General features: G+C 38.7%; 1 protein-coding gene and 1 non-coding gene across 2 annotated transcripts; one reads left to right on the top strand and one right to left on the bottom strand.

Annotated features, from left to right (window-relative positions):
• Positions 1 to 41,870: 41,870 nt before the first annotated feature.
• LOC143659827 (olfactory receptor 1J2-like) lies at positions 41,871 to 42,812 on the bottom strand. The gene has a single exon (XM_077133144.1). It carries the CDS (start codon positions 42,810 to 42,812, stop codon positions 41,871 to 41,873), a length of 942 nt encoding a protein of 313 aa, XP_076989259.1.
• Positions 42,813 to 66,820: 24,008 nt separating this feature from the next.
• TRNAE-UUC (transfer RNA glutamic acid (anticodon UUC)) lies at positions 66,821 to 66,892 on the top strand. The gene has a single exon. It is a non-coding gene; the product is annotated as a tRNA-Glu (tRNA).
• Positions 66,893 to 72,089: the final 5,197 nt, after the last annotated feature.

The following is a 72,089-nucleotide window of genomic DNA, read 5'->3' as shown; positions in this document are numbered from 1 at the left end:
TGGCAGAATCCCCACATTGGCTCTCTAACTCATGCAGTGTGGGCTATTATGGTAGGAAAGGCCAAGTGGAAGCCACTAGAACTGCCCCCTTCCTAGCAAAATAGCAAATCAGAAGCAATACCAGATTCCTGGAGGGATTGCAGAGATTACTGCCACTCTTAAGGACTTGAAGGATGCAACAGTGGTGATTCCCACCACATCTCCATTCAACTCTCCTATTTGGCCTGTGCAGAAAACAGATGGGTCTTGGATGATGACAGTGAATTATTGCAAGCTCAACCAGGTGGCAACTCCAATTGCATCTGCTGTTACAGATGTGGTATTATTACTTGAGCAAATCAATACATTCCTTGGTGCATGGTATGCAGCTATTGATCTGGCAAATCCTTTTTCCTCAATAGCTATTAGTAAGGACCACCAGAAACAGTTTGCTTTCAGCTGGCAAGGTCAGCAATATACTTTCACTGTCCTACCTCAGGGTATATCAACTCTCCAACCCTTTGTCATAATCTTGTCCACAGGGAACTTGATCATTTCTCCCTCCCACAAGACATCACACTGGTCCATTATATTGATGATATCATGTTGATTGGACCTAGTGAGCAAGAAGTAGCAACTACTCAAGACTTACTGGGAGATAAATCCAACAAAAATACAGAGGCCTTCCACCTCAGTGAAATTACTAGGTGTCTAATGGTGTGGGGCACGTTGAGATATCCCTTCTAAGGTGAAGGATAAGTTGCTGCATCTGTCCTATGACCAAAAAAGAGGCACAACACCTGGTTGGACTCTTTGGGTTTTGGTGACAACATATTCCTTATTTGGGTGTGCTACTCCGGCCCATTTATTAAGTGATAAGAAAAGCTGCTAATTTTGAGTGGGGACCTGAACAAGAGGAGGCTCTGTGACAGGTCCAGATTGCTGTACAATCTGTTCTGCCACTTGGGTCATATGATCCAGCAGATTTAATGGTGCTAGAAGTGTCAGTGGCAAATAGAGATGCTGTCCGGAGCCTGTGGCAGGCCTCTATAGGAGAATCACAATGCAGACCCTTAGGATTTTGGAGCAAAGCCTTATCATCTGCTGCAGAGCACTACTCTCCTTTTGAGAAACAGCTTTTGGCCTGCTACTGGGCCTTAGTAGAGACTGAGCGCTTAACCATGGGCCACCAAGTTACCATGAGACCTGAGTTGCCTATCATGAAGTGGGTGTTATCTGACTCACCAAGCCATAAAATTGGGCATGCACAGCAGCACTCTATTGTAAAGTGGAAATGGTATATATGAGATAGGGCCAGAGTAGGTCCTGAAGGCACAGGTAAGTTACATGAAGAAGTGACCCAAATGCCCAGTCTCCACTCCTGTCACATTACCTTCTCTTTCCCAGACCAGAGCTATGGCCTCTTGGGGAGTTCCTAATAGTGAATTGACTGAGGAAGAGAAAACTCGGGCTGGGTTTATAGATGGTTCAGCATGATATACAGGTACCACCTAAAAGTGGACAGCTGCAGCACTACAACCCCTTTCTGGGGTGTCCTTGAAGGACAGTGGTGAGGGGAAATCCTCCCAGTGGGCAGAACTTTGAGCAGTGTACCTGGTTGTTCATTTTGCTTGGAAGGAAAACTGACCAGAGGTGCATTTGTATACTGACTCATGGGCTGATGCTAATGGTTTGGCTGGATGGTCAGGGACTTGGAAAGACCATAATTGGAAAATTGGTGATAAAAGGTCTGGGGAAGAAGTATGTGGATCGACCTTTCTGAGTGGGCTAAAAACATGAACATAATTGTATCCCATGTGAATGTGCATCAGAGGGTGACTTCAGCAGAGGAAGGTTTTAATAATCAAGTGGATAAGATGACCCGTTCCTTGGATACCAGTCAGCCTCTTTCCCCAGCAACTCCTGTTATTGCCCAATGGGCTCATGAACAAAGTGGTCATGGTGGTAGGGATGGAGGTTATGCATGGGCTCAGCAACATGGACTTCCACTCACCAAGGCTGACCTGGCTACAGCCACTGCTGAGTGCCCAATCTGCCAGCAGCAGAGACCCACACTCAGCCCCTGATATGGCACCATTCCCTGAGGTGACCAGCCAGCTACATGTTGGTAGCTTGATTACATTGGACCACTCCCTTCATGGAAGGGGCAGCGATTTGTTCTAACTGGAATAGACACATACTCTGGATATGGGTTTGCTTTCCCTGCACACAATGCTTCTGCCAAAACTACCATCTGTGGGCTTGCAGAATGCCTTATCCATCGTCATGGTATTCCACATAGCATTGCTTCTGATCAACAAACACACTTCACAGCAAATGAAGTGCGGTAATGGGCACACGCTCATGGAATTCTCTGGTCTTACCATGTTCTCCATCATCCAGAAGTAGCTGGATTAATAGAATGGTGGAATGGCCTTTTGAAAACTCAATCATGCTGCCAACTAGGTGGCAATACCTTGAAAGGCTGGGGTAATGCTCTCTAGGAAGCTGTATATGCTCTGAATCAGTGTCCGCTGTATGGTGCTGTCTCTCCCATAGCCAGGATCCATGGGTCCAGGAACCAAGGGGTGGAAATGGAAGTGGCACCACTCACTATTATCCCTAGTGGTCAACAGGAAAATTTTTGCTTCCTGTCCCTGTGACCCTGAGCTGTGCTGGTCTACAGGTTTTAGTTCCAAAAGGGGGAGTGCTTCCACCAGGAGAAACAACAATGATTTCATTAAACTGGAATCTAAGACTGCCACCTGGTCACTTTGGGCTACTCATGCCCCTGGATCAACAAGCCAAGAAGGGGATTGCATTATTGTCTGGGGTGATTGACCCTGACTATCAGGGGGAAATAGGGCTGCAACTACACAATGGAGGTAAAGAAGAGTTTTCTTGGAATATAGGAGATCCCCTAGGGTGTATTTTAGTATTACCATGCCCTGTGATTAAAATCAATGGAAGACTGCAACAATCCAATCCAGGCAGGACTACCACCAATGGGTCTGAAACTTCAGGAATGAAGGTTTGGGTCACCCCACTAGGCAAAGAACCACGGCCAGCTGAGGGCAAAGGGAACATGGAATGGGTAGTGGAAGAAGGTAGTGATAAATATGAACTATGACCATGTGATCAGTTAGAGAAATGAGGACTGTGATGCTGTTTTGTTTCTGTCATATTATTTAAATTGTAAGATATCAAGTTTAAGAATGAATATTACCCAAGGACGTGCACCCTATTCTGGAGAGAGCTACTGTGTTTCCAATTATATGCAGGATAGTTGAGTATTGTTAGGTGAAAGGAAAAAAATGCATGTTTTAATGTTTTTTATTTAGAAATTAGGTATGGTTTAAGGTGATATATGTAGCTGCCGAGTTGACAAGGGGTGGACTGTCATGGTCAGGTTCATGTGTCCATTTGGCCAAGTGGTGGTACATGTTTGTCTGATTGGGCAAGTGCTGGCCTGTCTGCTGCAATGAGGACATTTCATAGAATTAGATCAGGATCATGTCAGCTGTATCCACAGCTGATTCCATTTGTAATCAGCCAAGGGGAGTGTCTTCTGCAATGAGTGATGCTCAATCTAATCACTGGAAGCCTTTTAAAGAGGTTTTAGAAGAGATAGGCTCTCTTCCTGCTTTGGCTGGTGAGCCTCTCCTGTGGAGTTTGTCCAGACCCTCCATCAGAATCATTGGCTTCACAGCCTGCCCTGCAGATTTTGGACTCTGTGTTTCCACAGTCATGTGAGACACTTTTATAAATTTTATATTTGCGAGTGTTTCCTGTTGATTTTGTTTCTCTAGAGAACCCTAACTAATACAGTCCCCAATCTGATGAAAGACAGGAATATACATATTCAAGAAGCCAATTTCTCAGCAGCCACCATGGAGACCAGAGACAGTGGTATAATATATTTAAAGTCTTTAAAGGAAAAACCATCAACAAAGAATTCTATATCTGACAAAATAATCCTTAAAGGATAAAGAAGAAATTAAGACATTCACAGATAAACAAAAATTGGTGGAGCTCATAACCAATAGACTGTCTCTATAAGATATGCTAACAGGAGTCCTACAGGCTGAAATAAAAGGACAGCAACTTGAAACCATAAGAAAAAGTAAGGAATATTGGTAACAGTAACCACATAGGTTTATATAAAATCCTGTATTGCATTTTGGTTTACATCTTCTTTTATCCCTATATGATTTTAAAGGACAATGTATTCAGCAATAATTAAAATCTATGTTAATGGGCACACAAGGTCTAAATATGCAATCTGAAACAATAATATCATAAAGGAGAAGAAGCAGATATATAGGAGTAAAGTGTTTGCATACGACTGAAATTAAGCTGGTGTCATTCAAACTATGCTGTTATTACTTTAAAGTGTTCATTGCAATCACAAAATTAACCACTAGGAAAATAATTTTAAAATATAGAGAAAAAGAAAGAAGAAGGGAATCAAAATGTTACAGTGTGAAAAAATCAACTAAATACAAATAAATGCAGTAATGGAGAAAATAAGAAACCAAAAACATGTAAGACATACAGAAAAGAAATACCTAAATGGTTCAAGTAAATGGTTCCTTATCAGTGTTATCTTAAATGTAAATGCATAAAATACTCCTATTAAATTAAAGGATGAGAACTTGGCAGACAAGATTTGGAAAAAAACAAAACATGATATATATGCTTTCTACAACAGAGATTTACTTTAGATACTGTCTTAGTTTGCCAAGGCTGCTATGCAAAATAACATGCAATGCATTGGCTTAGACACAAGAGTTTATTGTCACATTTTTTTGGAGACATCAGGGTCCCAATAAGCCATGCTTTCTCCTAGAGTCCACCTTCTGGTGCTGACTTGCCACAATCCTTGGGGCTCTTGTCTTGCATCTCTGCCTCTGTTACAAGGGTGATCTGCCTCATTCTCTTCTTTTTCATTCCTACCTTCTACTGACATCTAGCTCTACTTCTTTTGCTCACTCATCTGTGTCTTTGGCTGTTTTTTTTTTTTAACTTTTGCAGATATATGCATTAAGGTCTACCCTGTTTCAATTTAGCCTTATCTAAATAGGAGCTTCGAAAATCTATTCACAAATGAGTCCACACCTTCACTAAAAGTTCATGTCATCAAAGATCCCACCTACAATGGGTTCATGCATGCAGAAACATGGATTAAAACTTGAACATGTCTTTTGTGGGGGGCATTAATCAATCACCAAAAGATACAAATAGCATATGTAGAATGGAATGATTTCTAAATGTTGTGTTAATTTCTTTTTTTCTTTAATTAATAAAAAAAAGATACAAATACACAAAGAGGTTGAAAGAAAAAGGATGGGAAAATATTTTATACAAATAGTACCCCAAAGAGAGCCAGGATTGCCGTATGATTGCCCGACAAAATAGACTTTAGTCAATAAGGTTATAAGAGACAAATAAGGACATTATATATTTATAAAAGCTTCAATCCAGCAAGAAAACAACAATCATAACATATTTTCATCAGGAATATTGATCTGTAATTGCCTTTTCTTACAAAATCTTCATCTGTATTTTTTTTTACCATGATTAAGGTAATGTTGGCCTCATAAAATGAGTTAAGAAGTTCTTCTACAATTTTTTGGAAAAGTTTGAGCAAGACTGTTGTTAATTCTCCTTGGAGTGTTTGGTAAAACTCACCAGTGAAGACATCTGGTCCTGAGCTTTTCTTGTTTGATTACAGATTCAATCTCTTGTTATTGGACTGTTGAAATCTTCTATATTATTGTCAGTGAGAGATTGTGTGTGTTGCTAGGAATTTGTCCATTCCATATAGGTATTGGCATACAATTGTTCATAGTATCCCCTTATAGACCTTTTAAATTTTTGTAACATCAATAGTAATGCCCCCCCTTTAATTTCTGAGTTAGTTATTTGTGTCCTCTCTTTTGCTTTCTCAGTGCAGCTAAAGTTTTGTCAATTTTATTGATATTGTCAAAGAATCACCTTTGGTTTCATTGATTCTGCCTATTGTTTTTTTATTCTCTAATTCATTTATGTCTGCTTTAATCTTTATATCCTTTCTTCTGCTCACTTTAGATTTGGTTTGCTCTTCTTTTTCTAGCTCTTCCAGTTGTGAGGTTAAGTCTCTGATTTGAGGTCTTTCTTCTTTTTAATATAAGTCTGTAGAGTTCTAAATTTTCCTCTCAGCACTGCCTTTGCTGCATCCCATATGCTTTGGTATGTTTTTTTTTTTTTTCATTTTCAATCACTTCAATATATTTTCTAATTTCCCTTGTGATTTTCACTGATTGTTTGAATGTGTTGTTTCACTTCCACATATTTGTGAATGTTCCAATTCTCCCTATGTTGGTGGTTTCTAGCCTCATTCCAATGTCAGAAAAGATACAGGTATGATTTCAGTATTTTTAATTTTATTGAGATATGTTTGTGACCTAACATATGGTCTATCCTGAAGAATGATCCATGGGCAACTGAGAAGAATGTGTATTTTATTGTTGTTGGGATTAAGTGTTGTGCATATGCCATTATACATATTAAATTAAAAGATGGGAACTTGGCAGATAAGATTTGAAAAAAAAACAAAACATGATATATAGGCTTTCTACAAGAGAGATTTACTTTAGATACTGTCTTAGTTTGCCAGGGCTGCTATGAAAAATAACATGCAATGCATTGGCTTAGACACAGGAATTTATTGTCACATTTTTTTGGAGACATCAGGGCCCCAACAAGCCATGCTTTCTCCTAGAGTCCACCTTCTTGTGCTGACTTGCCACAATCCTTGGGGCTCTTGTCTTGCATCTCTGCCTCTGTCACAAGGGTGATCTGCCTCATTCTCTTCTTTTTCATTCCTACCTTCTACTGACATCTAGCTCTACTTCTCTTGCTCAGTCATCTGTGTCTTTGGCTGTTTTAACTTTTGCAGACATATGCATTAAGGTCCGCCCGTTTCAATTTAGCCTTATATAAATATATTTTTAAAGTCTTCTATTTCCTTTTCTATCTTCTATCTAGCTGTTTTATCCATTATTGAGAGTGGTGTGTTAAAGTTTCTACATCTTGACCAGTTGATTTTCCACAAGGGCACCACATCCATTCAATGGGGAAAAAATAGTCTTTTCAACAAATGGTGCTGAGACAATTGGAAATCCACATGCAAAAGCATAAATTTGGACTTATATATCATCACATACAAAAATCATCTCAAAATGGATCAATGCTCTAAATTTAAGAGAAAATACTATAAAACTCTCAGAAGGAAACATTAGAAAATACCTTCAAGAACTTACATTAGGCTATATTGGAGTCTTAGATTTTATACCCAAAACATGAGCATAAAAGAAAGAATAGATAAATTGTACTCTGTCAGTATTAAAAACTTTCCCAAGGACAGTATCAAGATACTAAAAGTAAAACTTACAGAATGGGATAAAATATTGGAAATCATATACCTGAAAAAGTTTAAGGGTTGGAATATATAAAAAACAACTACAAATCAACACCAAAAAGACAAATAACCCAATTTAAAAATGGGCAAAGGACTTGAATAGATATTTCTCCAAAATGATATTCACATGACCAATTAGTACATGAAAGGATGCTCAACATCATTCATCATTTGACAAATGAAAATCAAAACCACAATGAGATACTACTGCATGTCCATTAAGATGGTTATTATTTTTTTAAAAATTGAAAAGAACAGTGTTGGCAAAGATAAGGAGAAATAGGAACCTTAGTACTTTGTGGGTTGGAATGTAAAATGGTGTAGCCACTGTAGAAAATATTTTGGCAGTACAATAGAACATTAAGTATAGAATTACCATATCACCCAGCAAGCTCACTTCTAGGTATATAGGCCAAAGAATTGAAATAAGGAACTCAAACAGATCCATGTACATGGATGTTCATAGCAGCACTATCACAACAGGCAAAAGGTTGAAGCCACCCAAGTACCATCAACAGGTGAATGGATAAACAAAACACACATATAATATACACACAATGAAATGTTATTTAGACATGAAAGGAATGAAGTTTGGTATATGTTATAAAATGGATTAGTGTTAAAAGCAGTATGTCGAATGAAATACTTCAGACAGAAAAAGACAAATGTTGCATGGTTTCATTTATATGAAGTACTTAGGCAAATAAATGCAGACAGAACACAGAATAGTTGTTACCAAGGATTGCGGAAGAAGAGAATGAGGAATTATTGCTTAATTAATACAAGTGTCTCTCTGTAGTGTTGGAAATGTTCTGGAAATAGATAGTGATGAAAATGAGAAAATGTTGTCAGTGTATTAACTGGTAGTGAATTGTATACTTAAAAAGTGGTTAAAACCATGTTATGTTTATTTAACAAGTGTATATACATATATATATATATATATTCATTATATGTATATAAAAACAATCAGCAAGTGGCAAGGCCAGCATTCTATAAATAGCTCTTTTTCCTCAAAACACTGCCCTCACCCTAAACTGTGGAAATGCATATATTATTTTTCTAAAGCCCATTCCTACGTATAACAATTGCCTGTGCTTAACCCTATGCTTTAATTATGCACAAACTAAGATTAATCATGTAGAAAACTCTAATCCACATGCCTCTCCAGGTGCTATAGCAGGTAAACACCAGTGATACCCTGAAAAACGCAGTCCACATATTGATTGATGACCTACCTAACTCCATAATGTACCTCTATCCATATTTAAATGCCCACCCATGAAAACATTCATGACATGAATGTTTTTTCACTTTGATGATCCATAGTAGGGAAAATGAAGTAGCCCCTGAGATGAGATGAAGAATCTCTGAGAACAGCCTCAGCACCTAGGTGGGAAGCCGCTGGAGTCTCCAATCCCTTGGATCAGCTCTGCTACCTGTGATGCCCATTCAGTCTTTCTGTTTGGAGGATTAACAGAAAAAACTCCCCTGAGGGGTCAGCACACCACAGCTCCTTCAGTTCAGCAAAGATCCGAGAGGCCAGGGGAGCAGAGCTCAAACCCATGAGAAGCTGACAAGGTTTCCACAACCAAGACAGTTCTTGTCACATGAGTCACAGCATATCTGTCTTCTGAGATTGGAGCTGGAAACAGCAGGATCATGCTGGGAGCCAGAGGTTAGGAAAGAGACAGGGAGTTGAGGCCAGAGCAGGGAAATGGGTTATATGTTATTCCTCTAGAGAAGTATATTAGTTCCTCCCTCCATTCCTGCTAATCAGCCCAGAAGATCAGGCTTGACACATGGGAAAGCTGAGCTTTCACTAATGTGGACTTGGAACTAATTAGCAGATGTGGTGCAGAAGAAAGAAAGTTTCCTAGAGAAACTGAAAGAAAGAAGTATCTGGATGTGAGGTGAGCTTCAGTAAGCTAGTGTCTACTTGGCCACACCAACACAGTCTGGCACCTACTCTTTTATCCAAGATAGTTTCAAATCTATCATTGATTAGAAAGTCATAGGGTCCAACTGAAACTTCTTTCAGCTTTGGTGTTAGGTCTGTCCAGCTTGGCTTTTACACCACAAATTGATGCTTACAGTATGTTTTTAGAGGAAGCAAATCCCCATCAGCAGAAAATAAAATATTTTGTTCCCAGATTCATACACTTACTCCATGCTTTTAGATTAATTTTTCCATACTCTAATGCCCAAAACCTCCTACCTTTCTCCTAGCTATCTACATGGGTGATCCTCACATCTCCAACCAGTAGCACCTGTTATCACTAAATGAACACAAATCTACACTCATATCTTGTATTCCACATTCCTCAGGCAGCCCTTGCATGAATGACTTATTTTTGAATACCCATCTGTTTGACAAACTGCTTTTCAGACATGATATCTCACTTGCTGAGAGAAGGTAATAGAAGACAAACAGCCATCCTCAGCCGTAAGTCTAGGGCTCTGTCCATGAATCACCAAACTCCACATGCCATACACACTCAAGCCATGCACCATGATTTTTCTATCTGATGTTTGTCTGTCAATCATGGATATTCAAATTTTGTAAAACCTGCATCTGTACAACACAGGAAGATAAGTCACTTTCCTTGCAACTGCAAGGATCAATATCTGACAAGGGAGAAGAAATCTTGTAATTCTATCATTCAAGGGGGTTAAAAAAAGTTCACACAGAAAATTATCCAAGTTGGGAAAATCACCCTATGCATGATTGTGATGCACAAAACCTTTATAGTTTTACCGAACCATGAGGGTGTGTAGTAAACGGTTGCAAGCATGTGGTTGATTCTGAGTGAAGTAACTTGGGTTTAAATCATGGCCGCTATTCAATTTTTTAATGACCTTGAGCAAATCACTCATCTCTCAAAACCTACCTTTCCTAATAGGTAAAATAACTACAATAACATGTCTTATTATGGGATTTACTGAACTGCTTAGCTTGTGCCTGACACAAATGGTGGTAATTGTTATTAACCTTTATTACTGATTTACTCAACTCATTCCACACATAAACAAATATATCTCCAATAAAATTTTACAAAGTCATGAAATAAAATTTACTAATTTGGACAATTAGACAGTGTTTTGGTTTGTTCAAGCTGCCAGTATGCAATATACCAGAAATGCAGCAGTTTTTAAAAAGGAAATTTATGAAGTTGCAAGCTTTTGGACCAATGAAAATAATCTAAAATTGAGAGTACTGGTGATCGTACAACGAAATGAGATGCTGTAAGACTTGGTTTGTTTATTTTGCACATTATCCATGATGCCCAATAGATGGAGGGAGGCAAAGGGTATGAACTGTGATGCATTTATATGATGAAATATGGTGTGGCTACAAAAAGAAAGGACATCGAGAAGCACACAACTAACTGATTAAGACTTGGGGACAATGTGTTGTACAAAATAAGCCAGAAAGAAAATAATAAATATGCTAAAGTCTCTTTCAGAAAATACTTATAAGAAAACTGGACACCAGAACAAGGCCACCCAGCATCCCAAAAGGAGTCACATTTTTATTTGTTACAGTCAAAGGTGATGTCATGAGAAGAACTGTGTACCAGTAGCCTTGATTCATGAAGACAATTGTATAAATATATATAACTTGTACAATGTGATTGTATGATTGTGAAAACCTTGTGTGTGTTGTTTCCTTTATTCAGATGAGTAAAAATATAAGGATAAAAAATAAATAATAGAGGAAGAAAAGGGTAAAACATTGGGTAGATTGAAATACTAGTGGTCAGTGAGAGAGAGGGGTAAGAGTATGGGCGTATGGATATTTTCTTTTTCCTTTTTCTTTTTTTCTTTAGAATGATGCAAATGTTCTAAAAATGATCATGGTGATGAATGCACAACTACGTGATGAGATTGTGAGCCATTGATTATATACTATATATGACCTGTATGTGTGTGAAGATTTCTCAATAAAAATATTTTTTTAAAAGAATATTGGAGACTAGATTGTAAGCTTATATAGCAGCCAATCTTAGTCTGAAGTTCTAAATGTCTTTCTACATTCTGAGACACTGAGATATATGTGTATCAGGTAGTAGTTCCCTCACATTTTGAGTAACTCTATGACACATAAGACCCAGAAATGGAGTGCTGCATGAAAGTTAGCACAGCTATATATAATAACAGTTAAAGGAAACAAACAAACAAAAAAGATCAGGCATCAATTAGAGTTACAAATGAGGCCAATGTGACTGGGTATAAGATAAAGAAGAAAACAGGCTAAAAAATTATAGTAGATGTACCCTAGACCTTCACCTACTATATGAGACCAAAGGCAAAGGGGTTTACTATATCTAGAACCTAAATTTTCTGTAACACATAATCTAGATAAACTTTTCTAGATAGCTCATTTAAACAACCCAAACTCCTGGAGACCAGGATGGAGAAGAGGCCTTGTGGTTCTGTATAGCTTTATGTAATACCAGGATACATCTCAGACTATGGTGAGCCAATAATTAAAAAGTACTGGTAGAGTCCCTTGAGAGTCCTGAAGAAAACTATTAAACTTTCCCATCTGGGAAACCCAGGGTGCCCTCTCAACCATTGGAGACTCCCAACAAATTAGGCCAAACCTCTGTTTTTGAAGCATGTCCTTATGAAACTTACTTCTTTAGGGGAGAAGCTAAGTATACCCATAATGAGGCCTAAGAGTTGCTTTCAGGAAACCTCTTGTTGCTCAGATGTGGTCCCTCTCTCTTTAAGCCCAACTCTGCAAGGAAAATCATTACCCTCTTCCCTACATATGACATGGCATAGGGGTTAAAGTCTCACTGACAACATGGGGTGTGACTTCCTGAGGAGAGTCCAGCCCTAGCACCATAGGATCAACAACTTCTAGAACAAAAGAGGGAAAAGAAGTGTAATGAGATGAGGTAACATTGACAAAGAGAGATTAAATAGAATCAAGAGGTTATTCTGGAGGCTACTTTTACACAAGCTGCAGTTAGGTAGTGCTAATTGCCATGGTTTGCTAAACCCAAACTGACATCACTCCTGTTGACTCTTAAGAAAACCTAGGGCTTGAACTGAGTTTCTATAACATTTTCATGCACTAAGTTTGCTTTCCTGGAACCCATCATTCCCAGAGGGTTCCTAGATCAGATAAATCTGAAACCCAGAGGGAGCAGCTTCTCCAAGATTATCAATTAATTACATACCCCTATCCTTTAGTGTTGACACCCATTCTCAACATGAAAAACTCAGAGTAAGAGTTACCTAAAGATCCCTATACATTGGAGAAGGATCAAAAAAGGATGAGGTATAACAGAGAAAATAGGATTTAACAAATGAGTATGACTTCTGAATTACTATACTAATACTCTTTCTAGCCTCCTGTGTTTTGGAACAGCTAGAAGGAAAATATCTGAGATGGTGGAATGGTAGCCCATGAAAAACTCTGGAATCTGTTCTGTAAATACTTCTTAAAGTGTGCCTTGAAAATTATTGTGTTTTCTTAGTTTGGTTTGTATATATGTTGGATTTTACAATAAAAAATGTTAAAAATAAAATTCTATACACATACTTGTATACAAATACAATTATTGGTATTGAATGAATGACTAAAGTAGTTTAGTTTTAAAATCTACAGAACTTAATAACACCTTACACCATCCCTATCAGTGACCTAAGTTGTCCATGAAGACCAATGCATTATGTGATTCAGATTTCAGAAAGTCTACAAATCCAATTTTACTCCAACTTGTTTTACACATTTCACTGGAAACAACAGTGGCTGGATCTCTGTCTACACTCCTTTCTGACTCTATGAAAATTGCCATTTTTATAGGATGCTTCTCATGGTTCTCTACTCTCTACTTTATCCAATTCTAAGCCCCCAACCTCTAGATTGAATCATACATACCAACTACCTTCCTTTTGGGACACATTTCTTTCCCATGGCCCAGGAAATTTTAATCAACCTAGAATATTGTACTTCACTGCTCTGCTCTCCCCCACTACTCAGAGAATAGCACCATCTGCACACATGGAAAGGACTCAACAGCTGTGAGATTCTGAAACCAGACACTGACATCCAATGAGAACACTAGAGTCAACCACTAAGTCCCAGCCCTAGTGCACAGGGCATTTTATTTCTCCACATTTGACTTCCTGTGTCAAGGAAGGAGGGAACTATTAGAGATTTAGGACACTCTCTTAGCATGATTCTCTAAACTATTTAGACCTCTAGAACCAGGCCAATTCATTGAAAGTAAATTAGTTGCATAAAAAGTTCTACAGAACAGTCACTATGAAAATATTAAAATGTAAGTTAAATAAGCAATTAACTAGAAAATAATGAACACATAATAAATGTTTCACTAATGCTCTACTGAAAAACAGTATATGCTACCTGAAAAGTTGGCAAAATCATCCTAGTATATTGGGAAACAAAAAAGGTTTGGAAAAACTCTCATTCCAAATACATAGACATCAATTATTGAAAATGAAAAAAAACTGTTTTATTAAAATACATGCATTTTAAGAAGTGTATGCAGGCTATGGCCATTAATGTTTAAAAATTTAAATGCTTTTTAACTGCTATATGAAGAAACAATGGAATGGGTTTTATAGAAAGCCTTTTGAAATATAAAAGCTTACTAAAAACAGAACGTCCAAGGTTTTTCCCTTTTTATATAATATGTTAAATTGCTAAAATTGTATCTACATATGGGAGAGACTTTTGTGCATCCTTTATCTCAGTGTGTATGACTCATGTTTGTATGAGGATAATACTGGCTTCACAGAATGAGTAGGAAAGTGTCTTAGTTTCCAATGTGCTGAGACACATATCATACAATGTGTGGGCTTAAATAATGGGAATTTATTGTTTTATGGCTTGGAGAAGCCCAAAATGGAGGCGTTAACATGGCAAAGCATTGTCCCTGAAGACTGTGGTGCTCTGGGGCTGCCTGCTGGTGATCCTTGGAGGTCCTTGTCTTTTCTCTTCCATGGTGCTGTCCTCTTCTTTTCTTCCAGGTTCCCTTGACTTCCAACTTCCAAATCCTCCCCATGGTCTTCTATCTCTATTACTAAATTTCCTCTCCCTTTCAAAGACTCCAGTAATCTGATTAAGACCCATCCTGTCCTCAGGTGGTGACATGTTAACAACAAAAGTTCCTCTTTACATTGGGTTCACACCACTGTAAATTTAAATTAAGTATATAATTTTTCTAGGTTTCATAATTCAACCTACCACAGTAAATATTCACTCCTCTCCAGTGTTTTGCACAAGTTTGTACAGGATTGGTATTATTTCTTCATTTACTGATTAATAAAATTTACCAGTGACCATCCTTGCCTCCAGATGGTTCCTAAGCCAGATAAGCCCTGAAACCCAGAGGGGCCATCCTCTCTAAGAACATCAACTAGTTCCATGGAAATGGTTTTCCTGGAAATGTAAAACATTCCTCCCACAATTCTTTTATGCACACACTCTTCTCTATGTCTAAGCACCACTGATCTGCTCTGTATCACTAGAGATTAGCTTACCATCTATAGAATTTTGTGTAAATGGAATCATGCAGTACATACTACACTTGTGTAACACTTTAAGTAAGCATAACTGTTGTGAGATTCATCCAGGTTGGTGTTTTATTAAGAGTCAATCCTATTGCTGAGTAATATTCCAGAAATTGGATAGCATTTAGGTTGTGGGTGGTTAACATTTAGGTTGTTTCCAATTTAGAATATTAAAAATAAAGCTGGGGGCGATGGTGGCACAGTGGTAGAGTTCTTGTCTGCCATGCTGGAGACCCGGGTTTGTTTCCCAGAGCCTGCCCATGCAAAAATAAATAAATAAATAAAAGAAAAGAAAAGAAAAAATAGTAATAAAATAAGGCTGGTAATATAATACCAGATACATCCCAGAGTATGTTGGGCAGATGATTAAAAATATTGGTGAAGTTCCTTGAGGGACTAGGGAAAAAGATGGAACTAAAACTTTACCATGGGGGAAACCCCTGATTCTGTCTCAAATATTAGGGACTCCCAAGTCAATAGGTCAAGCCCTTGACCTTGGAGCTTGCTCTTATGAAGCTCATTTCTGTACCAGAGAAATTAAGCCTACCTATATATTTTTGTTGCTCAGATGTGGCTTCTCTCTCTAAGTCCAAATCTGCAAGGAAAATCATTACCTCTCTCCCATGTGGCAAATGGCATCTAGGGGTGAAAATCTCCCTGGAAATGTTGGATGTGATCCCCAGGATGAGCCTGGCTATGGCACCATGGAATCAACAATGCCTTTCAGAGCAAAAAGGGGGAAAAGAAATGTAAAAAAATAAGGCAACAGTGGCTAAAAGAGATCAAATGCAATTGAGAGGCTATTCTGAAGGCTGCTTTCACTTGAGTTGCAGCTAGATATTGCTAATTACCATGGTTTGCCAAATCCCAACCAAAGCCATTCCTGATAACCCTAAGGAACACGTAGGGGTCTATCTGAGATTCTACATACATTTCATGCACTAAGATTACTTTCCCAAAACCTACAACCTCCAGATGGTTCCTAAGCCAGATAAGCCCTGAAACCCAGAGAGGTTACCCTAAGAACATCAACTAGTTCCATCCCCTTATCCCATATTATCAACAGCCCTTTCTAATATGAAAAAGTTAGAATGATCATAGCTCAGATACCCTTAAACACTGGGAGAAGGATCAAAGGAGACGGATGAGTTATAACAGAGAAGATAGAATTTAACAATTGACTATGATATGATGCTGAATCATATTGATATTTCCTTTAGTCTCCAGTATCTTGGAGAAGCTAAAGGGAAAAACCTGAAATTGTGGAATTATAACCCATACCAGACTCTGAAATCTGCTCTATAACTAGCACATTGTTACCATGTACTTCAAAATTTATTGCTTTTTTGCATATATATCTCATAATAAATGTAAAAAAAGTTAAAGCAATAAAAAGCATAAGGCATCTTTAAAAGATTTTTATGGCACTTCCCATTGGTTTATATGTGCTTCAATGACACATTAGAAAGTTTTCTCAGGAATATATATCAAAATTAAATATTGAACTTATTTGATGATTGAGCTGAACTGATAAAAGTTAAGATACAACATGTACATATAAATATATATGTTTAAGTCTTACCTATAAGGTTATTCTAGTTATAGCAATTATACACATTCAGTCTGAAGCAATAAAATTACATTTTAACATAGAAAAATCATAAAGCTGGTATGAACAACTTTGAATGGTTACGTACTTTCATTTCTTGTGGTTATAAGTCTAAGGGTAGCACAGTTGGATCATGTAGTAAGTCCTTGATCAATGTATTTAGAAAGTGCCAGAGGATTTTTTAAAATTGGTGGATGATTTTTATTCCCAACAACAGCATATGAGAATTGAAATCCCTTCTAATTCTCACCACACTTCGTATAGTCACTCTCTTTAATTCTAACATTCTGAAAAATGGGTAGTGGTGTCTTACTTAACCTGGAATCATAAAGTTTTTCTCATATATTATTTTCTAAATATTGTCATTTTATGTTTCATATTTATTTGTATTATCCATTTTGGCTTCCATTTTGTAAATAGTGCAAGGCCTAGCTAGAACTCCATTTTGATGAAGGATGTTCACTTCATCCAGCATCATTTGCTCATAAAACTTATTTCTCAACTGTATCTAACTTATGGATCCAATCAATCATCACAGAGTAAATCAGAAACGGAAATGCAACTGTCCTGGAAAGATCAGTGGAACATCTTTTAGTCTAATGGTTTGGAATCCTCTGAATTGCACTAAATGACAAAAAGATATTTGAGGTTTTTGTATCAACAAAATAATTTCAACCTGAATAAGAAGGTATAAAGATAGGACACCATGAAGGAAGAATGAGGCTATGGGCAGAAACATAGATGCAAAGGTCTAGGTTGAAGGGACCTCTTTTGGTGAATCGAAAGGAGCCACTACCATGGAATTTGGAGAGGGTGGGTACATCCTTGTGTTTTGGGAGAACATGCCCACAACAGTGGTGCTTAGAGAGAATGGGGATGCTGCATCAAGTCACAGATTACTCTCAGACCCTGAAATCTAGTGGGATTTGACTTGCTGTGGTTTGGACTCACCTTGGACCAATGACCCTTTCTTTCCTTTCAACTTCTCCCTTTGTTTGTCCACTACTATAGTTTGGAAGCAGATAAGATGTTTTCTAGTTTTAACAAGTTCACAGTTGGAAGGAAATTTTGACTTATGATGGAACATACTCATGATTGATTTAAATGAGATTCATGACATAGAGTTGTTACTGATGTGGCTTAAGTTGTCTAGATTATTGGGAAAGGAAGTGTGGTTTTTGAATGTGATAACTACATGCTTTTTAGGGTTTCAGGGGACAGACAGTTTTGAATTGAATTATGTCCCACACAAAGATATATTCAAGTCCTAACCCTTGGTCCCGGGGACTTGAACCCATGTATAAACAAGTTCTTTGAGGATGTTACCAGTGAAGGTGAGGCCAACCCCAATCAGGATGGACCTTAATCCAATATGTTTGGAACCCTAAATAGCAATAAATTATACTGAACATAGGAGCAGAAAGCCATGTGACAGTGGCAGAGATTGAGTGTGGGTTTGCAGCAGCAATCCACCACCAGTACAATACAGATTTCAAAAAGTATGATGCTGCCAACACCTTGCTTTTTGTCTTCTAGACTCCAAAACTGTGAGGTGACAATTTCCTATTGTCTAAGCCAATCAATCAAGCTAAAGAAGTATGACTTAGGCCTTCTATATTGTTCTGGCGTTCTATTGATTCAATAAATTGAATTTAATAAACTGAATTGATAGTGTTGTCTTCAAGTATTTAACTCTAATTGCAAATATATGTATTTCTCTTTGCAATACTATATGTTTTTGCTACTTATATTTTGAAGGTCTGTTATTAGAAGCCTAAATGTTTATAATTATTATGCATTCTTGATTAATTGATATCTTTATCATTTTGAAATGATATTCATTATTCTTGCAAATGTTTTTGCTATAAAATATAGTTTGGTATTAATATACACAATCAAGATTTATTGATTAGGGTTAGCATGTTACATCTTTCTCCATTCTTTTACTTTCTTGTACTTATTCTCTTATATGAGGAGGTAAAAATTTATCTCTTATGGTAACTGGCAGGTACCAATTATCTGATTTTATTGTCATGGTTGTGGAGGAATAGTATCTTGCATGGTGTTCACTTATCAAGAAACCATTCTTAGTAGCTCTATAAAGAAATATTCTTCATAATATTAGTCTTATAACCCTTCCTATGCCAGAAATCCCTTGGGTTTCCTACTCTATCTGGGACTTACAATGACAGTAGTAAATATTTTATAAGTAATTAAATAGTGTGGATAAATAAGGGTTTATAATATTCTTATAGAGCAAAGGGAGCATTATTATTAGTGTTAAGGTACAATTAGTACCCTTGGGTCTTACAGATATGGTTATAAATAAAATGTCTCCTCCACTGTAAAATGGTTTAAAAGACTAATCAAGTATTTGACGAAGATGGTGGCACAAGATGCTCCAGGGGTCCAGTCCCCCAAGGTATGTTTGAACAACTATGGAAAGTGGCAGTGAAGTCTTCTGCAAAACTTCAGAACAAAGTAAAAAGTTTCCAGTAACTGGATGGATGTTGAATCAAGAAAATGCAACTTGAAACAAAAAAATATGAGGAGCTCCTGGCACCTTGGCTGGACCCTACCTTACAACAAGCCCCTGTGTTGTGGAACTCTCCTGCACTTCCTTTGTGGGTTACTGACCTTGTTCCGGAGGAAGAAGAGTAATCCCTATGTGCATACTAGGGTGCCTATATAATTGAGTCAATTATTGGGTGGCATCTCAAAATACTGAACTAGGACACTTATCTCTAGCTTGCTCTCCCAAAATTTGCCTTGCAGGTAAACACAATTAGGTACAGATAAAGCATTGTAAGAAATAATTAATTCAAAGCCTGAGGCAAAGGAATAAATGCCTTTAATCATACAATACAGCACCCTGGAGGTGGTCAGAGTCTATTGCAAAGACAGTATAAAGGGACTCAAGAGCCCTTTAAATGGGGAATTTCTAAGGCCATGAATGCATAAAATCGAATATTTTTCACCTGTAAAAAGTAATGAGAGTCTGATACATGCTACAAGGTTGATGATATTTGAAGACATCATGTGTTAAAAAAGCAAGAAACAAGTGGGCCACGGTGGCTCAGCAGGTGGAGATCTTGCCTGCCATGAGGGAGATCTGGGTTCAATTCCCGGTGACTGCCCAAGCAAATAAATAAATAAATAAATAAGCAAGAAACAAATGGAAAAATACTGTATGAACTCAATGAGATGAAATAATTAGAATATGCAAATTTATAGTGTTTGAAACTAGAATACAGGATCAAAAGGGCCAGGAGGGGTAGGAATGGACAGATAATGCTTAAATTGGTAAATGATGGATTTGCCAAGAATTCCAAAGAGATCATCTGTGTAGAGTATCTCTGTGATGTTAACAGTGTCTTTTCCTTGGTAATTACAATTTATTTAACATTTCCCATGCTATAATAATTCAGTGTGATTAAAGGAAACCCAACTCTAAAAGTAATGGAGAGAATTAAATGAGGTAAAACACATGACAAAAATTATCTGGCATTTATTAAGCCTTCATTAGCAGCCAGAACCGTAATCCTTAAAGTGGAATTTTATTGCTCATCTGCAAAAAAGCTCCCAAGCACCTCACAAATAATTCAAATTAGAAAGCTTTAGCTCAAAAATCATTTCCAGCTGCTCTTTGCCTCCTCACTCCTGCCCAGTCACTCTAACCTCCCCTCTGTTCCTGGATCATAGGTGGACTCACTGATTCAAGCAGCTTTGTTGTTTCATCTTCATTCCTGAGGCAGGATTGAATAAGGCATTGAATCTGTGGCCACTGGCTCATATTTGGCTCTGAAGGAGTTAATGCACAGCTGTAATCTACCTAGGACAAAAATTTCCCCTAAGGTTCCAAAATCCACATAGCCATAAAGCTTGTAAAATCATGGGCCTGAAATGGACTGTTCATTAATAACAGAAAGCTTGAGGTCATAAAGATTGTTAAACATCTGCCCAAGAACAAATTTTGAGGACATAATAAAGCTCCCCAAGTACCGATAGTCTTCTCTTCCTAGAACAAGAAGATACCTGGTGTTCAAAGGTCAAAATGGATAATCACTGCTGCAAAACCTCCCTATAAAACAAGCTAGATCCACACCACTTGGGGTGTGTCTGTCTCTTGAGCACATCCGTGATAATCCCTTGAGCATGTACTTTCCCTTCAATAAAACTCACTGTTTTCTTACACTTTCTTTCTTGTCCCTGAACTCTTGCTCATGTCATGACTGTGAAACTGGAACAGGGCTTGACTGGTTCTGTTGTCAGCAGAGTTCCTGTTATACTTCCTGGAATATTTCACCCACAAATATATTCAACACTCTCTACCTAGTCCTACTTTAAAATTGCAACTATTCCTATCACTCATGATCTCTTTACTGAACTGGGTTTTTAATTTGTAACATTTCATTTTTCTTGTAATAACATGCATACAACTCAAAGTTTCCCACTTTATCCACTTTTAGATATACAATTCAATGATATTATTATATTCACAATATTGTACTACTAACCCAGATATATATCCTAAACTTTACCGCTACCTATTCTGCAGAAATTCTATACCCATTAAGCAATAACTCCCTATTCCTCTTACACCTGGGTTGATTCGTTATAGGAATTTACTGGCTCACAGATTTGGAGGTAAGAATTTCAAAATCAAGGCTTATTCTTGAAGTCTGTTGCATCCTGGTATAGGTTTGTCAAAATCCTTGCAGTTCCTGAACTCGTATCTGCCCATCCTGTCTTATGGGGATCTCTCACCCACTGTGTTTTCTCTTTAGGTGTTTCAGTTCACTAAAACTGTCAGAATGCCATATACTGGAAATGGAACTGCTTTCACAAAAGGGGATTTATTAAGTTGCAAGTTTACAGTTCTAAGGCCATGAAAATGTCCAAATTAAGACAAGGCTATAACAATGCCCAAACTAAGGCATTCAGGGAAAGATACCTTGACTCAAGGCAGATGATACTCATGGCTTCTCTTTCAGCTGGAAAGGCACATGGCAATGTCTGCTAGCTTTCTTTTCAGGCTTCTTTTTATTTGGGGACATAATTAATCTATCATACATCTCTGATACTTAGTAAACTGTAATCTACTTTCATTCTCTATGAATGTATTTTTTATTAGCAACAATATTGTCCACCAGCAGATGGACAGATAACCAAATTTGGGCATATCTACATAACGACATACTATTCTGTCATAAAAAGGAATGAAGTTCTCATTCTTGCAATAACAAGGATGGACTTTGGTGATGTCACTTGGAGTGAAATATGGCTGTTACTTTTTATACCACTTTAACACCATGATATCTACAGATTTATCATGTTTGTTTTTGTTTTTCCCCACTAAATATAAGCTTGTCAAAGGAAAGTATTTTTGCTTAGGATTTGTGCATTTCTAGAAATATCCAGAGATACAGTAAATAATTGTCAAAGAATAAGTAAAAGGTTTGCTTGTGGCGTTGTGTTGTCATCCTGTGGTTTGGGCAGTAAGACATAATCCATTTTCAGATTCAGAAAGCAGATTTATGTTGTACCCTTAAGGACTCCTATAGAGAAAAGATACCATTTACATTGGTTTATGATTTTAGTGATACATTTGACTGCTCTCTGCTCCTCTGTTAGATTTTTCACACAACTGAATGAAAGGAAAATAGATCCAAAATCTTTTAATATGTTTACATTCTAGCAAATCAGACATAATGTATTACTTAACAAAAAAAATTAAAAAGGTAAGAATTCTGTAGTCCATTACCTTAAACATTTGAAATTATATTTACTTACTATAACTACAGAAAATAAAAGAGAAAATAATGGAGAAACCAAAATTCTGATTGCTATCCCCAAGATAGCGTACTGGTTTGAAACTGTTAGTTACCCCAGAAAAGCCATGTTCTTTTAATCCTAATCCAATCTTGTGGAAGCAGATCTATTATGGAGTGGGATCTTTTGATTAGGTTGTTTCCACAGAGATGTGACCCTCCCAATGTGGGTGTGATCATTTGATTAGATGGAAATGTGATCATGCCCATTCAAGGTAAGGGCTAATTAGTTTACTGGAGTCCTTAAAAGAGCCAACACTGAGAGCAGAGAATTCAGATTTTTGGTGGACTGACACAGACACAGACATCTGGAGATCAAGACAGAAATAGTCCGGGTGCTAAGTAAGGACTTACAGAAATAGCCAGAACTAGAGGAGAAAAAATCTCCAGCTCCAGGAGATGTTAATCTAAGAGATGAAACCCAATATTTTGCCCTGGAGAAATTAAGCAAAGAAATTTCTCTCCACATATGCTTGGAGAGAAAGCCACTGAAATAAAAAACTGGTAGCAATGGTCTGTTAACAAAGACCAGAAGGTGCCAGATACATGGCTTCCCATGTGACAGACATCAACCCTTCTTCAGAGCCAAGGTATCTTTCTCTGTAGGCCTTAGCTTGGACATATTTAAGGCATTAGAATTGCAAATTTGTGACTGAATAAATCCCCTTTATAAATACCAATCCAGTCCTGGTATATTGCATTATGGCAGCTTTGGCAAATCAAAACAGATTTGGTACCAGGAGTGGAGTGCTGTGGTTTGCAAATATAAAACTTGTTGGAACAGCTTTTTACATGGGTAATTTGAAGGTTCTGTAAGAATTGTGATATGTTTGATAGAGAAGACCTAGAATGTTTTGAAAGGATGGTTGTTAGAAATATGGACTCTAAAGATACCTCTGATGACATTTTAGACTGAAATGATGTATGTGTCATTACAAACTTGAAGAAAGGTGACCCTCATTTCAAAGTGACAGAGAATTTGGCAAATTGCATCCTGGTGTTGGATGGAATGTAGAATTTGAAAGTTATGGGCATTGATAGCTAGCTGAAGAGATTTCCATATGAAATATGGATTACACAGCCTGGATGCTTCTTGCAGCACATATTAAATGTAACAGGAAAGGGATAAACTGAGAACTGAACTCTTGGATACAAAGAAATCTGAAATTGATGGTCTGGAAAATTCTGAGTTTCAAGAAAGTGAGACCCAGGGAATAGTGCCCCACATGAATATTTAGCCAAGCATGCAACCAGTCAGTCATGTCCAGACAAGCCAGGATTGGAGATGGAGTTACCCAGAAAGGATTTGTGGAAGGTCCTGTTGCCTGATGACTTTGACTCCTGTATGCTACATGCTGAACCAACAAATTATTTGTGAGATCATTATAAATGCAACCACTGCCAGTCTGGATTAAAAGGGACAGATTGAAGGAAAAATTACTTCAAAGGCAGAACCATGGAAGCTAAGATATGAAGCCAAGTAATCTTGGACCAGGAGAACAGACCCACTCATCCATGTGGAAAGGGTGGGTTTGCCCTGGAGTCAGAGGGTAGGCAGTCAGAGTGTTGTGTCTCAGGCTTCAGAGAGGATGAAGTACAGTCTCTGGGGATCAGGAGAGCCTCACTGCCACCCCACTGTTCTGAAGGAGTAGAGCATGTGCCCTGGAGATGGAAATGAGTCATTGGTCACACTTTTTAACTCACTTTTCAGGACCTATTGGGACTTTACTCTAGTTAAAGTTCTTGAAGAAAAGAAGGGTGGAGGGGATGGATAATGAAAAGAATTAGAGGTGTCTTTCAAGCCAGTTACCTCAGGGAATTCCATTTGCAGTTTCATCTGGTGAAACAGGTTTAATCACTCCAGATAGAGTAGTGAGAACTCTTTCCCCAAGGGAACTGTTTACAGGTTTAGCAGGCACTGATGGGTTAATCTCTTTATATTTAGGTTGGACAGCAGACTCATCAGGATAGATTGAAGGCCAGGAAGAAGCCATTTCTTCAAGACAGGCTAGAGTTCAGGAAGCTCTTTCCTCAGGGCAGGCTGAAGGTCAAGTAGCTGTCTCCTCAGGGCTGGATGGATATTGGGCAGCTTTTTCCTTAAGGCAGGCTGGAGGTGAGGAAGTGTTTCCTTATAAGAGACCATTATAGGTCTATCTAGCAAAGACTGAGCAGAACATAGGGTTTCCATGTCCCCACTGCCATCATTACCCACCCAAATGCCCCCATCCCAAGTTTCAGGATCCCATTCATTTCCAATCAATGCCCTTACTTTAACAGCAGACACCCTGCAAGGTTGAGAACTAACTTTACATTGTAAATCTGCTACTCACACGATGAAAATCTAGATCTGGTTTTCAGAGATCTCAAGCCTTCAACCACAGAATATAAGATCTTCTTTCAGGGCACACATAGAAACATTTACATATTTCATACAACATCTAAGCTGCAAATTTGAAGCCTTCAGCTCATCCCTTACTCTCACAACTGAATCCAGCATATATAAAAAGAACAATTCAACGTCATTATACCTCTAAACTCCATAAGACTCCATTAAGGTGTCAGAAACACTCTCACGCAGAGCCTTGCTTCATATAAGCAGACAATTAGCAAAATCAAATGGTGATATTTTGCATATCTGTAATGCCAAATCATGCTAAGGACTGCTAATATCATCTTGATTATTGGAAATAGGGTCATTAGTGCCTTTGAATCTCATCAGAGTATAAAACCAATTGAAAAATCCATTTTTAGGATTCTATTTATCAAGATCACTCCAGGTACCAAGCTGTATTAGTTAACGTTCTCTAGAGAAACAACCAACAGGAGATATCATTAAATATGAGATTCATATAAGTGTTTCACACAACCATGGGGATGCAAGAGCTCAAAATCTGTAGGGCAGGCCATGAGGCTGGCAATTCAAGTGAAGGTTCTCAATGAACTCTACAGGAGAGGCTGGCTGACTGAGAAAGAAAATTTTCAGATTATTCTCTCTTCTCCCTTAAAAAGTTTTCAACTATTGGATTAGATTCAGATGATGGATTTCTCACATTGCAGAAGACAAACCCTTAGTTGATCACAGATGTCATCAGTCACATATGCAATCAGCTGGCCAGGCTTCTGGTTTATTAACCAGACAAAATAGCCTTGCTGTCAATGGTTAGGCCAGTGCTTGCCTGACCAGACAACTGGGCACCAGTTCCAACCAGACAACTGTAGTTCTAATCAGCCAAGTTGTTACCTAAACCTAACCATCACAGAGAAGAAGTAGCTGAGAAAAAGGTGTTTTCCCCCTGCCCTTCAATGTTGCAACACTCACCCCAGTTTTGGAGAGAATAGGACCACTGCGTAAGCTCTTGGAAAGGGTGGAATCTGTGTTAGTTTGCAAGCTGCCTGAATGTAATATACCAAAACTGGAATGGCTTTGAAAAAGAGAAATTTAATAAGTTACAAGTTTACAGTTCCAAGGAATTGAAAGTGTCCAAATTAAGGCACCAACAAGAAGTTACCTTCACTCAAAAAAGGCCAGTGGGTCAGGAACACCTTTGTCAGCTGTGTAGTCATGTGGCTGGCATCTGCTGATCCCTTGCTCCTGGGATCTGTTGCTTTCAGCCTCTGTTCTTTTACTTCTCCAGGGATGGCTTTCATCTCTTGGATTCCCTTGGCTCTCTCCAGGTTCTGGCTTCCTTAACATCTCATGGAAATGTCTGCTGGGTTCCAGGCATCTCCAAACATCCGTGTCTCTGTTCACGTATCTACTCTGCTGTGAAGTTTCTGTTGGCTCTGAGGCCTCTATTGTTTTTATCATTTCTGTCCAAAATGTTTCCTCTTTTAAAGGATTCCAGTAAACTAACCAAGACTCAGCTGCAATGGGTGGGGTCACATCTCCATCTAATCAAAGGTCACAACCACAATTGGGCTAGTCACATCTCTGTGGAGATAATTTAATCAAGTTTCCAACCTACAGTGCAGAATTGGGATTAAAAGAAATGGCTACTCTCCCAAGATTGGATCAGGATTAAAACATGACTTTTCTGTGGTGCATAACAGTTTCAAACTGGCACAGAAAGAATGGGACTACCGCTCTCCCAAGCCCTAAGGATAAGTAACTACTAAACATTGAAATCTAATGAAGTTTGCCCTTCTGGTTTTCAGAACTCTGTGGGTCTGGTGACCCCTGCTATCCTTTCAATTTCTCCCTAAGGCAATGGGAATTTTTATCCCATGACTGTTCCTCCTTTGTACACTGGAAGCAGATAACTTGCCCTAACTTTCGCTGGTCCATAGCCAGAGAATTTTTTCCTTAGAACAGATGACACCAGTAATTGACTTTGATGAGATTTTGTACTGTTTTTGAGTTGGTGTTGTATTTGTATGGTTACTGAAATGGTGTAAGGCTTTTGTAATATTGTGATGGAATGAATGTATTCTGTATATGGGATGAACACATCTTTTGGGGATCCAGAGGGTCGAATGTGCTGATTTGAAACTGTTATGTACTCCCAGAAAAGCCATGTTCTTTTAATCCTAATCCAATCTTGTTGGAGCAGACCTATTGTGGTATGGTATCTTTTGATTCCACAGAGATGTGACCCACGCAATGTGGGTGTGACCTTTTGATTAGAAGGAGATGTGGCCCCACCCATTCAAAGTGAGCCTTAATTAGTTTACTGGATTCCTTAAAACAGCCAACACAGAGAGCAGAGAATGCTTCAGATACTTGAAGAATTAACACAGACACGATTTTTGGTGATCAAGACAGAAGTACCCTGGGTGCTAAGCAAGGACTCAAGAAATAGCCAGAACCTTAATAGAAGAAATCTCTGGTTTTGGGAGATACTAAGCTAAGAGATGAAACCCAGAGTTTTGCCTCAGAAAACGTAAGTGAGGACCCACAGACATTTGGAGAGAAAGCCACTAGAATCAAAAGCTGGAAGCAATGCAACCAGGAACAAGGACGAGCAGATGCCAGTCAAATGATTTCCCATGTGACAGACATTGGCTTTTCTTCAGAGTCAAGGTATCTTTGTCTGTATGCCTTGGTTTGGAGTGTTTAAGGCCTTATAATTGCAAACTTGTAACTTAATAAATCCCTTTATACAAATCCATCCATTTCTGGTATATTGCATTTTGGCAGCTTAGGAAACTGAAACAGATAGTATCAGGTACATCTTATGATTTATATTTAAACATCAAATTACTCAATTTTTATTATTTTTATCTAAAATAGTATTCAGCACATCTTGGAACTAACTCAACTGTACAGATCAAAATAAAAATACATTTTTTGTAAATCAACCCAAGTTATATGTTATTTTAGATTCTTATGATATCTATAACTCAAGGACTAAAAAGATGTAACTTACGCAAAATGCAATATTATTCAGATATCTAATTTTAATGTAAAATTGTTTCTCTTCTTAAAGAGGGAACATATATTTCTAATGTATCATATTCCTTCACAAAAAGGCATGTATGTATGTATTTAGGTGTCACAGCAAGTCATTCATATTATTCCAACAGATAAGCCACTTCCTTGACATGATTAGGTATATCATTCTCACACTTGACTTGACAGAAATGAGAGTCAGTGGCAGTGCCCTAGACTGAGGGTTATTAGAGAAAGGGGGAAGAAATGAATATACCTAAAGCTAATGCATTTAGTTATGAAGATTATCACAGAATATATGTAAACCTGCAGGTTTTAAATTATGTGGATTCTAGAAAAGTAGGCAGGGGAGAAAATCTAATCAGAGTCCAAAAAGAAGAAGAGAACATTTTAAAAGGACAGTTTGGAGTGTACCAGAGATGAGGGCAAACACGATATTTATCTGTATAACAAACTACCTCAAAACTTTTGATTTAACAAAAAGCATTTATTTAAAACACAATGATATTGGTTGGACTTTTGAGCTGGGGCTAGGCTCAATAAGGATGGTGCATCTGCTATGGCTAGTTTCAGCTGATCTAAGAAGGGGTCACTTGCCTCTGTAATCATCTGGGGACTGGCTGATGGCTTCCTGAGACAACTTGTATCTCCTACATTGGCCTACTATCTTCAGGCAGCCTAGCATGGGCTTTTTCACATGGTGGTCTCAAAGTCCAAGAATCTACAAAGATATTAGAGGCCTTGGCATGGACCTCTTGCATTATCACTTCCAATAAATCTATTAGTTAAAGCAGTTCACCAGCCTGGCCCAGATTTAAAGCATGGCCAAATACACTCGACACATGAAGAAGGGGCTGATGATGCTGTAATTATCGTTGCAATCTATCATAAACACCTATGCGATATGTCAAACAGGAATCACTGGAGGTATCACTAGAGAATTAAAAAGATGAACAAACTAACTATTACTTGACAAAAGTAATCCCATTTCTCAGAAGTATCCCTAAAGCTGATGTCATGTCTCTGTTCCTCTGGCTGTAGATGAAGGGCTCAGCATGGGAGTCATCATTAGATACAAAACTGAAGCTCTGATGTCCTCAATTTTGAAATTGTTTGAGGAAGGAAAGAAGTAAGCAATGGTAACAATCCCATAGTATAGAACCTCTGCAAATCTCTTTGTCCAGCTACAGGCAGACAAAGCTTTGCAGATCATCTTGGTGAGGGGAACCTCAGAATGGTGGCCCAATGTGGTTATAAGAACCAATAATAGAACTCATTGTCAGGAGAATAAACATTGCTGCCTCAATGAAGAGGACAAACTCATTGAGGGAGGTTTCTGAGCAGGACAAGCCTCAGGAGGGCTGTGAGAACACAGAAATGGTGGGGAATGGGGTTGTCAGCACAGAAGGACTGATGGACAAAGAGCAGGGTGTGCAGCAGGGCATGGGCACAGGAGCACAACCAGGACCCAGCCATTAACAAGACATACAGCTCCTCCCACATGATGGCATACCTGTCATATGCCATCACTGCAAGAATAAGTCAACACCAGCAAACAGCATGTAAAAGTACATCTGGGAAATGCACCTCACATAGGGGATGGTTTTGTGATTAGTTTGCATTTCCATCAACATGTTTGGGACAGTGACAGATGAAAATGAAACATTAATGAGGGCCATGTGGCTGAGGAAGAAGTACATGGGGGTGTGGAGGCGAGAGTCCAGCCTGATGAGCAGGATGATGAGCAGGTTCCCCAGCACTGTGGTCAGGTACATGCCCAGGAAGAGGCAGAAGAACCTGCCCTGCTGATCCTGGGGAGCCCCAGGAGGAGGAATTCAGACACGCTGTTCTGGTTCTCCATCCTCGTGCTGCTCTTTTCTCTCTTTTAAATTAAGAAAAGTGGAAAATGTTAAGGACCTATAACAAATGAATATGCCCTTTTTAGCATGATGTATTGGTTTTCAGCTATACTTATGTTTATTTCTTACACTGTCGATACATGAATTACAAGTTCCTCAGATTTTCTCTTCAATGATACATTAGAATCTCACAATAGCCCACAAGATTTTCTTCCATGGAGGTCAGAAGACATTTTTCTCTATTTAACCAATATTTATTGAATAACAGCCTTATCCCAGATAATACAGGAAGCCCTAAATAGAGAATGAGAAATGCAAACTCTCTATTCTTTGTGCCATATCCTGTGCTGAGTCATTCATTTGTATTTCCTCATTTAAAGCTCAGAGAGCAATTTTGAAGTAGGAATAGTTGTCCCTATTTTACCATTAAAGAAATAAATTCTAAGAGAGCCGAAGTTATAAAACTTAAGAGGGCTGGAAGAAGATTGAGCCCAAGAATGACTTATGGCAGATATTGGGAATATGATCCTTGCCCAGAGGTGAAAATGCACAGGAATCTGTGGGACCATAGAAGAAATATGGCAACTAATGAGCAATAGTTAAAGAAATATTTTTTAATAAGAATCAACTAAAAGCCCTAAAACATATACATAAATTACATGCAGGCATGCACACACACTGTATGCACACACACACACACACAACACACAAACACACACGCAAACAGACATAATTTGCTGATTTGGTAATTCTAGCCACATGGCACAATACAGAGAATTTTTGGCTCTCTTCCCACAGTCATATAAACACAGAACACATATAATGCACACTAATATTGGACACACAGACACAAGAGACAACACAACCACACACAAACACAAATACTAGAACAGACACAAGACATATATAAAACAACAGCAACACATGCAAATCACATATCACATTTTCCTAACTCATAGTCATTGTCTAGACACACATAAGGAAGCATACAAGAACCAATCAAATGTCATTTGCATCAGACACAAATCATACAAGAAACACAACAATTGCAGATGCGAGCCTCTTCATGTTTAGGCAACAAATGATACACTCGGTCATGCACACATACCCTCAGATCTGATGAGGGATTCCAGACCCATAGGCCGCCACACAGCACAGGTGCAGGCAGGCAGTGTGTGAGTCTCATGGGCCCCATTCCCTCGCAGGCACAGTCACACACTCGCTTCCTACAAATAAATGAATGGTTAGTATACAAATGCCATCAACAAATGTTCACATCTCACAAACATCCAAATAAATCTCATAAACACACAGAAGATCTCATGCACCCACACGGCTATAGTAGTTATTTCAAGCTTCCTCTCTTATGTTGATTATAGGAAAAGTCAGAAAACTTGTGCTCCACTTAAGGAACACATTGGACTTTGTCCAAAGTCCACACTCATTTATTTGGTTTTGCTGTTGGTCTGTTGGTGAGAAAGTGAGAACTATTGAGGAGAATAGACCAACTATTTGGGAACAGTAACAGAGTAAGAGATTTCAGTCATGTGCACAAATGGTAACCTTCCTTAATTGGGGCCTTTTTGGAGATGTATGTTTAAAAAAAATTTAGAATAGACCCAACAAAAATCTATAATCACAGATAATATAATCACACAGATAAACCTCCCCCACTGATAGATTTCCAGCTCGCTCTGACCTGTGCCAGTCTTTGGTTGGCTCAGACACCTTTTGATCCGCTTTCTAGAGTCCTCCATTTCTGTTGATAACACCAGGAACAAAAGATTAAGTGAAAGACGCTGAGTCCTGACATCTAGATCTCTCTATGTATGATTTAAGCTCCCAATTAATGAGCAGTATGTTTCTTTTAACTAATCACAGAGGACTCAAAAGAAGTCCGTAAGCTCCTGGCCATGGAAATAATCTAGCATGGTAATTGCCTCCAATTGGAAAGGAGCCTGGGAAGGGGCTGCAAAGGCTGGACTAGTAGAGTCATGAGGGAAATTGTCTCAATTATTAGGACAATCAGAGCTTCTCTCTGCCTGCACTGAGTTCTCACTGAAAGCAGGAATGGTTCAGGCATCATCCAACTTTGTTGTAGCCTATGCACTGGATCAGAAAATACTGGGATTGTGTCTGGATAATGCCAAGCATTAATTATTTGTCATGAGCAAGACAGCAACTTCTCTCAGTCTTGTTTCATTAACTCAAAAGTGTAGGAAATAATAGTATTATCATCCATAAAGTTATAATTAAAATTAAATGAGGTAATGCCTACTAAGGCATATAAGTACACAATAAAATTGATTCTCATTATAATCATCTTTCAATATGACAAAAATATAATTCTATACAGGTACATATATATGCAAATATAGTTATTGATATTGAATGAATGACTAAATTAATTCATTATTAAAATCTACGGAATTTAATAACAACCTATGCCATTCCTAACAAAGACCTAAGTTGTCCATGTAAACCAGCATTATGTGATTCAGATTTCAGTGTATCCACCATTTCAATTTTACTCTACCTTGTTTTACACAATTATTTGAGCCAACTGTGGCTCAACTGCTGGTTATACTCCTTGGTGACTCTACACAAATTGCCATTTTTATAGGATCCTTCTTATGGTTCTCTCTACTCTACTTTACCCAATCCTTAGTGCACGACCTCCAGAATAAATCAAACATATAATCTACGCTCCTTTTGGGACACCTTTTTTTCCTGTAGCCAAAGAAGTTATAATCATCACGAGGAAAGACATCGCATACTTTACTGCTGTCCTGTCCCCTACCACTCAACAATACCACCGATGGCACACATAGCAGGGACTCATCAATTGTGAGACTCTGAAACCGGACCCTGACATCCAGAGAGAACACTGGAGTCACCACTAAGGCCCTGCCCTAGCTCACAAGGCATTTCACTTCTCCATGTCTGATGGTCTGTGTCAAGGAAGAGGGAGTTAATAGAGATTTATGACACTCTTTTAGTGTAAGTGTCTGTACTACTTTATACAAATAGCCATGCTGATTCATTGAAAGTAAATTAGTTATGTAAACAATCCACACATAATCACTCTGAAAATGATAAATTTAAGTAAGTAATTAACTAGGAAATAATAGTACATGTCCTATTAATGTTCTACTGACAGTGAACATGCTATGTGAAAAATTGACAAAATATTCCTATTATAATGGAAAACAGAAATAAGATTTGAAAAGATTAGAAGAACTCTAAAAAAGTAAAAAATTTCCATTCCAAATACTGAGACATCAATAATTGAAAATGAAAAATGTTTCATTAAAATAAATACATTTTCCTCAACCCAAACCATTCCAGCCAATCCTAAAGAACACCTAGGGCAATATATAAGATTGTACGAAGGTTCCATGCACTAGGGTAACTTTACAGAAACCTACAACCTCCAGATGTTCTATCCTCCAATGGAGGTTTTACAACCTCCAGATGGGTCCCTGGACAGATAAGTCTGGATAATAAATCCTTTTCTTGGTTAGCGTGTATATCTGCTGTTTTATATCAGGATAATGCCAACCTCATAGAATGAATAAGTCTTAGATTCTTGGGAACCAAAACAAATATCATAAAAGGGGTGGGCTTAAACAAGGGAATGTACTTTGAGGCTAGGAGAAGGCCAAAGTGGAAGCGTCTTCCCAGCCACAATTCCTTCCAAAAGCCTGTGGTGCTCTGGGCCTGGCTGCTCGTGATCCTTGGACGTCCTTGCCTTTTTTCGCACATGGAGTTGCCCTCTTCTTTCTCTTCTAAGTTCTCTTGACTTTCAACTTCCTGCTTCTTCCGTGGCTTACTCTCTCCTCTGCTTGCAAAAGACTCAGTAATCTGATAAGACCATCCTGTTTCAATTGGCCACACCTTCACTAAAATAACGTTTCAAAAGTTCTTCTTTACAATGCATGAAATATAGTTTGTCTGGTATTAATGTACACAATCAATATTATTTAGGGTAGGCAGGGTATCTCTTTTTCCATTTTTTTTTATTTTTGTACTTATTTTTTTATACCAGTAGATAAAAATGTATCTGTATGGCATCTATTAGGTGCCAATTGTCTGATATCACTGGCATGATTGTGGAGGAATAACACCTTGGGTGGGGTTCAGTAAATCAAGAAACAGTTCTTTGTAGATATAGAAGGAATTCTTGTTTGTAATACTAGTGCTATACCCCTTCCTATGCCAGGTATCCCTTGGGTTTCCTTAGGTATCTGGGACATATCAGTAACAGCAGATAATTTTTTATAAATAATTAAATTGTGTACATAAGAAAGGGTTTATAATACTCCTAAAGAGCAAAGGAAGCATAATTATTGGTATTAAGGTACAATTAGTGAAGGGCAAACTCACTAGGAATGAGACAGGACAAGAAGTTCAGGCAAAGACTTTATTTCAGGGAGAAGCAGCAGCGTTTCGAGAGAGAGAGAGAAATGGCTGCACCAAGGTGGTGGGGGATAGGACCTTTATGGCCTGGGGTAGGGAGTTGGTGGCAAGGGTTGGGCAGGTCTCTGTTGGCTACTTTTCAGAAATAGGGGGCTAAGTTAGTAGTTAGCAGCTTTCTACTGGTAAAGTTTAAAATCTAAACATTGTCTTAGGTATGCAGGCTTGTAAATGCCAGAGAGTGGATAGTGAGTAAGGGGAATTTATGCAATAATGCACCTGCCGGAGAGTGGAGGCTGAGTAATGGGAGGTTATCACAAGAGGGAAGCTAATGGAGGGTGAGGGAGATGCCGGGTGGTGTAGGTTGGGGTGAGAGAGGCTTTCTGAAATATTTGCCAGAGGTACATTACATACTGTGGAAAAGAGGTCCTGTCCTCCAGGTCTAACAGTTAGTACCCTTAGGTCTTATAGGTGTGGCTATAAAAAAATATTTCCTACACTGTAAAGTGATTTCAAAGACTAATCAGGCATTCAACCAAAATGGTAGCATCAGATGCTCCAGGAATGCATTCCTCCATAGAATTTTTCAAAAACTAGCAGAAATGACAGTGCAATCTTCCACAAAACTACAGAAAAGAGTTAAAAGTTTCCAGTAACTGGATGAGTGCCAGATCAAGAAAACACAACTTAAAAATATCCATATTTTTTAAAAAATTAAAAAAATACATAGGAGCTCCTGGCACCTTTGCTGAACCCTACCTCACCCCTGCACTAGCACAGTGTGGTGCTTACCTGCATTTTCATTGTGGGTTCCTGGTCTTGTTCCCAAGGAGGCAGAGTAATTGCTCTGCGCATCCTGTGGTGCCTGTGTGTTTGTCCCAATTATTGGTGGCAGCTGGAAATACTGAACTAATATACTTGTCTCTAGCTCACCCCTCCAAAACTTGCCCTATAGTCAGAAACATTTGGGAATAGCTAAACCTTTTAAGAAACAAATAGATTGAAGCAGCCTAGGGCACAGGCTTACAAACTTAAATCATACAATAGGGAACCCAGGAGATTGTGGTAGACTAATTCTGAGGGACTCGGAAGGACATTTAGATTCCTTTCAATTGAGAAATTCCTAAGGCCATAATTGCATACACTGTATTAATAATCACCAATAATAAGTAATGAAGGTATTTGTGGTAGTTAGATTCAGTTGTCAACTTGGCCAGGTGAAGGCACCTAGTTCTGTTGCTGCAGCCGTGAGCCAAAATGGTACGTGAACCTCATCTGTTGCTGATTACATCTGCAGTCGGCTAGGAGGCGTGACTGCTGCAATGAATGATGTTTGACTTAATTGGCTGGTGCTAAAACGAGAGAGTGCAACATAGAACAGCCCAAGCAGCTCAGCATACCTTGTCTCAGCACTCACAGCTCAGCCCAGGCCTTTGGAGATACAGAAAGAAATCACCCCAGGGAAAGTTGTTGGAACCCAGAGGCCTGGAGAGAAGGCCAGCAGAGAACATCCTGTGCCGTCCCACGTAAGAAAGAACCTCAGTGGAAAGTTAGCTGCCTTTCCTCTGAAGAACTAACAAAATAAATCCCCTTTTATTAAAAGCCAATCCATCTCTGATGTGTCGCATTCTGGCAGCTAGCAAACTAGAACAGTATTATACAAGCAATAAGGTCAATGAACTTTAAATACAATCATGTTGAACAAATAATCCAGATTCAAAATGAAAAATATTGTATTATCTTGATGATAGGAAATAAATTATGCAAATTTATAGAGTCTGGAGCTAGAATACAATATAATTGAAGCTAGATTGGGGTAGGAACTAGGAAGTTAATGCTTGAATGAAACCAAAACAGGATAGAATAGGACAACTATAGGTTCCTGGTTTCCTGTCCAACTCTAAAACAGTTAATAAACAACAGGAAGTCCCTAGATTCTTATCTAGCGCCAAAGGAATTCATTCAAACTGCAAACTCCTAAAAGAAAGAATTCCCACTAAAGCCCAGAAACCTCCTAAAATCATTAAAACCTACCCAAAACCATAAAAACTTGTAAAATCATGGGCCCAAAGCAGATTTTTGGTTAATAACAGAAAGCCTGGGGTTATAAAGATTGTTAAACTTTTGCTCAAAGACAAATTTTGGATACATGATGGGCTGGCCACAAGCATTAATAATTACCTCTTCCTGAAACAATGCTAGCCCTGTAAGCACCTGGTTAGCATAAACCATGTAAGCACCTAGTATTCAAAGGTCATTGTGTGTTCTAGTTTGCTAGCTGCCAGAATGCAATATACCAGAAATGGAATGGCTTTTAAAAAGGGGAATTGAATAAATTGCTAGTTTACAGTTCTAAGGCCAAGAAAATGTCCCAATTAAAGCAAGTCTATAGAAATGTCCAATCTAAGGCATCCAGGGAAAGATACCTTGGTTCAAGAAGGCTGATGACATTCAACATTTCTCTCTCAACTGGAAGGGCACATGGTGAACATGGCAGTGTCTGTTGGCTTTCTCGTGGCTCTACAAAAAGAGACTCTCTCCAAAATGTTTCCTCTTTTAAAGGATTAATGGGTGGAGTTGTGACTCCATAGAAGCTATCTGATCAAAAGTTACCCCCTGCAATTGGGTGGGTCACATCTCCACGGGAACAATCAAAATGCTCCCATCCAGCAATATTGAATGAGGATTAAAGGGTATGGCTTTTCTGGGGCTCACCACAGATTTAAACTGGCACACTATGGAACTGGTTACCAATGAAACCTTTCTATAAAACAAGATAACCCAATCCACTTGGTGGGTGTTTCTCCCTTGAACACATCCGTGTTAATTTCTCTAACATGTACTTTCTCTCTCTCTCTCTTTAATAAACTTTACTACATATTACTACTGGCCCACTTGTTATCTGAATTTTTTCAGCAATGAGACTATCGAACCTGGACAGGGCTCAGCACACACTGTTTACAGTACAGAATTTCTGTTTGGAGTGAGGGAAGAGTTTTGGTAACTGATGCTAGTAATGGTAGCACAACATTGTGAACATAATCAACCACACTGAGATGTGCACTTAAATGTGGTTAAAAGGAGAAATTTCAGGTTATACATGTTACCAGAATAAAAACTCAGAAAAGCACAGAACTACCCCTAAAGAGTGGGATAGAAAGATCAAAGGTGATGGTGGCGTTATACAGAGAAGATAGGATTTAACAAATGAGTATGATTGCTGAATCATTATATTGATATTTCTTTTAGTCTCCAGCATCTTATTAGCTAGAAGTGAAAACCTAAAATTGTGGAACTGTAACCCATACCAAACTCTGAAATCTGTTCTACAACTAATTGATGTGCTGTGCTTTGAAATTTATTGCCTTTTTGTATATTTATCTTTCAGAAAAAAATTAAAAGTCGATTGTGATGAAAAAAAATATTTATTCCCTCTAGCTTCCAATGTTCTGGAGCAGCTAGAAGGAAAACTCTGAGATGATGGTCATGATTCCATGACAACTCTGGGATCTGTCCTGTAACTACTTGTTGAAGAGTGCTGTGAAAATTATTAATTTTTTCTTTCTTTGCTTTGTATATATGTTATATTATGCAATTTTAAAAAGTTTTTAAAAACCCTCAGAACTATACAACACCAACAGTGAACACAAATGTAAACTAAGGACTGTTGTTAATATTATTAATGATATGGTTTCATCAATTGTCAGAAAAGTACCACACTAATACACCCTGTTAATAAGGAAAACTGTGTTTGAAGTAGTGGGGTAAATGGGAGCTCTGTACTTGTATAAATTCTCTATATACCTATAAATTCTCCAAATGAAAAAAAAGAATAACAGATGCACTTCATTTCCTTTTAAAGTTTGCTAGATGTGGCATAAATAAGAATGAATGAACAATAGGCTATTGTCCTTCAAAGGGTTAAAACAGTATTCATACAGATGGAAAAGGAAGAAAATTGGAGACATGCTCAGTAAACTGATTAACCAGAAGTTATCAAATTGGCCACATTTGATAATGTTCCCCAAAGCAGGCCACCTGGGACATTAGGGAAAATGATGGATTCTCCGAGAATTCCAAAAAGATCATTTGTATAGAGTGTCTCTGTGGTGTTTACCGGTGTCTTTTCCTTGGCACTTCCAGTCGAGATTAAGACATGATTACATCACATTTCCACTTTAGAATTGCTCAGTGTGGGTGATGGAAAACCCACCTCTAAAAATAGTTGAGACGATTAAACGAGGTAAAACACATCACCTACTTAGATTATTTGGCAGTTAGTAAGCCTTCATTAAATATCTCATTACTTTCTAATGTCCACACATACATTTTGTTTCATAGCCATTATAGTTAAGCCCAACTCTACGTTATTCAAACCAAAATGTAGAAATAAGCTTTGACTTTTATCTTTCGCTCAACTCTTGCAATTCTTCAGTCATTCATGTTAGTTCTAACTTCCAAGTACATTATCACCTCCACTGCTACCAGCATAGATTACCTGCGCTATTGCAATAGTTTCTCAGATGTTCTCCCTCCTGCCCCATATGACCCTTTTCCAACTGTCTATTCTTAACACAGCAACCAGGATAAACATTTTTAAAGCTGAATTATGTCATTCATCCATGGAGAAGCTCCAAGTGTTTCACAAATAATTCACAGGAAAAATAAAATTACAAAACTTACATGACCTGCATTCCTGTTAGCTCTAAGATTATCTCCAACTGCCTTTTCACCTCCTCACTCCAGTCCCGCCTCTCTCAGCCCCTCTCTGTCCTGGAGCATAGCTGGCACTCACACATTTCAGCAGTTTTGAGGTTATAATCTCCATTCCCTAGGATGTTTTGCCTACTAATATCCTCACAGCTCACTAACTTACAACCTTAAATTCCTTGTTCAACTATTACCGTCTTGATGACACCATCCTCATTTCACAACTAAAGTTGTAACACATCCCCACCATTCCTGATGTCTTCACTGAACTTGGTTTTTAATTTTTTCAATTTTTCCTTTTTTATACTAACGTATGTTCAGCTCAAAATTTCTCATTTTATCCACTTTCAGGTGCACAATTAAGTGATATTAATTATATTCACTGTATTGTACTACCATCACGAACATGCATTGCCTAGTGTTTTTCATCACCCATTCTTAACTGTGCCCATTGAGCAATAACTCCCCGTTCCTTTTTCTCCCTATCATAAATGTCAGGACTGCTATGACAAACACCCCAAAATCACTAGCTACCTCACACAATTTGGAAATAAAAAGGTCAAGATCAAGGCATCACCAAATCCTTGCTTTCTCCTGAGGTCTGTAGCATTCTGGTGCAGGATTGTGGAAATCCTTGGGATTCCTGGTCTTTGTGTCTCTGCCTCCTATCACGTGGGTGTCTTTCACACGTGGTGCCTTCAATTCAACTTTTCTCTGATTTTGGTCTCTGAATTTCCTCTTTTATAGGGTATCCAGATGTACAAACTAAAGCTCACCCTCTTTCAGTTTGACCACAAGCAACAGAAGTTCAAAAGATCTTATTCACAAACGAGTCCACATGATAACTGATAATACGGAGGCACCTATTTACAAATGGGCACCCAGGAATGCGGATGAAGGTTAAGAACATGTCTTTGTCTTCGGGGACATAATTCAATACACCACACTCACCCTCCCTTAGTAAACTGTAATCAATTTTCTTTCTCTATAAATTTATTTATTGTATTTCCTAAAGTCAGATCATACAATATTCTCAGTTTGTGTCTGGCTTATTTCACTCTACATGAAATCTGTAGAATAGTGTTCACAGCAGCATTACCCAAAATTTTCAAAAGGTGGAAGCAACCCAGTTGTCCATCAACAGATGAATAGATAAACAAAACGTGGCATACATACATACAAGGGCATATTATTCAGTTATAAAAAGGAATGAAGTTCTCATACATGCAACAGGGATGACATTATGTTAAGTGAAATAGGCTGTTTTTATATAAAGTGTAAACATCATGATAGCTATTGATTTTTATGCTTTTTTTTCATTTTACACACTATATATAAGCTCTACAATGAAAAAGAATTTTTGCTTCTGATTGGTACATTTGCAGAAATATTCAGGAAAATGGAAAATAATATACAAAAAATAAATGACCAATATACATTTGGCTTTCTCTTAGTTGGAAGTCACTTTTGCTGTTGGGCAGTAAAAAAATAATTCATTTTCACAGTCTAGAATTACCAGGGATTTTAGTCTATCCCCAAAAAGTCTCTTATGAGGAAAAAATACATTTTACATTGATTTAGGAATTCAGTAGTGGGATTGATTGCTCTGTACCTCTCTAATGGATTCTTTTCACAGACACAATCAAATTGGAGGATAAATAAAGCCTAAATCATCGCAATATATTTATATTTTAGCAAATTATCAGACTCACTGTGTTAACTAGCAAATACATTTAAAAAGTCAGCATTCTGGTCTTCTTTACTTTAAAAACTTGGAAGTACATTTACTTTCTATAATTTTAGAAAATAAAAGACAAAGTAATGGTGAAACAAAAAATCTTATTGCTATCCCATTGCTATCTCACAATATGAAAGATACATATTATGATTTATCATGGACTTTTTTGTTTGCATGGGCTACCATTAACTTTTAAATTAACCATTTTAAAATTAACCAAAGCAAAATTCACCAAATTTTGAAACAAACTCAGCTGTAAGGATCCAAGTGGAAATTTTTGTCTAAATCAATAGTTATCATATTACATTTGAGAATTCTTATCTCTTCATTATGGTAGCTGTAACATAAGGAGTTAAAACATATACAAAATGTGACCTCTAATCTTGGTCTAAAATTGTTTTTGTTCTTGAAGGGTGAGCATCTTTCTGATGCAGCATATTCCTTCAGAAAAAGGCACATATGAATTTCAGTGTCATTGGAGGCCATTCACATCTCTTCCAACAGATAAGGCACTTTTCTAACGTGATTAGGAATAATGTTCACAAAATTGAACTGATAGAAATGAGGGTCACTGACAATGCCACGCACTGAGGGTTATGAAAGAATAGAGGAACAATGAATACACCTCAAGTTAAGAGAATTGGTTATGAAGATTATCACAGATTTTCTGTGAACCTGCAGGTTTTGAATCTGTGCATCCTAGAAAAATAGGCAGGGAAGAAAACTTAAGCAGGGGCCAAAGAGAGGAAGAGAACATTGAAAAGGATAGTTTGGAGTATACCATAGACAAGGGCAGACACTGTATTTTGCTACATAAAAAAGCCTCAAAATTTAGTGAGTTAAACAATGATTTATTCACATCACAGTTCTGTTGGTTGGCAATGGGGCTGGGGCTGGGCTCATTGGATGGTGCATCTAGTCTGGCCAAGCTCAGCTGGTATAAGGAAGGGTCACATGCCTCTGAATCACCTACCACATCACCTGGGGACCAGCTGCTGGCTTCCTGGGACATCTTGTTTCTCCTGCATTGACCTCTTATCTTCAGGCATCCTAGTTTAAGCTTGCTCACACAGTGGTCTCAAAGTCCAAGAGATTGAAGGCCTTGGCACAGACCAATTGCCATACAACTTCCAATAAATCTATTAATCAAAGGAATTCACCAGCCCTGCCATGATGTAAGAGGTGGGGAAAGAGACTCCACACTAGAAAAAGTGTGCAAAGTATTTTGGTATTTTTGCAATCTACCGAAATCACCTAAAGAACTTTTCAAGGAGTCATCCCTGGGGCATTGCTAGGAGAATTAAGAACATGAATGGTGAACTGTCACTTGAAAAAGGTAATGCCCTTTCTGCGCAGTATCCCCAGAGCAGATTTCATGTCTCTGTTCCTCAGGCTGTAGATGAAGGGGTTCAGCATGGGAGTCACCACTGTGTACATAATTGAAGCAATTATATCCTCAATTTTGGAATTGTTTGATGAAGAAAAGAAGTAAACAATGGCAAGAGTCCCATAGTACAGAAACACCACGGACAGGTGGGAACCACAGGTGGACAAGGCTTTGCAGATCCTCTTGATGGAGGGGACTCTGAAGATGGTGGCCCCAATGAGTATATAAGAACCTAAAATAGTACTCACTGACAGCAAAAAGATCACTCCTGCCTCAGTAAAGAGGACTAGATAATTGAGGGAGGTGTCCGAGCAGCTTAAGTTCAAAAGGGTCGTGAGGGCACAGAAGTAGTGGGGGATGGTGTTGTCAGCACAGAAGGACAGGTGGACCAGGAGCAGGGTGTGCAGCAGGGCATGGGCACAGGAGCACAACCAGGACCCAGCCACCAACGAGACACACAGCTCCTCCCGCATGATGGTGGCATAGTGCAGCGGGTGACAGATGGCCACGTACCTGTCATAAGCCATCACTGCAAGAAGAAAACAATCAACACAAGCAAACAACATATAAAAATACAACTGGGAAATGCACTCCACATAGGGAATGGTTTTATGATTAGTTAGCATATCCATCAACATGTTTGGGACAGTGACAGATGAGAAAGTGACATCAGTGAGGGCCAAGTGGCTGAGGAAGAAGTACATGGGAGTGTGGAGGCGAGAGTCCAGCCTGATGAGCAGGATGATGAGCAGGTTCCCCAGCACCGTGGTCAGGTACATGCCCAGGAAGAGGCAGAAGAACCCGCCCTGCTGCTCTGGCCGGATGGGGAGCCCCAGGAGGAGGAATTCAGACACGCTGCTCTGGTTCTCCATCCGCATGCTGCTCTTTTCCTTCTTGGGAATTCAGAAAAGTGGGAAATGTCAAGACATAAAAATAATGAATATGGCTGTAACATTATGGTAATGTCTTTTTAGTATAAAATTATTGATTTTTAGCTACACTTATGTTTATTTCTCATACTGATGATATATGAAATCAGGTCTCTTTCCATTCTGGCTCTAATGATGCATTAAAATTTCACAATAACCAACACAATTTCATTCCATGGAAACCAGGGCACAGTTTTTCTTCATCCAAGGAATACGTACATAACATAAACCTTATCCCAGATAATGCACTAAACACTGAATAGAGAACAAGGTATGCAAATTCCCTCCATCTGTGTTCCAGGCCCTGTGCTGAGTAATGTGTATTTTCTCATAGACGTTGGAAAGTAGGAATAGTTGACCTTCCTTTACTAGTAAGGAAACAGAATCTTAGATTGCTGATATCATTCCCTAAGAGTACAAAAATGTGTAAGGATGAGAAAGAAGTTTGGGTCGAGACTGACTTACAGCAGACACTAAGCTCTTTTGCATCAGAACATGATCCCTGCCCGTTGGCGCAAATACCCAAGGACTTGCCTGCCCATAGAAGACACATGGCCATTGTTGCAAGACAGTTAAGGACATACTTTTACTTTTAGGTATCAACCAGAAACCCCTAAAACACTATATGAATTACATACACACACACAATTTACTGATTTGGGAATTCTAGCCACCTGTGACCAACAATAATTATGTGGTTCAGTCACCTACACAATCATATAAACCCAGCTCATAAATGATGTTTAGGATTGAACACACAACACCCAAGAAACAATACAACACACACAAACACTAAAACTTGTACAGTCACAAGACAAATAGAAAACACATAAAATATACATCACATATGACATATACATAACTCATTCCCTGAGTCTAGACACACAAAATAAGCACACGTATGAACAAACAGAAGTACGCATGTTTTTTTGGTGTGATAAAAAAATACACCAATTGCACTCACATGCCCCTGGACATTAAGACAGCAGAAAATTCACCTGGTCAAACCCTCCCTCCAGGTGAGGCCTTCCAGACCCCCAGGCCTCCACACGCACAGGTGCAGGCAGGCAGAGTGCAAGTCACCTGGGCCCCATTCACTCACATGCAGTGACACGTTCACTACCTACAATTAAACGAATGGCAAGTACAGAAACACAATCAACAAACACACACACACCTCACATACATGCAAATAATCTCATAAATGAACAGAAGATCTCATGCACCCACATCACTGAGTAGACGTTCTGAGCCTCCTCTCCTATGTTGGTTTTAGGAAAAGTCAGAAAACTTGTTCTCCACTTAGGGAGCACTTCAGTCTTCCTCCACATTCCACATTCACTTGGCTATGATGTCCATCCAATGGTAAAAAAGTGGGGATTATTGAAGGAGAGCAGGCCAAATACGTGGGATTAGTAATATGGAGTAAGAGACTCCATCATGCACCCAAGTGCTAACCTTCCTTAATCGAGCCCTGTTTGGAGCCGTGTGTTCTGGGTTAAAAGGGGAAAAGGCAGGCTGTGAGTCAATTACATATCACACACACCATTATTCATACACATACACAGAGATTCACCACACACAGAGACCAAACTAACAAAGAAAATATGCATTCAGTTATATTACATACGCAAGAAAAACCACATAGGCCCATGAGAAATGTATCTGCAGATCTATAATCACACAGATACACCGCGCCAGTGGAAAATTCTCAGCTCACTGTGACCTTTGCCAGTCCTTGGTGAGCTCAGGCACCTTCTGATCCACTTTCCAGAGTCCTCCACTTCTGTTGACGCATGAGAAACAAGAGTGATGAAAGACTCTGTGAGCTCTGACCTCTAGACCTTCCTATGTACGACCTCGAGCTGCAGAGAAATAGGCAGGAGGTTACTTTTACCAACCAGAGAGGAGTCAGATAAAGTCCCTAAGCTCCTGGTGAAGGAAATAACCAAGTAGGCTAATTGCCTGCAATTCTCCCTTGGGAGGAGGCTGGACAGGGACTGGAGGATCTGGGCTCCTAGACTCACCTGAGAGGGTCCTGGAAATTGGGGACACCCTGGGCTGCTCTCTGCCTGCTCAGAGTTCCACCTGGGAAGCAGGAGTGGTCAGTTGTCCTCCTGCCCTGATGTAGTCAGTGAGTGGTGTCAGAGAACACTGGAACTGAGTATGGATACTTCCAGTCTTTGTTTGTTGGCTTTGAACAATTAAAGCAAATTCCCTCAACCTTGTTTCATTAGCTGGAAAGTACTGATATAATAGTATTGTCATCCTGTGTGTGATGATTAATAGTAAACGAATGTAGGGTGCATGGGTAGTTCAGTGGTAGAATTTTCACCTGCCATGTGGGAGACCTGGGATTGACGGTCCATTGCACCTAAAAAAGAAAAATTAAGTGAAATAATATATGCTAAAGTACATAATAATTGCAAAATAAATATTAATTCTCCTTATCATTACCTTTGATTCTTCTGAAAATGTAATTGTATGCATCTAAATCTATAGATATATAATTATTGCTACTGAATTAACAAAATTAGTTGATTATTAAAATCTTCAGAATTTAATAGCAATCCACACCCCCAGTTACAAAAGAGATATAAGCTGTCCAAAAAAACAGCACTTTATGTGATTCAAATTTCAGTAGATCCACCAACCCTATTTTATACCATCTTTGTGGCTCCTCTTGGACTCCACAACAATGGACTCTTTTTTTTTTTTTTTTTTACACAGGCAGGCACCTGGAATCGAACCGGGGTCTCCAGCAGGGCAGGCGAGAACTCTGCCTGCTGAGCCACTGTGGACAGCCCTCAATGGATATTTTTACAGAATTCTTCTAAAGGTTCTTTCTTTTCCACTTGACACAATCCTCAGCAGTCAATCATACATACAGTCTACTCTACTATTTGGGGCATATTTTTTCTCAAGAAATTATAATCACCACCAGGACAAAGCCTGTGTATTTTATTCCTCCCCTCTCCCTTCATACCCAGAGAATAGCACCATCTGGACACATAACAGGGATTCATCAAGTGTCAGATTGAAACCAGCCTGTAACATCCAGAGAGACCACTGAAGATACCCAAAGCGAAGTCCTAGCTCACACATTGCTTTTTTCTCCAATTATGACCTCCTACATAAGGGAAAGAGGAAACTAATAGGGGTTAAGAATACTATTTTAATACAAGCTCTATACAACTTTACATAAAACTAGACTAGTTCATTGAAAATAAATTAGTAAATTAAACAGTTCTACAAATGATCACCCTTAAAATTAAGAAATCAACTAAGAAGTATTAATCATATAGTAAATTTACTACCAGTTCCTAAATGTAACAAACCAAGTGAATGTGTTACTTTAAAAGTTGGCAAAATATCAGCATATTGTACATAGTAAGAAGATTTGAAAAGTTAGCTAAAATCAATAGAATTGATTAGGAAATGCAATTTTCATAAATTAAATTCATTTTAAAGAAGTCTAAAGAAATCCACAACTCATACAAAATCTAAACATCCCTTAAGTGTTGCCATGAAGACCCAATGAACTGTCTTTTAAAAAGCCTTCTTAAATATAAAAACTTACTAAATCTGGAAGTTTACGGCTTTTCCATTTTTAAATATTGTACTCAATTTGCTAAAATTGTATAAGAATATTTGTATTATAGATGTGAGTGAGACTGATAGAGTATCCTTTTCTGGCAGAGTGTATATCTGGTGTATGCATTAAGATAATACCAGCTTCGAAGAATGAGTAGGGAAGAGTCTGAGTTTCCCAGCTGCTAAAATTAATACCATATAATTGGTTGACTTATTGGCTCATATGAGGTTTTGAGGCTAGGAGAAGACAAAAATAGAGGCATCACAAAGGCAACGCTTTCCCCCTGAAAAGTGATGTACTGGGCTGGCTGCTAGATATTCTTGAAGTTCCTTGGCTTTTCTGTCACATGGTGATGTTTTCTTCTTTGTCTTCCAGGTTCCATTCTTGATCTTTCCCATGGCTTTCTCTCACTACTACCAAGTTTCTTCTGCTTATAAAGTGTTCTCCTAGCACAGGTTAAGACCCATCCTCTTTAAGTTGGCCACACCTTACCTAAAATAACATCTTCTAAAGGTTCTTTCCAAAATGGATAAATACCACTGTTAATTAAGATTAAGCATATTTTATCTGGAGAACATAATTCAACCTACCACAGGAAGTATTCATTCCTCTTCAATGTTCTGTAGAAGTTTATGTAGAACTTGTATTATTTCTTCCTTAAATGATTAATAACATTTACCAGCTAGCCATTTTTGCCAGGTTTTTTTTGGCAAGGTTTTAAACGAAAAAGTAAATTTCTTTAATTGATATAGGGCTAATAAAGTTACTTATTATCTTGTTTCTGTTCATGTTTTTTCAGTCTTATTGATGTATAACTGATATACAATAAATTGAAGATATTTAAAGTATAAAATTTGCTAAGTTTTGAAATATGTATATACTAAGGAAACCAACACAATAATCAAGTGAACAAAATATCCAACACCCTGAAATATTTCTTCATTTCACTTTGTAATCCATTCCACCTTCAATTCTCTTTTTTACTCCATCTTCTTTATAACCAGGCAGGTACTGCTCTGCTCTCATTTAATAGAGATTACTTTGACATTTTAGAAATTTACATAAATGGAATCATACAGTATTTACCATTTTTGTCTTATTCTTTTCACTCAGGCTAAATATTTTCATAATTAAGACTATGTAATAGTGGTAAGGTCTAGACAAGAAGGTTAATGTCACAAGTTAGAGAGCTCAGAAATATATCCATTCATTAGTATACACATGATTTATAACATTAGGCTCTGTAGAGCAGTCTTTTCATAAATAGAGGTAAGATAATTGGGAATCCACACAGAAAAATGAAATTGGAGCCCTGCCTCGCACCAAATACAAAAATTAACTCCAGACAAATTATAAACTTATATATGCAAAAGAAAGCTAAAAATACTAAATAATAAAAGATAAAATCTTTGTTTCCCCAAGGTAGAAAAATAGTTCTTAAATAAGACTCAGAAAGTTCTAACCATAAAGGAAAAGAATAATAAAGTACATCAGGTTAAAATTAAATCCTGCTCTGTTTATCAAAAGACATAATATAGTAAAAAGACAGATTAGTAAAAGATATTCAAAATTCATAAAACCTACAGTCATAGTAATTAATATGTAAGAATCCCTAGAAATGAAAGAGGAAAAGTCCAGGAAAAAATGCATATCCATAACTATATGAAAGGATGCTGAATTTTCATTAATAATCAGTGAAATTCAAATTAAGTTATAAGGGGGGCCACTACACTACACAAGCATCGAACAGACAAAAATCAGTAGTCAGAGAACAGATACAAAGGGGTGGAAAGGATGCGGAACAATAAAAATTATATGCTACTGGAAGCATAAATTATGCAATCAGTTTGTAAAATATTTTGTTATAATATACGATAGGTAAGATACATATACTGTATAAATTCCACTCCTAGATATATATTTCAGAAAAACACATATATATGCACAAGAAGAGATCTGTATAAAAATGTTTAATGCAGATATTAAAGTTCTGCAACCTAAAACTGAAAATAACCCAAATGTGCATCTACAGTAGAATGAATAAATTAATTGTATAAATTGTAGTATTTCACAAAATGGATCAATTAGCAGTAACAGTGAATGAAATAGAGACTTTGACATAACAAAATAGATGAACCTCACAAACATGTTAAATGCAAAATTGTCTCATTCACAATATCATCCCCAAATTTAAAATAATAGAGTATAAATCTGTAAGAACTGGGCAGGACCTATATGATGGAAATGGACAAATTTTACTGAAGGACCTAAAATAAGGCCTAAATTTTAAAAAAGAGACATGTTAGTGTCTAGTTGCTAGTTTGAAGACCTGATTTTATAAAGATGCTAATTTTCCTCAAATCAATATATAAATTCAATCCAATTATAGTCAATCACCCAAGAGGATTCTTTATTAAATTTCATAAAATAATAACAACATTCTTCTCTAGAAGAGAAAATGTGCAAGAAAGCAAAGACAATTTTTAAAATGAATCATATTCTACCTAATAAAACAACCTACTGTAAAACTATAGAAACTCAAAGTGTGGTATTGCCATAGGAACAGACAGATAAGTAATCCAAGTAGTGTCTAGAAACAGAACCATACAAAGAATTTAGATTTCCCTAAATACAATTAAGATTGAATGCCCTTTCATATGTTCACAGTTATTCACCTTTCTTCTGTGAATTGTTCATCTAGAGCTTTGACCCATTTTCTTTGGGATGGTTTGTCTCTTTCTTATTGAATCATAGGAGATATACATGGATTCTAGATACTAACCGTGCCAGTTAATTGCTTAGGAGCTCTCATTCCACCCTCTCCCTTCCCCAGCTCTGATCCACATTTCATGGAACGCTGACTCACTTGCCAACTGACTTCTGGGAAGGTTGGACCAATCAGAGATGGGAACAGCAGAGGGCAGAAGTCAGCGCGTTTTGGATGTGTTTCCTCCCTGGCTTCAGACAGCCCTTCCCTCCATGGCGGCAGCTCTCCCCAAACATCCCCACCATCTACTTTGCTCGCTCTGATAGCCCTGGTCTCTAGACTCTGCTAACACCATCCTTTCCTATTGTCTTACCACACTTTTAGGGTGTGTGCCAGTTTGAAACTATTATATACCCAGAAAAGCCATGTTTTAATCCCAATCCAATCTTGTGGAGGTGGCCATTTCTCTTGATCCTGATTCCATAGTGTAGGATGGGACCTTCTGATCAAATTATCACCCACGGAGATGTGAAACATCCAGTTGTGGGTGTGACCTTTTGATTAGACGGAGCTGCGACTTTGCCCATTCAAGGGGAGTCTTGTTTAGTTCACTAGAGTACTTTAAAAGGGATAACACTTTGGAGAAAGCTCAGAGCCATTACAGATGCTTGGAGAACAGTTGCTTCAGAGCTGACTGAGAGACAAATGTTTGGAAATGTTTGAAGCACCAACAAGGAGAATAGATGCCTAGACAAGGGCAGAGCCCAGCAGACACCACCATGTGCCTTCCCATGAGATGTTAAACAAGCCAGAATCCAGAGTTGTGCCTGGAGAAACTAAGTGAAGGCCCACAGGTGCTTAGAGAGGAAACCACTGGCATCAGAAGCTGGATACAATGAAAATAAGGACAAGGACCAGCAGACGCCAGCTATGTGCCTTCCCAGATTGTCAAGGTATCTTTCTTTGGATGCCTTAGTTAGGGCATACTTATGGTCTTAGAACTGTAAACTTGTAACTTACTGAATTCACTTTTTAAAAGCCATTCCATATCTGGTATATTGCATTCCTGCAGCAATAGCAAACTAATACTGATTTTGGTATCAGAGAAGTGGGGTACTGCTGTGGTTTGCAAATACCAACCAAGTTGGAACAGATTTCTAAATGTGTAAGGGGGAAAATTCTGGAAGGATTGTGAGGAGCTTGATAGAGAAGGCCTAGAATGCTTTGGAGAGACTGTTGGTAGAAATGTGGATTCTAAAGATACCTCTGATGAGGCTTTAGACAGAAATGAGGAATATGTCATTGCAAACTTCTTTGTGTATGGAAGGCAGAATATGAGAGTGATGAATCTGGATATTTAGCAGAAGAAATTCCCAAACTAAATGTGGAAAATTCAGTCTGGCTGCTCCTTGTAGCTTATAGTAAAATGTGAAAGGAAAGAGTTGAGTTGAAAATTGAACACTTGCGTACAAAGAAAACTAATGGTCTGGAAAATTCTGGGCTTCCAGAAAGTGAGACCCCAGAGAATAGTGCCCCATGTGAGGACTTAACCAAACATAGAACCAGGCAGCCATAACAGGGGAAGTGAGGATTTGAGATAGAGTTACCCAGAAAGGATTTGTGGGTAGCTCTTATCTCTGATGGACATAATTCCCATGTACTACATAGAAAACTAACAAGAGTGTTATGGCATATCTATAAATGGAACCACTGCCAGTCTGGACTAAAAGGGACAGAAAAGGGACAAATTGAGGGAAAAATAAGTTCAAAAGCAGAATCATGGAAGTTAAGGTCTTACCTTGGCCAGGAGAGTGGACCCACCCATTCACTTGGAGAGGGTAAGTTTATTCCAAAGGCAGAGGGCACACCTTCCACCTCATGCTCAGGAAGAATTTTGCTGCCCCAGGCCTTGGAAAGAGTGGAGCACATAAACCGGGGCTTGGTGGAACCTGGCTGCAACCCCATTGCTCTAGAGGGATTGAGCATGTGCCCTGGAGATGGCAGAGATCCTGGGTGCTGCCCTGAGCTTGGAGAAGGTGGAGCCAAGAGAAGGGTTGTTCCCTCAATGTGCCCAAGTGTTTCAACTCACCACCAAATTTGGAGAAAGGGCAAGGCTGTTGAGTAGGTCCTTGGAAAGGGTGGGTGTGGTAGTTATATTCAAGTGTCAACTTGGACAGGTGAAAATGCCTAGTTCTATTGCTGTGGACATGAGCCAATGGCATGTGAACCTCATCTGTTGCTGATTAGATCTGCAGTCAGCTAGGAGGCGTGCCTGCTGCAATGAATGATGTTTGATTTAATTGGCTGGTGCTTAAATGAGAGAGGTCAATGTAGCACAGCCCAAGCAGCTCAGCATACCTCATCTCAGCACTTGCAGCTCAGTCCAGGCCTTTGGAGATGAAGAAAGAAATCACCCCAGGGAAAGTTGTTAGAACCCAGAGGCCTGGAAAGAAGGCCAGCAGAGATGGCCCTGTGCCTTCCCACATAAGAAAGAACCTCAGTTGAAAGTTAGCTGCCTTTCCTCTGAAGAACTATTTGTTAACTAAATAAATCCCCTTTTATTGAAAGCCAATCCGTCTCTGGTGTGTTGCATTCTGGCAGCTAGCAAACTAGAACAGTGGAACTGCTGTTTTCTAAAGCCCTAAGGATAAATAACTCTCAAACTTTGAAATCCAATGGAGAGTGCCCTATAGATTTTCAGAATTGTTTGGGTCCTGTGACCCATTTTTATTTACCTTTCCATTTCTCCTTATGACAATAAAGACCGTATTCTATGACTACCCCTCCTTTTCATATTGGATGCAGATAATTTGTTCTGAGTTTCTCAGGTCCACAGCCAGAGGAGAATTTCTTGCCTCAAAACAGACCATGCTGTAATTGACCTTGATTAGATTTTGTATTGACTTTGTATGGTATTTGTATTGTTGCTGAAATGGTTTGAGGCTCTTGTGATATTGTAATGGATTGAACATATTTTGTATACGGAAAGAACATCTCTTTTTTTGGGTGTAGTGGTAGAATGTGCTGGTTTGAAACTATTATGTACCCCAGAAAAGCCATTTTTTAATCCTGAACCATCTTGTGAGGGTAGCCATTTCTTTTAATCTTTATTCAGTATTGTAGGGTGAAAACTTTTGATTAGATTATCTCCTATGGAGATGTGGTGTGTTCAATTGTGGGTGTGAACTTTTGCTTAGATGGAGATATGGCTCCACCCATTCAAGGGGGATCTTGATTCGTTTACTAGAGTATTTTAAAAGGGGAGACATTTTGGAGAAACCTAGGATGCAGACAGAGACACAGATGTTTGGAGATGCTTGGAGTGTTGACAGGGAGAGCAGATGCCTAGACTTGGACAGAGTCTGGCAGACATTGCCATGAGCATTCCCATGAGATGCTAAGCAAGCCAGAACCCAGAGTTATGTCCTGGAGGAACCAAGTGAAGGCCCACAGGTGCTTAAAGAGGAAAATACTGGCATCAGAAGTGTAAGCTACGAACTGGGAATAAGGACCAGCAGATGCCAGCCACATGCCCTCCCAGCTGACAGAGGTGTTCTGATGCATCAGCCTTCCTGGAGTGAAAGTAACATCTTGGGGCCTTAATTTGGACATTTTCACAGCCTTAGAATCGCAACTTGCAACTTACTAAATTCCTTTTGTAAAATCCACTCCATTTCTGGTATATTGCTTTCTGGCAGCAATAGCAAAATAATACATGGTGGTAGTGGCTTCTGGCTGTTCCTAATATATGGGTTGGCCGGCCAGTCCCTTTTTATCACCTCATATTTTTTGTCATTTGTGTAAACAACTGCATTATATCAAATTCCCTCTGTTTAAGAGACCTCAAGTGTCTTCCTTTTACAGCTGGACCCTGGCTGATACATTAATTCTTTCTCAGTAATATGTGGCTCAAATATTTTGTCTAAGTCTTGAATGTCTTTTCTTTCAATTGTCTTTTGGTGAAAAGAAGTGTTTCACTTAAATGAGTGAAGAGCACTAAGAAATAGTGTTGATGAGGTCATGAAAAGATTCCTCTATATTTTTTTCTAAAAAGTTGAAGTTTTGTTTCTTACACATAAGCTTTCAATAATAACAAAAACATCAGTAACTACAACTAACATTTACATGCCATGTACTATATGCCAGAAACTGTTCTTCATATATATTTATACAATACTTTTCAAAAAAGGCCTGCACTTTTTTCTGTTTTTACAGATTAGGAAACTTAACCACAACTTTTTAATTTTGTATTTGATGTACAATAGAGAGTCAATTACATTATTTTTAAGATGAATGCACAATCGCCCTTGCACCACTTCTTGAATCATTTATAATTTCCCTATTGATCTGATAGGACACCATCACACATCAAGTTTCCATCCCTCAGTGGGCATGTTTCAAAGATGTCTCCTGTATTGCTTTGGCATTCTGCTTTATCTTCGCACCAATATTATACTCTGTTAATTGTTATAGCTTTATAGTAAATACTGATATAAGGCAAGTGCCTCACCTTCTTCTAAAGTGCCTTGAATATTCATGGTCCTTTGTTAATCTACATAAATTATGGAATTAGCTTGTCAAGATCCATAGAAACTTCCTTCAGTTTAAATGGAATTATGATAAATTTACAGATTAATTGGAGGAGAATTGAAATCTGCAAGACATTGAGTTTTCCTTTTAATGAACATGAATTTATTTGTATTTCAATAAAAACTTTAATGATTTGACCCATAAGGGTTATACATTTTTCCTAGGTTTGTTCTTGGGTACCTTATAATTTTTAATGCTATTGTAAATTCTATTTTTTTGAAAACATACATTTTCTACCTGTTTTCTGATGGTGTATCATTTTCCCTTGGTTTTATAGCACCAGTTATGACCTGCACTGTAATGGTGACTAGAGGCAGTGAAACTGAGCATCCTTGTCTTGTTTCTCATCTTAAAGGGGCAGCTTTTGATATTTTGCTGTTAGCCATCAAATTTGTAAGTTTTTGATAGATACCTTTGTAGATTCATTCGCAGTTTGCTAAGAACATTTATCAGGAATAGGTGCATTTTTCCAAATGCTATTTCTGCCATTTTGAGGCTATGTGCCCCAGAAAAGCCATGTTGTAATCCTGATCCTATCTTGTGAGGCCATACCTACTGTTTAGGGTGGAGACCTTTGACTGGATTGTTTCCATGGACAGTGACCCACTCAATTGTGGGTGTGGCCTTTTGTTTCCATGGAGGTGTGACACACACAATTGTGAATGTGGCCTGTTGATGAAATGGGTGGGTCTCGATTAATCTACTGGAGAATTTTAAAAGGTGAAACATTTTTGAGAAACTTCAGATGCACGTGCTTGGACACAGTTGCCCAGAGCTAACAGAGACACAGACCTTTGGAGGTGTTTGGAATGCCAACAGAGAGAGCAAACACCTAGACACGGACATTTGAAGAGGCAGAGTCCAGAAGACATTACCACGTCCCTTCCTATGAGATGCTAAGGAAGCCAGAACCCAGAGTTGTGTCCTGGGGGAGTTAAATAAATAAAGGCCCACAGAAGCTTAGAAAGGAAACCACTTTCATCAAAAGCTAAAAAGAAATGGAACCGGGAACAAGGACAGGCAGAAGACAAACACATGCCTCTCCATGTGACAGACATCAGCCTTTCTCTGGATTCAAGGTATCTGTCTCTGGATGCCTTAGTTTGGGCATTTTTATGGCCATAGAACTGTAAACTTGTAACTTAATCAATTCCCTTTTTAAAACCATTCCATTTCTAGTATATTACTTTCCAGAAGCATTAGCAAACCAAAACAATATTATTGTATCTCCTGAGATGATCATATGATTTTTGTCTTTTATATTAATATGATGAATTAATTAGATTAACACATTTTTCTACCATTAAATTATCTTTGTATTCCTGTAGTAAACTCAACCTTGATCGTGATGCATAATTTGCATATATAAGCTATTTAATATATATATATATATATATATTCCTGTATTTGTTTTGTTGATATTTTTGCCTAGGATTTTTGCATTTTTAATCATAAGGGAAATTAGTCTCTAATTTTCCAATTTCATCTACTTTTTGAATGCTTGATACAACTGGTTGAAATCACTTTGTAGTTTCTGAAGGGAAGATTGTAACTACAGATTTCATTTCTTAATTAGAATAAGGAAACATTTGTTTTGGTTTTGATGCTCTATTTTTATTTTGTATTCGTTCTTGAAAATTTTCTAATGCATTGGCTTTAAATAACATGTAGATTTAATTTGTTTCTTTTAAATAATTGTTATATAGAGAAAACTGTCTTCCTTTTATTAATAATATGATTCACATATGCTGTGCTGGTTTGAACAGATTATGTTCCTTAGAAAAACCATGTTATAATTCTGATCCCATCATGTGGAGCAGTGACTTCTTTTAAACCCTATACAGTACTGTATGTTGGAAATTTGATTAGATTATATCCAAGGAGATGTGACTCTACCCATTCCACATGGGTCTTGATTAGTTTGCTGGAATCCTTTGAAAGAGGAACTATTTTGGAGAAACTTCAGAACCATGGGAGAGCAGCAGAGCAAAATCATGAGAATTGACAAGATAATGATGAGAGCAGAGGTCATGCAACCAGAGACCTTTGGAGATGAAGAAGGAATATGCCCTGGAGCTTCATGAAACAAGAATCCTTGAGAGAAAACTAGCAGACAGCACCCTGCTTGCCATGTGCCTTTTCAGTTCAGAAAGAAACCCTGAACTTCATCAGCCCTTCTTGAGTGAAGGTAACCTCTTCTTGGTGCCTTAATTTGGACATTTTTATAGACTTACTTTAATTAGTACATTTTCATGGCCTTAGAACTGTAAATTTGCAACTCAGTAAATTCCCCCCTTTTAAAAGCCATTCCATTTCTGGTATATCACATCCTGACAGCTAGTAAACTAGGAAATATGCCTCCTCCATTTTTTCTTGGGAAGTTTGCAAATCTCTTGCCTATTTTCTTAACATATTAAAAGCAATAATTTTCAGCTTTGTTTGTCAATTGTATCTTTGTTTTGTACTTCATTGGTTTCCACTCATGCCTTCATTATCTCCTCATATCAGCTTTCTTTGGGGTTATTTTCTATTCTTTCCCTAACTTATTAAGTTGGACATGGACACTTAACTGATTATTTGTAGGATTTTCTTTATTCTTCCATTGGGAATCTTCAGTTCTTTACTTGCCAAAGAGCATTCCAAATAAAGGAGCTACAGGAAGATGGGGGGACTGAGACAACAAAGTCTAGAAGGATTGGCAGAGCATAGACCCAGAGGCTGTGAAATAACCATCATTTCAGAGAATGGCCAGACCCCCCATGGCCACATATATCCAAAAGCCACAGCTACCACCAACAGTACAACATATTACATCACCGCTCCCTTCTCCAAGAACCCCAGGGAAGGGAAAGAAGAGCTTTCAAAATAGTGATAAAAGTAATCACTTCATGTACAAATAACCACAGAACTCTGCACTATAATGATAAAAATAAGGCATATCATTTACAGAGCAAGGAAAACATCTGAAAAGGATCAACCTTTGTCAGTTATTTTCATAAAGACTTTATATGCACTGTCTAATTTAATCCTCACAAAACAAATGAGATGTGAGTTATTATGTTTTTTTTTCATGTAAGGAACTAAAGCACTAGTAGGTGAAGTATCTCTCCAGTACAGACCTCTCCCCTGAATACTAGAACGATCAGTTCAAAAATCTTGTTGTTTCTACCTTCACAAAATATGCACCTTCACCACATCACCTTTAACCAAGCCACCAGGATCTTTCAATTGGATTACTGCCTTCTCCCTGCTTGTATCCTCCTACACACTAGTCCCAACATGGTACCCATAGGGAGTCTTTTAATGCATGCACCATATCATGTCATTTTCTGTAAAACTTTTCCATTTCTCTCCATTTCCCATAGAGCAAGGGCCAAAATCTTCACAATGGCCTAGAAAGTCTTAACTTAAACAATATGGTTACTTCTCAGACATCATCTCTTCTAATTAACTCCTCTGGCCAGATGGCCTACTTGCTCTCCCTGAAAGATACCGGGTAGAATCTTCATCTCCTTTGAATCTCTGCTTAAATATCACCTTGTGACATCACCTGTTACCTGTTCACAATATTCAAATTAAAGCACTCCCATCGTGCACGTCCCCAATCCCTCTCAGCTTCTTCAATTTAAATTGTCCATATCTTGTTCTATTTTTTCTTTCAGATTATCATCATTTAATATATTACTCAATATACTTATCATGTATTTCTTATATTATCTGTTTCTACCCTCTAATAGAGCTATAAAATCCAAAAAGGGAGAAATTTTTTAATCTCTTGATCACTACTCTCATAAATGCCTAGAACAGTGCTAATAGAAAGTAGGCACTCAACAAATATTTGTTACATGAACAAATAAAAAGGAAGAAAGTCAAATAAATAGTAAGTGGAGGAACAAGGACTCAACCAGGGCTTTTTGCGTCTGTAGTACACCTTTAATCACTTAAACTTTAAAAATAAACTCAAGAGGAGACTTCTGGGAAGATGGCTGAATAAAGTAGCTCTTGTTCAGTCCTGCTCCAAGGAAAAATTAGAGAAGGGATGGGTGGGTGACTGAGACAATGATTCAAGAGTACAACTGACCTGGGAGAGCCTTTTGTACCACATAAGGCAGCCCTGGTTGCAGAGGCTGAGGAACTGAGAAGCACAAAGCTGGAGCCTGGCACTGAGGTACAGAGCCCACAGGAGTGCATGGATGGGAGCCGGGGACTAGGAAGTAAGCCAGGCCATGCTCCTTGAATGTACCACCCTCACCAGCACAGCCCTGTGCCCAGTGGCTCACCCCATACCCCATGCACCTGAACACCATCACCCACTCCCATTCCCTGCACTCCAGGTGCCCCCACCCCACCAGCCCCCAGTGCGCATACCTGCCCCACACCCCCAACCCAAATGCAGCCCAACCCACTCTCCAGCAACCCTCCCAAGCACTATCTTCCCCTCCCTGTCCCCTGTAGGCTGTTGCCACTGCATAAAGGCTACAGGTACTAATTTCCATACCCAAGCTACCCCTGCCCCCTGTCCCATACTGTCGCACAGCCTCACCCCACCCTCTCCTGAGCTCTGCGCATCAGTTTACAACAGTCCTAGTCCCACACATGTGCCCGGGACCCCAACTACCTCCTTCAGCACTGGGAACTTCAGTTTATGGCACTTCTACACCCATACATGCATGCAGCCACCAATCACATATTTCAGCTCTGGGAACTGCAGTTTATGGCAGTCCTAGAACCGCACAGCCCTCAGTCATACTCCGCAGCTCTGAGAAAATACTCACCAGCACTGCCAGATCACATCTGCCCCCAACAAACGAAGGCATAACACCTACCTGCTGCCACAGCTCTACACATGCACACAAAGGGCCCCACGGCCTAAACCAGTGAACCTCAGGGTTATGCCTCCCAGACTGGTGCACCCACACAGATACATCCTCCCTGGTCGCTGGGTGCCCACATTCACAAGCATCAGTGTAACATCCCCAACCCGTGCCTATACCTGCCCTGAAATGAATTACTGCACTGTTGTGCCCCACTCCATACATTGCTCCCTGCTGCACATCCATCCTGCAAATGCAAGGTCTTAGATTACTGAAATAAATGAACTCCCACAGTAAATCAATCACGATATTTACATGTGATAAAAAAACAGAAGATCACTAGACATATTACAAAGCAGACACATATAGCTTTGCCTAATAACAAAATTAAAACTCCAGAGGAGACACAGACGTTGGAACAACCAACCAAAGATGTTCATATAATTCCATTTAATAAAATAAGTGGGATGGCAAGTGACATAAAGGAGATCAAGAAGACAGAAGAGCATAAAGAGGAATTGGAGAGAATAAATAGAAAAATAGTGGATATCACAGAGATTAAAGACTCTGTTGACCAAATAAAAAACATGTTAGAGGCACACAACACCAGATTTGAAGAGACAGAAGAAAGAATAAGCAATATAGAAGACAGGATAACGGGCTTTGAAGATTCAAAACAGCAAATGGCAAAAAAGATGGAAAAATTTGAATAGGATCTCAGGGAAATGACAGTCAAAACAAAGTGCACAAATATAGGAATCACTGGTGTCCCAGATGGAGAGGAGAGGAGTCCAGGGCTAGGAAGAGTAGTTGAGGATATCATGAGAGAAAACTTCCCAACCCTTACAAAGGACAGACATTTACAAGTCAAAGAAACCCAATGAACTACAAACAGAACAAATCCAAATAGGCCTTCACCAAGACATATACTAATCAATCTGTCAAATGGTGAGGAGAAGAAGAAAATTCTAAAAGCAACAAGAGAAAAACAATCTACCACATACAAAAGAAATCACATAAGACTCAGTTCAGACTACTCAACTAGCACCATGGAGGTGAGAAGGCAGTGGTGTGATATATTTAAGACCTAGAAAGAGTAAGGCTTCCAGCACAAGAATTCTGTATCCAGTCAAATTATCCTTCAAATATGAGGGAGAGGTTAAAGTTTTCACAGACAAACAAATTCTGAAAGAATTTGCCAGCAAGAGACCAGTCCTACAAGAAATACTAGAAGGAGTTCTGCCAGATGAAAAAAAACAGAAGGAGGAGGTCTGGAGGAGAGCACAGAATTTAAGAGTACCAGTGAGGGTAATTTAAAGGTTAAAAAGAGAATGAGGGAAAAGAATATATAGATCTGACAAATAAATAAAAAAGAAAAGAGGGTGGAGTCAAGGAACACCTTTTCAGTAATAACTTTGAATGTTAACTGACTAAACTTACCAATTAAAACATACAGATTGGAAGAATGGATTAAGAAACATAACCCATTTATATGCTGCTTACAAGAGACTCAGCTTAGATGCAAGGATACAAATAGATTGAAAGTGAAAGGATGAAAAAAAATTTTCCACGCAAGTTGTAACCAAAAGAAAGCAGGAATAGCTGTACTAATATCAGATAAAATAGACTTTCAATGTAAAGACATCATAAGAGACAAAGAAGGACACTATATACTAATCAAATGATCAATTCACCAAGAAGATATACTAATCATAAATGTTTATGCTCCCAATCAAGGAATTCCAAAGTACAAGAGACAGATATTGGCAAAACTGAAGGGAGCAATAGATGTTTCAACAGTTACAGTGGGAGACTTCAATATACCACTCTCCTCTATAGATAGAACAGCCAGACAGAAGAACAGCAAGGAAATTGAGAAGTTAAATAACTTGATAAATGAATTAGACTAAACAGACCTATATAGGTCATTGCACCCCAAAACACAAGGATATACATTCTTCTCTAGTGCTCTTGGAACATTCTTCAGAATAGATCATTTCACATACATGGAAATGTATCTCATAGGAAAGAGATTTCACAAACCCACATCACCAAAGTAAAGATTTCAAGCCTTCTCTCTTATGCTTGTTACAGAAGACATCAGAAAACTTGTGCTCCACTTGGGCAGCACATCAGTTTTCCTCCAGATTCCTCCTAGCTGTGATGTCAAGCCTGGGGGTGAAAAAGTGGGAATTATTGAAAGATCACAGGCCAAATATTTGGGATCAATGACGTTGATTAAAAGGCTTCACTCATTCCCAAAGTGGGACTTATTTGGAGCTTTATGTGCTATGTCAAAGGGTGGTAGGAAACAAGGCTATGAGTCAGTTACATATCTCAGGCACCATTGTGTAAGTGCACATATACACACACACACACACACACACACACACACACAGAAATAACAAAGAAAATATGTATATACCTATATTATACTTGCACCACAAAAACACACAGATCCATCAGTTAAATATATATATGCAAACTTATCATCATATAGTTACACCTTGGCAAATGATAAATTTCCAGCTGACTTTGAACTGTCCCACTTCCTGGTGAACTCAAACACCTTCAGACCACTGTGCTGAGTCTCTGCATCTGTTGACACCAAGAACAAAAGAATACGTGAAATATGGTGAGCTCACAGTCTCTAGAACTCTCTAGGCATGACCTTGAGCTTCACATTAATGAGCAGTAGATTTCCTTTTTACCAACCGGTGAGGACTCAGAAAAAGTCCTTAAGCTCCTGGCCAAAACACACTGTAGTAAGCTAATTGCCTCCAATTTCCCATCAGACCTTGGCCAGGAGCCTGGGCAGGGACTGAAGGGACTGGACAAGTAAAGACACCAAAGAAGTTGTCTCAATTATTAAGGACAACCAGAGCTTCTCTCTGCCTGTTCAGAGTCCCCAATGAAAGCAGGGCTCAGGCATCATCTGATTTTGATATAGCCCATGCACCGGGTCAGAAAAATCTGGAATTGGGTCTGCACAATGTCACTCACTGTCTATTGACCCTGAGCAAGAAAGTAACTTCTCTCAGCCTTCTTTCCTTAGCCAAAAGTGCAGACAATAACATCATTGCCACCTATGAGGCTATAATTAAAATTATATGAGGTTTAGCCTACTAAAGCACGAGTACACAATAAAATTAATTTTGATTATAATAATCTTTCAATCAGACATGTAATATAATTATAACCCTCCTGGAATGTGGCGGGAGTGTGGTAGATTGAATTCACCCCTGCTCCATGGGACAAGATAGCGGATAGGTAGAGAATGACCAACAGTGCACCCCAGTTGGGCGAGTGATCATACAGTAGTCCCCAGTGTTTCTTGGGGAGGAGAAAGGTGGGGGTGGGGATCAGATGTGGCGAGTAGGGTGGGTCCAATCGGCGTAATCCCCAATAGGGGCCCAACAACCACGCATGGGGAGATGCAAATCAAAGGGAACTGACCATCCCTCCGCTCCAGCCTGCCCCAGCTGCTGCTGCCTGGGGAAACGTCCCCGAGTGCCCCCTCAGCCAGCAGCGCCCGTGGGGAGCCCAGAGGCAGGCCTGGTCATCAACTAGCAAGTGTCATGGCCCTTGGGCGCTGGGAACCATCGCCCAGCCGGATGTCGCAGATGTGCATTCTTTTGCGCACGGTGTGTGTGTGTGTGGGGGGGGGGGGGGGTGGCGATCCACGGGAAACCAGGCGTTGCAGGTCTACTGCTCTCCCTGTCCCGAGCGCTGCGTCAACCATCCCACCAAGCACGCTGTCTTCCCAGCCGGCCCCTGAGGCTGAGGAGGGGCGGGCCCTAGGGGAGGCGGTGCGTAGGACTGCCACCTGGTGCTGAGAAGCAGTAAGTACAGGCTTTCAAAATCCCTTTCAGCCTAGGGTTTTCCTTTTTATCTTTTATTTTTCTCTTTTTCTAAATATACTTTTTTCTATATACATTTTATTAGTAGTATGATTATTATTTTTATTTTTATTTATATACTCTCTATATTTATATTTTATTGTTCTTTTATTTTTTGGTTTTTATTTCTTTTTTTTTATTCATTTTATTTTCTTTTGATTTATTTTTCTTTCCTTTTCTCTCCCTTCTCTGGACACCAGTCTGAGTGCATTCCCAATTTATCTTGGGTGTCTCCTTCTGACATTAGGCCTACTGCTATTGAGATGCGGTTCTCTTTAACATTTTTATTACATTTTAATTTTATTATTATTTTTATGGGGAGGCTTGGGCCAAGAATCGAGTCTGGGTCTCCCACTTGGCGACTCTCAAGTAGAACTGTACCCCCTACATAAAGTCTGGGCCTTGGTTTGGCCGGGAATTAATGACAAATCAAGTGTAAAAGGAAACTTTCACTGCAAAACCCAGTACACAAAACTTTAGACAAATGAAGGAATCCAAATTGTAAAATAACCTTTCTAAGAAAATCAAATGTCCCAAACACAACAGAAAATCACAATGCATGTGAAGAATCAAGCAAAAACAGCCCAGCCAAACAACCAAGTCAAAACCAAAACTTTAGAAACAGCACAGAATATGGAACAACTACACAAGGATATTTATAAGAAATAAATACCATCAGGAAGAAATAAGAAGAGCATAAAGAAGAATATGAAAGATTAAATAGAAAACTGGCAGATCTCATAGAGATGAAAGATACAGTAGACCAAGTTAGAAATATGCTAGAGACATAGGATAGCAGATTCAAAGAAGCAGAAGGAAGAATAAATGAGCTGGAACAGAACAATTGAACCAGAGTGCACAAAAGAATAAATGGCAAGAAAGATGGAAAAAATAGAACTGAGTCCTAAGGAAATGATGCACAGAAAAAGGTACACAAATATAGGAATCATCGGGTGTCCCAAAAGGAGAAGAGAAGAGGAAAGGCCTGGGAGAGTTAGTTGCAGAGATAATTGGGGAGAACTTTCCAACCCTTATAAAAGACATGAAAACACAAATCACAGGGGCCAACAACCTCCAAATAGAATAAAGCCAAATAGGACTACTCCAAGGTACATACTAATCGAACCGCCAAAGATTGAAGAGAAACAGAGAGTCCCGAAAGCACAAGAAAAGAAATGTGTGCTACATACAAGGGGAAACACGTGAGACTGAGTTTGGACTACTCAACAGGCACCATGGAAGCAAAAAGGCAGTGGTAGGATGTATTTAAGATCCTGAATGAGAAAGACTTCCAGCCAAGAATTCTTTATCCGGTCCTTCAAAATTGAGGGAGGGATTTTGACTGAGAGAACTAGTCAACAAAAGACCTTCCCTACAAGAGATACTAAAGGGAGTCCTGTCAGTTGAAAAAAATGACCAGAAAGGAAGGTCCAGAGGTGGGCACAGAATTGAAGAGTATCAGTAATGGTAACTTAACGGATAAAAAGATTGAAAGAGGAAAAAGGATATATGTATCTGACAAATGAGAGCTAAAGGATAAGATGATGGAGTCAAGAACTGTTTTTACCATAATAATTTGGAATGTTAAGAGACTAAACTCATCAATGAAAAGATACAGATTGGAAGAATGGATTTAAAAATATAATCCATCTATATGCTGTTTACAATAGATGCATCTTAGACCCAAGGACACAGTCAAATTGAAAGCAAAAGGATGGGAAAAGATGTTCTATGCAAGCTGTGACCAAAAGAAAGCAGGAACAGCTCTACTAATATCAGAAAAAACAGACTTTATATGTAAAGATGACATAAGAGATAAAGAACAACACTACATATTAATAAAGGATAATTCCCTGAGCAGATATAACAATCATAAATGTTTATGCTCTCAATCAAGGCGCTCCAAAGTACATGAGACAAATACTGCAAAACTGAAGGGAACTGTAGATATTTCAATAATAATAAGGGGACACTTCACTATAGCTAGAACAACCAACCAGATGCTCAATAAGGAAATAGAAACGCTAAACAAAGTGATAAATGAATTAGACTTAATAAACATATATAGATTACTACACTCCAAAACACCAGGAAATTCATTCTTTTTAGTGCACATAGGAGATTCTCCAGAATAGATCATATGCTGGGACATGCAATGAGTTTTTATCTAATAAGATTGAAATTATCCAAAGCACTTTCCCTGACCACAATGGAATGAAACTGGAAACTAACAATCACCAGTGAACCAGAATTTTCACAACTATGTGGAGATTAACCAACATATACTTAAATAATCACTGCGTCAAAAAAGAAATTGCTGGAGAAATTGGGTAAATGCATGGAGAGGAATGATAATAAGAAAACAACATATCAGAACTTGCTGGATGAAGCAAAGGCAGTGCTGAGAGGGAAATTTATTGCCATAAATGCCTATTAAAAAACAAGAATGAGCAAAAATTGAGGACTTAGCTGCACACTTGGAGAATTTAGAGAAAGAACAGCAAACTAACACCAAAGCAAATAGAAGAAGACAAATTAGATTAAGGCAGAAATAAGCAAACTGCTGAACAATAAAACAATAGAAAGAATCAACAAACTGAAAATTGATTCTTTGAGAAAATCAATAAAATTGATGGACTTGTAGCTAGACTAACAAAGAAGAAAGGAGAGAAGACATAATTAAACAAAATGAGAAATGAGATGGGGGAAAAATCCAACACAAAACAATGCAGAGTCTAAAGCAAGAAAGAATTTGGAAGAAGGAGGTGGGGTCTGTAGAGAGGGAAGGAGAGGAGGGAGAAATAGATTGAGAAATATATTAGAGGTGGTGGGAATGAGGAGAGAATACAAGAGCAAGTAAATATCTGGAAGGAATAATTTGAGTAGCTGGATCCAGCTATGCCTGAAGCCTGATGCACTCCAGGACTTTTTAGTTATGGGAGCCAGCAATTTGCTTTGATACCCTCAGCAGCCACTGTTTAAAGATATAGACAGAATTTTAAGATGGCCCCCACGATTCCAGGCCCTATATACACACCTTCGCCTATTTATTCTACCTATTTATTCTATCAAGAATCTAGACACCACTGTGAAAGAACTTTTCAGATGTAATTAAGATCCCAAATCATATGACCACTCAGGTGATCTAGGTGGACCTGACCTAATCACCCAAGACCTTTAAAAGCAGAGTGTTTTCTATGGCAGGTGGCAAAAGAGCAAGTCAGAGAGACATGCTCCTGTTGAGCTGGAATAAAGCAAACATTCATGTTTGCAAAAAAGCCTATGAGGGCCATGTGGCAAGGAAGTGCAGTGACCTCTAGTTGCTGAGAACCATCCCTAGCTGCCAGCAAGCAGGAAAATGGAACCTCAGTCCTAAGACCAAAAGGAAATGAATTTGGCCAACAATCAGTGCACTTGGAAGAGGACCCCAAACACCAGATGCAAACCATGGTTCTGTCTGAAATCATGATCTTGTCCTGGATTGGGCTACTCACCTGGGCATCTCTGCCTCGTCATGAGAACATACCCAGGCTAACTTAATGGGAAAGATATGAGAGAAAATTGGACCAGAATGGCCTACTCTGCTACAATTGACCCTGGGGGCACAAGACCTCAGCTAAAAGCCATCCATCTGCTTACCAGACATGTGGGCAACCCAGCTAAGACCAGCAGAACCACTCAAGCTAAAGCACTGATCCACAGAATCATGAGCTAAATAAATGTTTATACACGTTATTTTTCACATAAAAGAAGGAAAAAAAGTCAGTTGTGATGATAAAAAAATATTTAAGCCCTCTAACCTCCTATATTCTTGAGCAGCTAGAAGGAAAAATCTGAGGGGATCATACGGTAGCCCATGGCAAACTCTGGGATCTGTCCTGTAACTACTTGTTGAAGAGTGCTTTGAAAACTATTGCTTTTTTATTTCTTTGCTTTGTATATATGTTGTACTATACAATAAAAAAGTTGAAAAACAATGGCATGGTACTGGCACAAAGACAGAAGTATTTACCATTGGAATTGGATTGAGAGTGTGGCGATAGACCAGAAAATCTATGGACAATTGATCTTCTATAAGGCTCCCAAATCCACTGAACTGAGAGAGAGAAGTCTTTTCAATAAATGTGCATGGGAGAATTGGATATCAATAGCAAAAGAATGAAAGAGGACCCCTTCCTCACACCTTATGCAAAAATTAATTGAAAATGGATTAAAGACCTAAATATAAGAACCAGTACCTTAAAACTTCTAGAAGAAAACGCAGAGAAGCATCTTCAAGATTTAGTAATAGGAGGTAACTTAAACTTTACACCTAAAGCACAAGCAGCAAAAGAAAAACAAATAGACAAAGTGCATGGGTAGTTCAGTGGTTAGAATGCCCGCCTTTCATGCGGGAGACCTGGGTTCAATTCCTGGACCATGCACCCCCCCAAAAAAAATAGGCAAATGAAAACACCTTAAGATCAAGAGCTTCTGTGCCTCAAAGGGCTTTGTCAAAAGGTGAAGAGGAAGGCAACTCAGTGGGAGAAAATATTTGGAAACCACATATTGGATAAAAGCTTGATATCCTGTGTGCATAAACAAATTATATAGCTCAACAACAAAAAACAAACAACCCAATTATAAAATGGGGAGAGGATATGAATCGACACTTTTCTGAAGAGCAAATCCAGAAGGCTAAAAAGCACATGAAGAGATCTCAATTTCATTAGCTGTAAGGGAAATGCTAATGAAGACTACAGTGAGATGTCTCCTCACACCTGTAAGAATGGCTGATATTAAACAGAAAACTTCAAATGTTAGAGAGGATGTGGAGAAATTGGAACACTTATTCCCTATTAGTAGGAATGTATAAAGGTGCAGCTGCTAGGAAAACAGTTTGGCAACTCCTCAGAAATTAAATATTGAGTTGCCCTATGTTCTAGTTTGCTAGCTGCTGGAATGCAACACACCAGAGATGGATTGGCTTTTAATAAAAGGGGATTTATTTTGTTGGTTCTTCAGAGGAAAGGCAGCTAACTTTCCACTGAGGTTCTTTCTTACGTGGAAGGCACAGGATGGTCTCTGCTGGTCTTCTCTCCAGGCCCCTGGGTTCCAACAACTTTCCCCAGGGTTCTTTCTTTCTCCATCTCCAAGGGCCTGGGCTGAGCTGCAAGTGCTGAGATGAGGAATGCCAAGCTGCTAGGCTGTGCTATGTTGCGATCTCTCATTTAAGCACCAGCCAATTAAGTCAAACGTCACTCATTGCAGCAGACACGCCTCCTAGTGATTGCAGATGTAATTGGCAACAGATGAGGTTCACGTGTACCCTTGGCTTATGTCCGCAGCAACAAGATTAGGTATGCTCACCTGGCCAAGTTGACAACTGAATCTAACTAACACACCCTATGACCCAGTAATACCACTACTCTGTATATACCCAGAAGAGCTGAAAGCAGTGACACGAACAGACATTTGCACACTGATGTTCATAGCAGCACTATTCACAATTGCCAGAAGATGAAAACAATACAAGTGCCTATCAACAGATGAGTGGATAAGCAAAATGTGGTATATACATAAGATAGGATATTATGCAGCAGTAAGCCGAAATGGTGTACTGAATCATAGCACAACCTGGATGAATCTTGAGAACATGATGCTGACTGAACTACATCAGATACGAAAGGGCAGATACTGTGTGAGTCCACTGTTATGATTCTGGTAAGGTAATCTCAGAAGTTACACAGTAAAATATAGTAGACCTAGAGGGACACAAAACCTAGAGATGAGGGAGAAGCTACCCCATGAATTTGAACCTACATGCGAGGGAGAAGATAGAAGTGATGGTAACTAATCAGTGGGGTTATAAGTAATGTTGCCATATTGAAGATGAATATGATTGAAAGGGGATTATAGTACCATGTATCCCACTGATAAATAAGTTCTTGTATGAACTATTTCAAGGTTTGATATGGGACAAAGAGTCGATAGTAGAGCAGTATGGGAGAAAACTAAAAATACATGCCCTGACCAACACTCAACAGGAAGACATCAGCAATACCACAACACTACCAGGGGCAACTAATTAGGAGGGAGGGACAAGTAATAAGGGGTAGTTTTGATTTGATAGCTGGTGACACTGGGTTTGCCCATTCTTTGTCATTATAGACCAATGAAAATGTCTAAAATTGAGAATATTGCTGGCTGTACAACCAAGTGAGGATAATGGAAGACATGGTTTATTTTGGACACTATCCATGATTCCCAATAGATGGAAGGAGCCAAAGGGTAAAATGACTGAGAAACACAATGGCAAACAGTGATTCATTTATATGATGGAATACGGTGTGACTACAAAAAGGAAGGACATCAAGAGGCGCACGATGAACTGATTAAGCCTTGGGGACAATGTGTTGTACAAAATAAGCCAAAGAACAAATGTGCTAAAGTCTCTTTCAGAAAACACTTTTAAGAAAATTGGAGCCTAGATTGTAAGCACTTATAGCAACCACACTTGGTCTGAGTTGTAAGTGTATTTCTACATTCTGAGACCCTGAGCTATATGTGTATCGCCTGGTATTTCCCTGGATCTTTGAGTAACTCTGTGACACCTAAGACCCAGGAATGGAGTGCTGCAGGCCTGAATGTTAGCCTAGCTATATATAATAACATTTAAAGTAACCGAAAAAGAGATCAGGCCTCAATTCAAAGCCAATCTGACTTGGTCTAAGGTAAAAAAGAATACAGTATATGTATTATAGATCTTTCATCTACTATTTGAGACCAAAGGTAGAGAGGTTTACTATGTCTAGAACCTAAGTTTTCTGTAACATATAGTCTAGATACAACCTGTCTGGATAGCTCATTTGAACAACCCAATCTCCTGGAGTCCAGAACAAGAATGAGGCCTTGTAATTCTGTATAGCATAATGTAATACCAGGATACATCTCAGACTATGGTGGGCTGATAATTAAAAAGTTCTGGTAGAGGGAGAAGCAGTGACTGCGGGGCCAACAGCTTGGAAGGCAACATACAAAGAGGCCTCTGAGGGGTGATGCCGTGACTGCTGAGGCAGGCCCAGGAGCCCAGTGGGTCCCAGCCCTCAGCCCCTCCCTCTGAGCCCATGCTTTCAAACACCACCTCTTCTCTGGCCGATCTGCAATTGCCAAGGCAACCTCCTGTCCCCTCATCCTTTCCCTGTCCCTGCCCCAGGAACCACCGCCACCTGCCTCTGATGATAGCTCTACAGAGAATCCACAGGAATTGAATGACCTGACACGGGACCCCCCTAGCAGTGTTCAGCAGGTCCTGTGAGATAATGTTCCATTAGCAAGCTACAATAATGGGTCCAAATGACAGTCCCTATCAGGGTGGAGTGTTTTTCGTGACAATTCATTTCCCAACCGATTACCTCTTCAAACCACCCGAGGTTGCATTTACAACAAGAATGTGCTATACAAATATTAACAGCAGTGGCAGCATTTATCTTGATAGTCCACAGTTAGAGTGGTCTCCAGCACTAACTATTTCAAAAGTACTCTTGTCCATCTGTCCTCTGTCATGTGATACCAATCCAGATGATCCTTTAGTGCCTGAGATTGCTCAGATCTACAAGAAAAAGATAGAGAAAAGTACAACAGTGCAGCTCAGAAATGGACTCAGAAGTATGTGATGTAATTAAAGGAATTGCTGGATAACCTCCACGAAGACAGGGGAACTCTGAAAGAGAAAGTCCTTTGGATTTCCATTTGACTGCTTTCTGTAAGCCCATGCTTCATCTTCCCCTGAGGCAACAGTGCTGTGTGTTATGCATACCTGGAACAACACACTGGAAATACTGTACTCCTGTAACCAACACCACCTCCCAGTAGAGATGTGTGTGCATGGCAAGCCAGCTCTCCAGGCGTGACCTAGATGTGAAACTAAAAGTTTCCTTATTGACTTAAATTTGGATAACAGCAATGTGAGGGGTGGTGGGTATAGTGTGTGCTTGGAAGGGAAAGCACAATATGCAGGAGATTGTTTTTAAGTGGAGTCCTTTTAAACTCAAAACTTCCTTTGTTGTTCAGATGTGGCCCCCCTCTCTCTCTAAGCCCAGCTCTGCAAGTTTTGAGACCCTCCACCGTACATGGGGCATGACATCCAGGGGTGAAAGTCTTTCTGGCAACATGGGGTGGACAATGACTTCCTGATCAAAACAGAGGAAAGAAATGTAACAAAATAAGGCATCAGTGACTAAGAGAGGTCAGATACAATTGAGAGGCTACTCAGGAGGCTCTTAGGGGAGCTTCAGCTATATATTCCTAATCACCATGGTTTGCCAATCCCCAACCAAAACCATTCCTGTGAACCTTAAAAGAACACCTAGGGCTCTGTCTGAGAATCTGCAAAGCTTTCATGCACTAAGATTACTTTCCAGAAACCTACAGTCTCCAGATGGTTCCTGGGCCAGATAAGCTCTGAAACCCAGAGGGGCCAAAGAACACCAACTAGTTCCATCCCCTTATCCCATTATATCAACAGCCCTTTCCAACATGAAAAAGTTAGAATAAGCATAGCCCTTCAGGAGAAGAAGGAGCTATAACAGAGAAGAAAGGATTTAACAAATGAGTATGACTGCTGAATCATACTGATATTTCTTTTAGTCTCCAGTATCTTGCAGCAGTGAGAAGGAAAAACCTGAAATTGTGGGCCAGTAATCCATACCAAACTCTGAAATCAGTTCTATAACTACTTGTTGCAATATACTTTGAAATTTATTGCTTTTTTGTATCTGTTATATTCCACAATAAAAAAATGTTTAAAAAAATTAAAGCAATAAAAAGCATAATGCATCTTTAAAAAATTTTAAGGCACTTCCCATTGGTTAAAATGTGCTTCAATGACACATCACAAACTTTTCTCAGAAGTATATATCAAAATAAATTGAATGTAGGGTGGGTCATGGTGGCTCGTCAGGCAGAGTTCTCACCTGCCATGCTGGAGACCCAGGTTCGATTCCCAGTGCCTGCCCATGCAAAAAAATAAATAAATAAATAAATAAATTTAGTGTATTTGATTATTGAGCTGAATTGAGAAAAGTTAAGATACAACATTTAAATATAAATATATATATATATGTTTAAATATTACCTATAGGGTTATTCTAGTTATAATGATTATACATGTTCAAACTGAAGTTATAAAATTATATTGTAACATAAAAAAGATAAAGCTGATATGAACAACTTTGAGTGGTTATGTATTTTCATTTCTCTTGGGTATATACTTAAATGTAGTACAGCTGGATTATGTGATAAGTGCTTGATCAATATTTTCAGAAAGTGACAGAGGGTTTTTCAGAGTTGCTGTATGATTTATATTCCCCACAACAGCTTGTTAGAGTTGAAATCCCTCCTAATTCTCCCTTCAAATTTAACATTCTAACAGATATGTTGTGGCATCTTGCTTAATAGAGGATCATAAAGTTTTTCTCATACATTATTTACTAAGTGCTGTCATTTTAGGTTTATGTTTATTTGTATTATTCATTTTGACTTCCCTTTTGTAAATAGTGCAAGGTCTTGCTATGGTTCCATTTTGATGAAAGACATTCAATTCTTCCAGCATCATTTGCTCATAAAACATCTTTCTTTACT

The sequence above is a fragment of the Tamandua tetradactyla genome, chromosome 2 (genome assembly GCF_023851605.1).
Source record: "Tamandua tetradactyla isolate mTamTet1 chromosome 2, mTamTet1.pri, whole genome shotgun sequence".
In the NCBI taxonomy this organism is placed as follows: Eukaryota; Metazoa; Chordata; class Mammalia; order Pilosa; family Myrmecophagidae; genus Tamandua; species Tamandua tetradactyla.
This window is presented reverse-complemented; position numbering and strand designations above follow the sequence as displayed.

What these genes read in the sequence shown, in the direction of transcription:
- LOC143659827 (XM_077133144.1), bottom strand. Translation starts at nt 42,812, where the DNA reads ATGCGGATGGAGAACCAGAGCAGCGTGTCTGAATTCCTCCTCCTGGGG.